The following is a 72089-nucleotide window of genomic DNA, read 5'->3' on the forward strand; positions in this document are numbered from 1 at the left end:
AATATTTTGGGATGTCTACAGAACAAGATCCAATGCCTTCTTACTTCTGTTTAACTGTGCACAGGTTGTTGCCAAAGGTTTGAGGCTTGCCATATAAAAGTTATATTACAATAAAATTTTAAAGTTTAATAACTTTAATGTGAACTCTGAAGAGGAGGACTGTCTATTATCTACAAATCCTAGATTTTATAGCTTTGTTTCCTAAATGGTTGTCTTGTTTGAGAACAAACAAGACATGTTAGGGTAAAAGAAGTAATATTTACTTTAATATTTGAATGTCTTATTGAGGAGACATATTTTAGTCTCTATAGCTCCCTTCTTTCATGTTTACATAGTAAAAGGATTTTATTTTATTTCTTGGAAAAAGAATTGTTCAAGTTTTCAAATTTCCTAACTTCTCTTGAAAATAGTGATGGCTCTAGTCTGACCAATGGGAATCGATTGGGACTATCGTGTCTAGTTTACAATTCATGGCCTTAAAGGACAGACATTTCTATTTAACTTTCCAAACCACCTTAAATACCCAGGAAGATCTGGAAAGTTTTAAGGTTAAAAGAAATGAAATAGAAAGACCTTATATAATCCATCAGTATGCAATTACCATACAACTTTGGACCAAATTCATAGGCTTCCACATGCAAGAGAATAATGTTAGATTGATCAAGCCAGTGGTATCTTTGCTGTCTGCTAGGCAGCTGTGAAATACACAAACTAATACTTACTCAATTCTATAATGATTTAGTACTAACCCACTTCCTGTGTGATACCTGGTCCTGCATAAGACATGTTTGCCTTTTAGTTTTGTTTCAATACAAGATTTTGGAATGTAACCCTGGCTGGCCCTGAACTCAGAAAGGTTGCTTGCATCCGCCTCCCAAATACCGGAATGTGCCAACATGAATGCCTTCCTTAAATACCTTAACATGTTCAAATAAATATGACATGATATTATTTTGCATAAGTGTCATGGAGATTGGATATAGACATTCCAAGAAATATTCGATTATCTTGGTAAAGGAGCAAAGTAACATTTCAACAGACACATGAGCTTAAAATATTATTTAACAAATTGCTTTTCTTGTCAAAACCTACAGATTTTCCTCACCTGGTATTTTAAGAAAATTTTGGCATTTACCTAAAGATCCTAATATAACTTTTTTTTTTTGGCACTACAAACTTTCCCAAAATAACGGAACAGTTTTAAATTTATTCTTTGAAAATCTTGTCTGGTGGAAGGAAGGAAATCAGCACAAAGTCTCCAACCTTTATAAACATTTAAAGGCAGATTCTTTGCAACAGTGTACCAGACTGTGCTTCCGACCACCCCTGAGTATCACTACCTTCACAAGCAGTAGAAGAAGAGGAGGAGATGGTCATATTATTTTCTGTCACTTCATGGTTCTTCTGAGACTTAGGGGCTGGGAGTATTTATTTTCTCTATTGTTAGTTTTGAGGTATTTTACAAATATGTGTGACCATCTCATGACAATAGCAAGGCAATAAGAATGAGAAACACGAAAGCAGTGAGGATGAGAAGAGATGATATAATTTGGGATTAAGAGACTGAGGCAGCATGCACAGGGCCTGCATGGTCTCAACCAGAAGGTGGTATGTTAGCTGTCAAAAAGGGAGGAGGGATGTTATGGTCCTACCCAGCTGTGATGCCTGTGAACTACAACAATGATGTGAATGACAAAATAACCTTAAAGATGCAATAATTGCATTCACATCTTGGTAGTAACTACAGCTGTCTGAACATAAGACATGCTTAGCTGGAGGGAAATAATCCCTGATACTGTAAACCTAGCCAACTACCTGGAGATAGTGAGGTCATGGGTCTTAGACTAGAACCTACTTTTAATACTCTACAAGACTATCATAATTGCTAACTGTATTCTAAATATTTATTCTTAAACTCAGTGTAAGTGTAGATCTCAGCCCTCTCAAAGAACCTTCTCTTGGCAGAAGAGGGAGACTGTAGAAAACCATGATGGTCAAACTACAGTCCAGATCCAGCACACAAGGTTTAGGGAACACTGTAGAAGATGAAGAGGAAAGATGGATTGGGAAGTATGACATTGTATCTCCTAAAGATGAGAGGGAAGCCATACCCACAATACCAAAACTTTGTGGCTTCCTAAACACAACTCAACAATGGTAACACTAATAGACATGCAAATGTGGAAGGAAAATTTAAGGGGACCTACCCCTACACAATGACCTAGAAGCAATGAACAGCTGCCAAGATAAGAATAACTTTCCCCTAGTTATGAGCTAGGTTCTCCAATGTCAAATGGTCAGCCCTAAAATCATGAACAGACAAGCAACACTAAATATAATCAGAATGTTGTATGGATATGTTTATGCACTATATGTAAGTGTGTGTGTGTGAGTACAAGCATGTGTTACAATAATAATCAAAGAAGGGGGAGTAGGAGGAATTAGAGAGGGAAGACACAGGAAGGGTGTAAAGTAGAGAGAGAGAAAGAGGAAATGATGTAATTATATTTTAACTGAATCTAAAGGAAGTTATCAATTAACTCATTCAAGCCTAAGCTTAATTGTAACACACATCTTACTGTAAAACTATTTCAAGCTTCAGAGGTATCTTAGTTACATTTTTCATTGCTATGAAATTTAACAGAGGGTATAATTTCATGGGCTTTTAGGGGTACAGCTCACTATGAAGGGCATGGCAATGTGATGGGAACTCACAGCTAGGGTTATACCAGTACCAAGAAAGTGACCATCAATGGCCACACCCACACAGACTTACTTTCTTCAGCTAGGCTCCCCACTTAAAGGATGAGTAACTACCAGAAACAGCACTGCTACCTGGGGACCAGGTACTAAAATAGATTAGCTGCGTGGTTCCTTGGATCCTGTAAGACAGTACTGGTGTAGAGGACCTACTGTGATGATGAAGATGCCCTCCAGCTGTGGTCCAACAGCACAACCTCTCTCCCTGTATGGTGCTGGTAGACTTGAGGCACAGCAAGTCATTTTCTAGTAAGAGTCTTTAATACCCAATGTTAGCTTGCACTACTATGAGAATAATTTTTAGTTAATTTGTATTATTTACATTTTAAAAACCATGAATGCTAATCTTCTTGGATAATGCAGTTGCAAATGAATACCAGAAGAGAAATTAGATCATTACCTGAGCCACAGATTTTCAGAATCGAAAAAGGGAATAGCTTATTTTAGAAATTCTGCCAGCTATAGCATAATATATTCAAGACAGAAAAGTATATGACTTCTTAAAAGTACCAAAAATACATATACACAATTTCTTGTGTTTACAGAAAGAACTAAATCTGAAACTTAAATCATAATTTGTAGATCTGGAAATTATGCAAGTTTTGTAATCAGGCTGTGTCACAAATATGAGTTTACATGTCTTATATGGTACTGGCTAAATCATCCCAAATCTATCTATATATAAAAATGTCATTAAGTTTCATGTCTAATTCATGTGGAAGTATGTCAGATTTCCCATCTTTACTCTACTCCCTAGAACCATATGGTTTTCATGGACTAAGCATGTGTTAATGACTTTATATACACTTTCTTACTTACTCTCATAATTATCTTTTAAGGTACATACTGACATCTATAGTTGGAACGTATTAGGCAACTGAAGATATGACTATTCTTTTCTTCTATTTTACCCAATTTAAATATTTTTAAGCTGAATTTTACATCATATCATTACTATTAGTAACAAGTGACTATCACACTGGTTTTATATTGAAATGTTTACAATCAATTTTCTTGATATTCAGTATTTTAATTCTCCCATTGAAATAAAGGCTCAATCAAGAATAAAATGACTGTACAAGGTGTTGAAGAATGCACTTTTACCTGCTAATTGTTTCTGTAGTGATATATTATTTATGATTTATTAAAGCTTGCCTGAGGATTCAGAAAGCAAAGTCAGCCACAAGCCATAGAAGCCAGGCACATACCTTTTTTACAAGCATTTTCCCACCAGCCTGGTACCAGAGCCACATTAGTTATAAAGCTGTTGGCCAATGGCTAGAGCTTCGTATTAGCTAGTTCTGTCTTAAATATTAATCCATAATTACTAACATATGTATTTCTACATGGTCTTATCTTACCAAGAATACCAGACTAGCATCCTCTCCTCCTGAGGTCACATCAAGACTCTCTCCTATGTTTCCCAGAATCCTCCACTCCTCCTGATCCCACCTATCTTGCCTCTCTATTGGCCAACAGTGCTTTATTCATTAACCAATATGAGAAACATATTCACAGAATAGCATCTCCCATCATACCTGTAATCCCAGAAATCAGAAGCTAGAAATTGGTGTTGCTACACACCTTTAATCCCAGGACTCAGGATTAAGAGATAGACAGATCTATGTGACTCCAAAGCTACCCAGATCTAAACAAGAGTAAATCAGTCAAAAAGAGAATTATAGTTCACACCTTTAATCCCAACATTAGGAAAGTATGTTGTTCTCCAGACACACTAAGGAAAGACAGCAGTTTGAGACTTGGTGAAGAGTTCGTGCATGGATCGACTCTTTCAGCCTGAACTTGAGGTAAGAGTTAGTGGCCGGCTGCTTTGCTTTTCTAATATTTAGCTTGATCGAACCCCAGCATCAGTCTCTGTATCATTTTATTTATTTGCGTTACATGTATCACATTCTATAGCTCTCTCTTCAACAATAGCTTGAGCAAACCCAAATTTTGGAAGCCACAAAAAAAATATATATCACTATTCATAGACAGGAGCAATTGATTGGTCTCTATCATTTCCTGCAGTTTTACTAAGGTAACAATGGGGGAAGCTGGATAATGACATCACCCTTGCCATTTGAGTAGTCATTAAGTAAGGATAATTTAACCAATACAAACTTCTGAAGGAACTTACTGGTTTGGATATTTCTCCCAAATGCATTCACAGAGTGGCAATGACATTTCATGCCTAAATTTATTGTTAAAAGTTTATCAGAACACTTGGACACAGCAGAGCACTTTCAAGATCCAAGAATGAAAAGACGAAATAAGGAGAGGACAATGTCCACCAGTGTAGTGTCATGTGCTGGTCTTGGTCCCAACTTCTCTGAAATATATATATATATATATATATATATATATATATATATATATATATATGTGTGTGTGTGTGTGTGTGTGTGTGTGTGTGTGTGTGTGTGTGTGTGTGAAATGTACAGTACAGTCATACCATGCCCTTTCTCAAAATGTATCAGTTGAGTTTTCCATATTTCACTCTATTTTCCATTAGTAACCACTTTTCGGTCATCAGCCAATGAATTTTACAAGGCCATTCTCCAGATGTTTTGAAAACAAGCATTCCCAAAGACTAATTTCCTGAATCAAAGTTCCCCCCACCCCCATCAGTTAAATGGGACCATACATTAAAAGATTATCATTATCCAATTTCCAGGCTATCATTTCTCTTATAATATAAATGAATATATTCTTATTATGTTTCAATCTTTTTCAAACATAAGAAATCACATAAATAAGATAAAACTCCAAGTAATTGTTTTACTGAATTCAACTATATGATAACCCTGTGATTCAAACTTTACCTCAGTTAGCATTGTCTACTGTAAAGGAGATGTTATTTTCATAATTTACCATGAAGAAACAAACTGAGGCTGAGAGGTAAATACGCCTCCCAAAATAACCCAGAAAGTGGGAAGATGTGTCTTGCAGGAACGTCATGACTCAACCATTCTGAGTGTGGAGAGAGGCATATGCTTAGACACAGCTAAAAACATTCTACTTCTTCTCATTTGAAAATAGACTTCTGTAACTTTCATAGGAAATGGCTATTTGGAAGACATGAGAGGGAGCTGTCAGTTTCTAAACTATCCTGGATTTCATCTAAATTATGCAGAAATCATTTTCTACAAACAATTTGCATCATTTATGACCCCACAGAGCCTTCTTTTCCCACTATTTATTTTTATTTCATTTTTAATTTCCTTTTTAATATATTTATTATTTTTTCTTATTTTAACATATTGATTGCAGTGCTCTCTCCCTTTCTCCCTCCTCCCCTTACTCCCCCTCCCATACCATCCCCCCCCACTCCACAAGTGATGCCTTCTAGGAGAGATCATCAAAATCTGTCAAGTCATTTGGAGTAGGGACTAGGCCCTCCCTCCTGTCTCTAGGCTAAGGGAGTATCCCTCCATGGAGAATGTGCTTCCAAAGTCCTTTTGTGTACCAGGGATACATCTTGGTTCCACTGTCTGAGGTCCCTTAGACTGCCCAGGCCTTCTAACTGAGACCCACGTTCAGGGGGTCTGAGTCGGACCCAGCTATCAGTCTGGGGGTCCATTAGCTCCCCCTTGTTCAGGTCAGCTGTCTCTTTGAGTTTCCGTAGCCCAGTCTTGACCCCTTTTCTTATCACTCCTCCCCACTATTAGTAAGCTGAAATTGCTCAGCTGGTAAAGTGAATAAATTTATGAACGAATCAAGGGTAAAGCCAAATACTACCATTATACTAAAAGAACACACCAATAAAATGACTCCTAATGGCATTTTTCTATGTTCATAGATCAGTGCCTTGCTCTGCCATCACCAGGAAAGCAACATCCTGCTGCAGATGGGAAGAAACACAGTGACTCACAGCCAGATAATAAGCAGAGTGAGACCTTAGAATGCTTAGCTCAATGGGATGTCTTCATCAATTCCTTTTCTTCAGGGCGCAAGGAACCCCGGGGAGGAGGAGGCAGAAAGAGTGTAAGCTAGAAAAGATAGATAGAAGACACCAAGGAGGCAAGGCCCTCAAAATGAACAGGACTGACACATACACACAAACTCATAGAGACTATGGCAGCATGCACAGGGCCTGCACAGGTCCCACAGCTAAAAGGCGAAGCAGACACATGCCTCCATCCTTTACCCAGAAGCTACCTTTAATTTACAATTACTTACAAATGAAAATTTAGGTTTGCCAAGGGCACCTCAACGGGAGATACAAACTATTCTTAAATGTAGGCCTCATGCCCAGCAGTAGATGGCCAGGAGAAAGTGAACTCAACGGCATCTCTGGGGGATCTTTGTCTCCTGTGTTGTAGCAGGGCTTTTTCTAAAATTTTTTATCTTTTTTATTTTTTATTATATTGATATATTTTTCTCTCTTTTCACCTTATAGGTCCTTTGTGTATCTATTATGTGTTCCAGTTTCCTGTTTTGATGTGATTTCTGAGTGTGTTATCTCTGCATATATATCTTACTTGTGCCTTCTCTTGGATTCTTTTCCTTTTGTTTTGTCCTATTCCAACATATTTTTATTTTACCTTATTGTGCTATATTTTATTTTTAAATTTTTATTTTTGTCCCTTAGCAGCCTGTTTGTTTTCTAATGAGAAACAAAAGGGGGTGTGTTAGGAGTAGGTTTTTCCGCCAGACTGGTGCCACTGCCATGCCTGCCCCAAATAATACATTGATATTATTTGTAATTGATATATTTGTAATTATCTGTAATTGATATAATGCTGTAGGCCAGCTACTAGTTTCTTATCTGCTGGCTCTGTCTTAAACATTAACCCATTTCTATTAATCTAAGTATTTCCACGTGGTCTTATCTTACCGGAGAGAGACCTCTGCATTCTTTTCTCTCTGTCCTCCCTCCTGGATCTCCTCCTTACTACTTCCTCTCTCCTCATCTCCTAGTCTCACCTATCTTGCTTTCCAATTGGCCAACAGTGCTTTATTCATTAACCAATAAGAAACATATTTACAGAATGACATCTCCCATCAGGGGTGGGTTTGGATGGGAATGGACGTGGGGAGGGACTGAGAGAAGGTGAGGGAGGGAAAGCATGATCAAGATATATTTATTATGTGAGACAAACATCTATTTTCACTGAAAGGAAAGTAATAGTCTAATTTGAAAACAAAAGAAAAATTAACACCTATATTTTATAGACCAAATAATACTACTGTTTGTAGATTAAAAGGAAAATGTATCTTAAATATATTAAAGCAAGGAAAAGAATATTATGTTAAGTATTAATCACTACCCAAACACATGAACATTTAACCACTTATGCATATGTCAAAGATCTAAAATAAACAACAAAATTGTCTTGGCATGTTTGTAAGAAATCATTTTTATGATTTTATGTACAGAGCTAACGGATGGCAAATGTGTAACTCTGCATAGGTAACCTATCAAGACTAGTCCCTATGTATTTAGTCTGAAAACATGCAAATGTGTAGAGAAGCTCACATATGTAGAAAACAATTATCACTACATTTTATTATAACAGCAAAAGACTGAAAAGTGACACATAAAAATAACCTATTTATTAATAGGGACATATTTCAAATTTAGGTTCATTACTTCTCTGTGGATGAGTATCTTTCATATTTTAACTCTGTCCTCACATTTATACTTCTTAGTGATTGCTGGCCTGTAACCACGCAGAAATTGGAGAGAGAGAGACCTAGGAGACACAAAAGGTCATCTAAGACTATCAAAAAGAACGCACATGACCCCATTACTCTGAAAAGTATCCAGCAGAGCAAAAGAATCAAGTCAAGGGGAGGGAAGAAACCTGGACTCAGGGCCCAAGCATTAATTAGTGTTCAAGGGGATAGAACTAGGAGAGGATTGAGGTCACGGATTAGGAGAAGAAACAGATGGAAGAATCAGTTGACTTATATCCAGGTCTTCCAGAAATAGTGAAGAAGAAGCAACAGACAGTTGCTTCACAGAGTTCTGCTGAGAAATTTGCCTCTGATGATTTGGGGAGTAATGCCAAAAATCTGAGGAGGTAAGGAACAGTTTTGGCAGGAGCTGGCGAGGAAGCAAGGAAGCCATTATGTCCTCTGTAAGTGTTTAACCTTCACAAGGTACATTTAATATGATGAAAGCTTGCAGAACTGACAAGCTTTAGGTTTTCCTCTAGGTACCTGCATCCATCCATATAGGAACTATACAGATACATATCAGGACTTGTTGCTTACTTGGTATACAGATTAGATGAAAAGATGAAGAGGCAAAGCTCTCAGTGGCTAGCCGTTCAGTACAGACCCAAGCTGATCATTACATCAAGTGAGAAAGAATGAAAAATGCCCTAACACAAAATAATGGTCTTCCACTTAATTGATTCTTAGACTTAGAGGGGGGAGGAACGAGAGAATGTCAAAGGCTAGCAACTCTTGCATTGCATGCAGCCTGCAATGTATCAGCTCATCACTGACCTTTTCACTAATTGGTCTCATGAACATTACAAATTGCATTATTTTCTTCCATCATGAAGATGAGGAAATGAACTCAGAACACTTTCAATACTAACATAGGTAGAATCACAGAGAGGAGGAAATCAAGTTGATCAAATGATCTGATTCTAAAATCTCTATTCCTTCAGGACACAAATGCCCACAGTCAATGTTACCTTTCTGCAGAACCCAGCTATGTGGGCTGCTATTTCATAGATAATAGCAGAGGGAGGACCTATGTGCCCTTCAAAAAGCAGGATGTTGCTCAGGCAATCACAATAGCCACAGAAGCATCATTGTCACCTACATTCAAATTACACAGGCAACAGAGAAGAGGATCCCTGTAAAGACAGCAGGTTGAAATATGAGATAAGAGCCCTGATACTATGAATGCATGTTTCCTAACTGGCATTAATCATGTAATCCTTTTGACTTGAAAAGACACAGTAGATTATATTGTACATAGAATTTCTATGTCTCAAAACCATTTGCTGTAAAATATTCTTGGAAAGATTTATCTAGATAAAAATCCCTCAGAGTTTTTCTTGTTAAAAGATGTAAATAGACAAAAGAAGTTTGAAGAAAAATTATCCTAAGGCAAAGTAATAACAACAGTATTGCTAAAAATTTATAACAATGTTTTGAAGAGAATTTACTATTCCTCCAAGTAGCAGCTGCATGTAATTTCCCAATAAACTCACATGTACCTGAGTAAGACCATTTTTATAATATTTTTAATTTACTAGGCACAGAAATAGTCTAAAAATTTGTTTAATAAGAATTTATTTAATTTCTAGAAAGTAATCATATCTACACAATTATTTTCATACTTTTATTTTAAAAATTCTTTATGTATTGATGGGTAAGGATTCAAATATATCTTGTAGCATCCTCTAAGCACTCTATATAATAATGTAGATATATTGTTTGCATGCAATGTAAATGCTTTATTTGTTCATTATTTTTATTTAATTGCATATCATTAAAAGAATGTAGAAAATTTATGAAGGAATACATAAGCAATACTTTCAAGATTTTATTCTAGTAGAAAAGTAAGAAAGTTGCCTCACACAGTTGAGAGACACTAAACTCAAATTTCATCTCTCCTTTTCCTAAAATTTATCTTTATAGTACATTGTTTCTATGCAATCTAACTAAGTGATTAAACTTAAGAGTTGTACATGGAGTGACACTAGCTGTGGATGAGAAAGTATCTTGGTAAGGGAATGCCAAGTTCTTTGGACATATACCCAGGACTGTGATAGCTGTGTCATAGCCCACCTAGATACACATCACCTAATGAGTGGGTATGAAAATGTGGTACATATAAATAAGGTAATTTTTTCAGAAAAAAAAATATATAATTTTTAGATAAATGGATGAAATATTTGATGAAATAACCAGGCAGAGTAAAACAAAAACCACACATTATCTCTCTCATGTGAATCCTAGCTTTGGATCTCTATGTTTGAATGGTCAACTTAGAGTTTCTGTAGAGACCACAAAGAGATCATTAGGAGACTGCCTTAAAGGAGGGATATGGTAAAATGTAGGTAATATCAAATTAGAAAATCAATTGAGATGGAAGGGTTTAACAGTGGAGGTGGTGGGCAAACGGGAGAGAATGTGGAAAAGTTACTTAAGAAAGATTGAGTATTCAAAACCCCATATGGAAACCTACCAGCTTTTAACCAAAATAAAGGACAGATAGATAGACAGACAGACAGACAGACAAGCACGCATGCATGCACACATGCACGCAGACACACACTTGGACTATCCTCTCCGGAGTTTAGGGAACATTGTATAAGGGGAAGAATGAATGTAAGAACCAGCAGATTGGGAGAAGATCTGCAAAACAAGGGAGACATTTTGTGAGCAATGCATAGCCATGGTTATCATGAACTTTTCATAGCTGATTATGACAATGCTGAGTCTTTATGAGAACAATGTCCATAGATACCTGCATATGATATCTATGCAGGAAGTTCTCAAGGGCTCAATCCATCACTGGTAAACTAATTCCTTCTGTTGGATTGAGGAAAGAAAGTATCACTATCTTTGTTGGTGTATCCACTGGTGGGTCCATTTGGCTCCAACAGATAGTTCCAAAATGTATGTTCTTCAAAGTATATCTGCATTCATTATCTGCGTTAATATCCACTAAGTTACTATAAAACACACAGAAAAGATGCTAGGAGGTTAGAAAGGATGTCATTCATCACTTTGGTTGATTGTTCTTTTAGTTGCTAAACCACTCAATTAATACATTTGACTAATGATGGTTGAGCTTGTCAAGCTCATACCATACTGAGAAGGAGAGTTAGGCCACAAAACTCTCCATTAAATTGAGGACAATCAGGGCTGCTTTAGTTTCCAGTTTGTGCTCTCAAAGCATGTAGATTTAGTCTAACTCCTGCAAAACAGGAGGAAATCATCTTTCCCGCCTTTCTGTCAGATTCTCAGTTTTAAATACACACATGCCTGATGTTTGATTTATTATGTGCTTAATCATATGAAAATCAAATATCCAGCCATAAATGACCCAATGAAAGTAGAAAATGACTCTGGTTACCTTGGACTGACATACTGTACTTTCATTAATTTGGAAGTTAATTTGCATTTCAGGCCTTCTTGTTTGTTTTGTGCCAACTCTTGGTACTGAGCCCTGTCTCAGTATCTCTTTATTCTTTTAGTAGGGAGGAACAGTGATACTGGAAAAAAGACCTAAGTCTTGGATTTGAGTTAATGGATTCAGCCCTTTATCTCCGAAGCCATTTGGACATTTTACTGCTAAAATATATTGGATTTTTAAATCGACATTTTGTATCACCTTAAATTTGAGGATATTCTTATAAAAATGGCCTTAGGTTAATATAATAATTAGATATGATAGTACTTTCTAATTAACAATGGTTATAATTAATTTTTAATGAATATTAGCTCTTACACAGGCTGACGCTGAGCTGAACATCAAGTTTTATGATAGACAGCCTCCTGCATGACCTACTCTAGATGAGATGTGGTAGCTGCTTCAAATTTATGTTAGACAGAGTATGAGATATGCAGGAAAGCAGCCATTTAGAAAGTTAATAGTGAAAACTAGCACTGACATGCCCACTGACTCTTACTCTAGTCTTACTAGCATTAATTTGAGCAATTATGAGAATATCAGAATAATGAGGAAAAATTGAGCTGTAATCATATGGTCTGGATATTGTAATGACAAATCTGAGGTAGTTGTTTAGAAATTTATTATAGATGCATTAATAGCTAAACAGATTGGTGAAAAATCACTTCGGCTATGCATAAAAATACAGGTTAGATTTTTCTATAGTCATAGTTTCAGCTGTATCAGGAATAATAAAATTTCTTCTCTGTGATATGTCAAAAGGTCTTACAAGTGTTAAGACTATAATAAATGAACAAATAAAGTTGAAGCAGGCCATATTTTAGCCATAGAAATCTCACTGACTAAATTATCTTGTACTACTATATAATTTGAGTCTCAAAACAGTAAGACTATGTAAGTTATGACACTAGAAAGAGTGGACCTAGAACATCAAGAGACATGAGCTTTATTATACAAATGGTCAGGATGAACACCTTTACTTAAATGAATAGTCAGCAAACTAATCAGTACAAAACTCAGCCAACATGATTTTGTTTGAACATAACTGGAAGTTTGTATTTTAAGAACAAGCATTGTTTGGCTACATTAATTGATCATTCTTGTTATGTGAATGTAATTACTTTCTAAATCTCCATATCTTAGAGATGGACAAAATTAGACTTGCTAATTATATCTAAATGATCTAGTATTATTTATTTATTTAGTGTAACTATGAGTATTTGTGGTATTTTTCAAACAATTCCTAACTCAAGTCATTACTTATAAAGGAGTTACTTCAAGGACACATATATCAACAAGGAAAAAAATTAAGCCTCTCAGAATGATACAGCATGTGATTTGTTCTGTTTGAAATTATATTTACTCATGAATAAATTACAAACAATTTCATTAGAAGGGCTTTTGAGAGTCTGGTTTTTAGATTGATTATTTTAATAGTCTTGTCATGTATTATAAAGTTGTTTGTTACAATGCTTATGGAATTTGAACTGTAAGATTGAACTAAATTCATTCCGAGCCTGACAACATTATTTAATTAGATGAGACCTTGCCAATGGATTGCTTAGGATGTCAGACTCAGATAGAATGCTGCAGGAAATACTCATTTAAACTAAATATAAAAATGGTCCATGAAGAATAGCCATCACAGGGAGATTTCAACCGAATTCAATAAACTTCTTTGCTTATGTTTCATTCAATGTCATAACAACATAGTATTCAGTTGCTTTGCTTGTGAGAAGGCAAACAGATTGGAGAGCTTTCTATGGTAGAGGGAAGATGTTTTCCTAGGATGAGAAGCCCTGTTGTAAAGAGATAAAGAAGACAGAGACCCAAGATCAACTTCACTCTTAAATCCCCCCACAGAACTTCAGTACTCTGGGAACTCTCTTCATTTCTGAAGGTAGAAATACTCAGAAGTCAAATGACTCTAAGAAAAGGTGTTAGAAATGAATAAATCAACCCCAACATGCTGAACCAGAGCCCCATATGTGTCGTCATCTACTCTGTGGAGAAATTTTTTTAAGTATGGAAATATTAACATGCTAATATCCATGCTAATGTAGTCCATTGGGACCAGAAACTGTTAGTCTTATCCTGAGGCCTTTTCTTTGATAAAATTATTACAACTGAGAATCGTCCTGCCCAGAGAGAGGTAATATTTTCAAGCCTACCCAAAACCAAGTTGTGGTTACATGGTTGAATTCACAACAATGCAATAGCAGCCTACAAACAGCTCCCTCCTCTCCCTGTAAAATGAAATTGACTTTCCAAGTGGTATGCATTCTTACCAGCTCCCATGGGTAGGAGGTGACTCCATTTTAATGACAATAACAAGCATGTGGTACTTGAAGGCAGAAGATTCTGATGGAAGGAAGTCCCTAACACTGCTGAGAGCAGGTCTACCTCATCAACTGTGATGGGTTTGATTATTAAGTGACATTTAAACAAAAATCAATTCTACTATATTTGTATAACATTAAAGCAGGAAATACAGTTACATTTAGCACTAAAGCATCTAGCCATCTTTATCCTGTGACAAGTCTAAAATTCTCAAACAAGTGATCATTAGTCTAGTCTAGGACATGACTCCCAATAGTGCTAAAAGATACACTTATATTCTGTAGATGGCTGATATTTTTTCTGCAGAAACTTGCCAGGACTTTTGTTTTTTGGGTTTTTTTTTTCAGTCTTTCATAGTCTCGCACCATCAAAAGAACTTCATGTATTTGAGAAAAACAGTTGCATTGCTCAACCAGAATCTAAATGCCAATTCTTTAAACCTTTCCTAGGCAGATGGACTTTTTAGCTCTTTAATCATAATGTCACTGTCACTCTTGTCTAGATGTTGTGCAGTTTCTCAGCATTTCTTTGGACTATAATGATCCTACATGAACAGAAAATGTTCAATATCTACCCAAGGCACTCAAGCATCTTTAATCTAAAAGCTTGGTAAAGTTGGCCAGTTGTAACCCTTTGAGTCACTGTAACATTTCCCTCACAATCTACAAAGACTTTATTCTTTGTCTAATTATTTTGGGCCATTGTAAACAACAAGCTTTACTCTTTAGTCTTAGTATGTTGCTCACTGCTATTTCCTCTAATTTTGAATTATATCCATGTGACTATATTATTGTTATAAATGTGTGTATATACATATATACATACATGCTTCTTGAGTCTTAATTCATTGTACTAAAGACCAGCTTAGCAATACAATTTCTAAGTGAATAGGAAAATGTTCATTAGACAAGCATCTGACAAGCTGTCCAACTTGATTCAGAGCCCTATTATTATCTTACCCTGAGCAACTATATGATCTAGAGTTTCCTGCACATTCATGCAATAAAATCTACTCTCATCAAATGAGTTCTATTTTTCTCTCATCATAATAAGATTTTGTCTTAGTCTTGTTTCTCCAGGCTGATTTCTTTACCTAATGGACTACTTGAGACTGGATGGTCAATAAACAAAGAAGTGTATATTCAACTCCCATGTTCTGGTGGCAGAATTAAAGAGTGGAGAGGCTTATCTGACAAGGGTCTCCTGCAGATGTCATCATGTGACAGAAAGATCTGTGAGCGCAATGATCAGAAGCCCACAGAAAAGACAAATCATGAGGAATAAATTGCCTAATTACAGCAGTGACAAATTCCTTCCTACAAGATCAAGTGCTCACTTACTTCCTATATGATAGAACATCAGTCTTTTCATTAGGGGCTAGCCTCTGTGTCCCCACACATCTGCCTAGGCCAACGCTCCTACTGATGAATTGGGAGTCAACATCTCAATATGAGTTCCAGTTTGGACACACCATATTCAACCACAGAATCATTTTTTTCTTCTCTCGCTCTTTCTAATGGATTTTTTTAAATTTTATAAAAAAATTAATAGGTGTTTTATATAACAACTTCCCGTATAAAATAACATAAATTATTATTAACAAATAACTTTTGTAACCACAAGTACCATGTAAAGGTAGACCTATCAGGATTACACCCAACTTCTCTATGGAGACTCTAAAAGCCAGAAGGTCCTGGACATTTCACAGATACTAAGAGCTCATGGATGCCAGCTTAGACTACTATACTTGGGAAAACGTTCAACTGTGGAGTCTTAGGATAGAAATTAAGATGCAAATCAGGGTTGGCAGAGTCACAGCACAATGCCAGATGGTTTGTTTTCTCATCTATAGTGTGTGTTATCATCCTAGTGGTTACCAGTAGCTGAAATTATCTAGGAAAGGGTAAATGGTACCCATTAGTTTCATTCTTGTCGTCAGGAAAACTGTTACTTCTCATAATTCCTACCTAATAAGAATCTTTTTTTTTTTTTACTTTTACTTTAATGGCTAAAAGTACATCAAATGGCTCCACATGTTACAAAGGAAGCCCAGGCAGCTTTAGAGATGGATCAAAGGTTAAGAGGGCATACTGCTCTTGAAGAGTCCAAATTATAATCCCACTATTCTCCCAGGAGGATAGATGTAGGTTCAATAACCTCCATTTTTGTTTAAGTGCACTTTCAGCATGCCAGGCAAACATGCTGATGTTGTTTTTCTAGTTGGTTTGCAATGTCCACACTGCCCCCACTCATGAAATATAGTGTGCTTTCCCTGCCTCCTTTGGTGTTTCTAACATCTAGCAGATTAAGAACCAAATTCATTACTTGCTGTGTATGGTCTACACAAGAGTTCTCTGATGATTTAATTACACACACTAAACCTGCAAATATCCTGGGTATGCCACAGTGCTTTTGTGGTTGTATCATTCTTACTTTGTTTATAAATATGATAACTGGATTTTGTTCTCGTGGTTATAATCTGCATGGGGATATTAGAAACAGTCCAATGGGTCTTGCTTTAGGCTAAGACAGAGATAACTAGGATTGTGGTCTTTATTTCTCACTATTAGGTGAGTATTATCAAGGTCAGTGACACTCTGATTCCCTTTCTTATCTGAAAATTGGTTTAGGCTATCTCCTTGCAAGACAAGGTTCACAATAAAATCTATTATACCCTGTTATCTCCAACCCCACACTTCTTACTAGAATTGTTTACCAGAACTAGGAATTCATAGTAATAATTTCCAAATTTTGTATAACTTTACTGCAGGAAGCTTATGGAAAGACATCTTTAGCATGCATCACGCCTCTGAAAGTTGACAAGCATTAGGGAACGCACACAAAAGCTGTTTTATCCATCCTGCTAGTCTCTAGAATTACAGATCTGTAGGCAATCTGTGGCTTTTGTAGATTTTTTTTTAAAGTTTTGCTGTGTGTGTTTTCCTAAAAAATAATGCATTAAAGGTTGAAACACTGACAGCTCTAGAGATCAAGGCTTGGTACCCACTCATCATAATTCTGCTCTAATCTCTGCTGTAACTGTGAGATTTTGTCTCTTGCTTTGCTCCTTTGCATAACGCATTCTTATAGCCTTCACTTTGATTATATAACGCTAGGTATGGTGGATGATTTTAAAGGATATTGAGAGAGCTTTCTCAAAACATGCTCTAAAATTTCTATTAGAAGGTGACTTTGGGGGAAAGTTTTAAATTTATTACCACTATTATTAACCCAAAAAAATTTGGTGCTACCATTAGAAATAAAAATGAAATAGTGCTTCAGTGTGTATGGGGGGTTTATATACAATTTCTCAAGATTATGCACTAAATATACTTGAGCAAAAACGTACTCTAAGATGTATATTATCTAACTATGTATAACGAGATACATTTTGAATAATTAACATTTCTTGTAATGATATCCTTTTAAGTCACATGAAACAACAGAACCTTAGAGAGAAAAATATGTGATCTTTCTGGTATAAAACACAAAGACTACTTCAATTCGATCTGAAGGCTAAAGGATGAGGCTGCATTCTGAGTATTTAAACAGATATTGGCAGATGAAGTGTTTTTGGAGATGGTGCTACATGTTTCTGATAAACTCTGGGTATACATTTGCTGTTTTCTCTGGCTGCCATCACAGAACACCACAAAAGGTACTTGACTAAGGATTTTATGCTAATCACAATCCTGGAGGGCATTCAAGGTCTAAGTATTAGCAGGCTTACTGTCTCTAATGACTTCTTTCCTTGACTTACTGATGGCTGTCATTCAAGGCTAGCCTCCCATGGCACTTTCTGTGTACCCACATCATACAGGAGACAGTGTCTCATCTTTATCTCCTAAGAGAACTAACCATGTTGGATAAGGACCTAATCCTCAGAACCTCCAAGTATCATTCGATCTCTCTAGGTCATAGATTCAACTGGTGTCTACTCTTTCAACACATACTTTTCTTCTGGGGGCAGGGCAAATCATTGTCATTACAACCATAGCAAAGCCTGAACTTATAGTACTCTAGAATTCACCTGCTTTCTAATTACAACCCCAATATCTCAGCCTAACCTTACTAGTAAAGGAAGAATAAATGTTTATCTATGAGATAGCTACTGATGCCCGTGGCTTGGGTAGTGCAGTGGTGGTTTAAATGGTCCCAGTATAACACAGGAGAGAGACCCTCTTTTCAATTGGACATCCAGCTGATATTCTTATTCTAGAAAATTACAAACATCTGTTATGTTAGACATAGGCTAGCTATGGCAGGCACAAATATAACTTAATGATATTCAGTATGTGTATTGAAGTGACCTAATACACTAACAGAACTTAAATAATTTTGCTATTTTAAGCAAAGTGAGAAGATAACACTTTCTCTGCTTCTTTTTGTGTTTTCCAGTGTAAATTGGAAGCTAAAGGTGAAAGAGGAAATGCAGAATGATGATTAATACATGCTCAGCTTCTTTGGGATGATGAAGGTTTTGAGATTATATAGTCATAGTAGATGTGCCTTTTCCAAACACTTTCCTCTAAAAAATACATTGACTTGTACACTTTCAAAGGGTGAATTTTCTAGTATCTCAATAGAGGTGTTAGAGAAAAAGAATGGGAGAAGGGGGTGGGGGGAACTCCTTATGCTGGTCTTCACTTTGTAGAGTGGAAGTCTAATCATTTCCCAGAAATACTCTAGGAATTTCTGATAGTGAAAGACCAAAAAATAAAGAAAATGAAGGACGGTCTGACCTGGAAAGCTAACCAATATCTGTTCCATGGAATTTGCTAATTTCCTCTCACAAGGCCCTGAGATAACAAGAATTCACACTGCCCGCCTTTCTGCCCCTCCTTTCCTGTGAGTCAACAGGTGGTGAATAGGGTCCTTAGGAAACAAAGTGATAGCTACAACTCTGGTTTGTCCAGACAAAATTAATTAGCACACCCTGAGGCCCTAAGGTCTGTTGACCCTAATAGCAGACCATCGGGCCTCCAAGGGTCACATACTCAATGGACAGAGGGTCCCACCCCCTCCCTAAGCTTGTGGGTTTGCCTTTAAAAACACCTGGGCCCAGGGGAGGGGGGCTTCTCTCTAGCCTGCGTGCTGGAGGAGCCCGTTTGCACAAACGTTTCCTGTTCATTAAAGCCTCTTGCGTGTTGCAGCAACTGGACTGGACATTGAGTTCTTGGGGTACCGACAGAAACTAGAAGACTCCTCATTCTGAGGGTCTTACAATAGATGTGTCTGATCACTATGTTAAATGATGGAATTTATGAAAATAGTTCTTAAAATAATAGAGTATACTTGGTGGTTTGTTTCGAAGTGGAAAGAGATAGTTTATTCCTGGGCAATTTTGAGTGATTATGGTGGCCTAGGAACAAAAACAATCTGTTTTCCCCCAATTTTATGTCCTAGCATGGAAGCAGTTTCATGAGTTTTATGGTTTTGCAGAACAAAGAAAGTCATAAAAGAAGGGAAGTCTAAAATACATCAGAGAGACAGGCACAGACACGATCTTACAGGTTTTCGGAAGCATTAATGTGCAGTGTTAGGAGATTACCAAGGAAAATGTATGTTCAATTTCTGCCTGTGCCAAAAGCTAGTTGTATAATGTGACCTTCACACAAGCACACATACATTCACATATGAATATATACAAGATTATATGATAAGTATGCTTATTTGAATCTCACTGATAAAGATGAGACTGAATGCATATAGCAAGTGTCTGGTGTGTTTACAGTGGGAAGAAAGAAAACTATAGTGAATGAGAACAGTATAATATAAAATACTTTGACTCCAAATCCTGAAATCAGAGCACTATGAATTGCTGTGACTTCTGGCAAAACACTGTTTCTTTCCTCTTCATCTTTTTCATCCATAAAATGATGCTTCTGGCTATCTGTCACTAAATAACAAGCCATTCCCAAGCCTGCGGTAGGTAAAACGAGTAATTATACAGTTTACATTTCCTGCTCCACAGATTGCTTGGCCATAGCTGCTCACTTCTCATGTGACTTCAGGCAGAAAGCCACTGGGATGGCATCTAGTCTCTATGGATTTGACATGATGATGACACACATGGTGACAGTATTTTCTGAGTACATAAGGTCAGAAATAAGGATTTACATACCCATTGAGAATGTACAGCTATGTTTCACTCACTGAATTTCTTCATGAGTACATTTTATCACCAGGAAAGTGGGGAGGCTCAGGTTAGACCACCAGCCCCTGGGCTAGTTCTATTCAACCCTACTTTGTTGCTTCTCCTGTGGCATTGTGCATCCCATCATCAACACTATATTATTCCTCTCAGATGCTACAATGAGTCAGCATTGATTTCACAGAGCCCTGTTCCCTGATGGGAGCTGATTGATCGAAATAAGAATGCTTCAAACAACATTTTCTCAGCGCAATGGAAAATGAGGCTCAGGTGCATATCCACACTAGGCAAACCGACAGAGAAATAGCTGAAGACATTCATGGCCAAATGATACTGACATTGATCAGCAGATACCATCCAAGTCATGTCAGGACTGGAAGGCAGGTCCAGGTATATTACCTGTCAGTAACAGGGACTTTTAGACTGAGACCCAGGGCAAGCCCCAAGCCCCAAAGCTCCCAGGATTTGTTACGGATGGCATTATGAATAAAATACAGGCACTTCTTTTTATTCCCATCCTTATATGGGTGTGTTTCATCTGAGTTTATCTGCAGTGAGTTTCTGAGGAAACAACGTTAACCTGTGGAGCTCTAATTTTGTTTCTAAGTCAACTTTTAAATACTTCTCGAAAAGTTACATTCTTCTGGTTTGTTTTTAGTGCTTGCATGGCAAAGTTAGCTCCTGCACTAAGCTGTCCAGGTGTCTCCCTTATCATTCCCTTTCTTTAACCTAGTTTTTGAGTATAATTCTTCTAAACTCAATCTACTCATTCTGTACTCTTTCATACCATTAGTTGGTAATCTCCTAAACACTGCACATGTCTTTTCATTTACTACAGTTTCAAAAAGGTATTCCTCCATGGACATGCTTTTCCTTTGTGTCCTAATCCCCAACACTGAATGTGTGGCTTGTCAAAATTATCACAATCTTAGTGATGCAGGCAGCATTATGCATAATTCACACCAAGCTACATGCTCTAATTCATCCTCTAGGACTTCATTCCTAAATGCATAACTGAGTATCTCTAGTGAGAATAGTAACAATGCACATTTACTGAGGAATTACTCTCTCACGGGCATGGCTGGGTTTGTTATGTGCTGCTTCCTTAAATTTTCATGAATGTTTGAGGTGGGCAATATTAATGAGTCACATATTTGACATATGTGTGCGTGTGTGCCTGTGTTTGCAAATATGATTTTAACCCTGCTTATTTAATCATGAACACAATTTCTATACAGATTCATTTTTTAAAAATTTAGGCTGCATTTGGACCTTTAACACAATTTCCAATGACTACATATGGCAGCAGTTTTAAGAGTCTAATATCAGTGTTAAGTGACATTTGTGCCATTGTTACCAAATAAGCCATGGCAAAGAAATGTTTTCATTATTATATGGTATGCAACCATCTTTATTTTCTCAGCTTTGTTCCCCCTTCCTTTTTAAAAAGTTCCATTTTCCGTTGCACAATAAAAAAACCATGAAGTCGACTGGTCCCTACCAAGGACTAAACCCTGCCAGTGTCGTTCTCTGCATCATATCACAGCAAAGCATGCAGCTGTGACTGCTTAAAGCTCTGCCTCACCTTCCAAACATGTGACGACAGTGCTGTCCCTGTCTGTGACTGGCTAGAAACAAGCATGAGTAAGCAATTTATTTATTCTAAGCCAATTATCTCATACGATGCTTTGTCCGTTATGTTTATTGTTACTAAGATAGCCACATGTGTCTATCTTCCATGATGAATATCTCCCTTAACAAATTTTGACTTGTAATTATTTTGGAAAAAAAAAAAAAAAACAAATGAAACAAATCTGTTAGTCAGCATTCGGTCAAGCTGTCATGATGGAGGGTAGCAATTCTAGTCATAAGGGTATCAGCAATTGCACTGAGATACACAGATCACTAGAAAGATAAGCAATGAAAAAGAGAAGTTTTAATAGCCAGCTCTTAAACTAAAAATCCTATTTGACTTGAATTCCTCCATGATTTTCTCCTTACAAACTCAAAATTTGAAAAGAAGCCAGGCATTGCAAAATATTAAACTTTTTATTTTAAGTCCCAGATATATTACAGCATACAAACAATGCATTGTGGGAGATAAAGTAAAATCATCTTTATTAAAATAGAGGACTAAGAATGAGATTAAAGATGGAAAGACAGGGGTAAAGATGGAAATACACCCTCTGGCCAGCCTGGGCAAAGACCCTGAGTTTGATTCCAAGTGCTGCAAAAACAAATAAACAAGCTACATGAATGAAGGAAAGATATGAATGAGAAACAGAGGTCATAGATGCTGTAGTTTAAACAAGATGATGGAAAAAATCCAAGGAATATCATCTAAATAGAAAGCAAAAGTGATTTAGAGCCACCATGATGACTTCTTAAATGCCCAACTATTTCTTATCTCCTGTGATTCTGGATGGGCTGTGATGAAGACCCACAGATATTTGTATGGGTCTGAATCTGCACTCTTGTGCATTAGTTCCTTGTGGCTGCTGTAACAAATATTTCTGCCATTAAGGGACATTTGTCATCTGACAGTGATGAAGGTCACACAACTGAAATTAAGACTTCCCCATTACTGTGTCTCAGATCTCTCTCAGTTTCTCATGAGCACTTGTCAGATTTTAAGTTCACCTGGACGATTCATGATGATGATACCTTCGGATCCTTCACTCAATAACATTTTCAAAGACTTTATTTTTAACTAAATATGGTAATATTAATAAATTCCAGAGATCTTACTGGTAGTTAATATCTGGGCAAGATATTTCAAGGTTCTGGTTGTTTCACTGAAAAACAATATAAATGAACATAGAACTTGAAAATCAACAAGGGAACTTCATTCAAACAAAAGCAAACGCAATAGTACATTTCTGAAAAATGGTGTCACTCTTGACAGCTGGCCATGTGAGTCAGTGTCTACTCAAGGGCCCCAATTATCACTTGGGGCAGTCTTTTATGAGATGCAAGAGAAAGAAGAGTTTGGATGTTAAGGGGGGAGGGGTAATGGGGGTGGTTCTTGACTTTGACAAGACTTGGGATTATTTAGGCCTTTGCTCACTATGTCTCTTCCCATAATGAGCTTGACTTTGGTCATATGAATGCCTAACTATGCACTGGCATAATACTGTAAAAGAGGTTGCTGTCTCCCCCCCCCCACACCCTTACCTCCACTCCCCGCTAAAATCTCACTCAAGAAGTCTCAGTTTGGGTGGCACAGACACCCAAAACTACTTGAGCCCGTATCACTGTGTCACTCCGCCTTCCTCAGTTTTAGGGTTTTCTCTGGGACATATTTAAAATGTAGCATCATCAAAAAAGTTGCTAAACGGAGTCACTGATTTACCTTCAGGTTCACAAGTGCCCTAATGATGTGATACAAAGTGTAGGGCATCAGTGGTATCCCAGGTCATGGATGGGTTGCTCGGTACATTACTATGAGAAGTACATGTACATAGTCTGAAACTATGGCGAGGCAGGGGGAAATGAAAGGTAAGAGAGGAGCTCGGCTGTGCTCTACCAAGATGTCATCTTTCCTCTAGCGTGGCAGGGCAAGACAATGCAGAGGTCCCTCCATCTCAGATTCTTCCTCAGGTCATTACAGGTTTAACTAGAGTTTCATCTCTTTGCTGGAGAATCTCATGGGAACTTACCTAGCTCTACTCTAGGAACCCAAGCTCAAGATGCCCAAGCTTACTTTGTTTCTGTTAAATCACCTGCTTGTGCAAAACCTCTCCCCTCCAGTTAACTCCAGATAACAAGACTTTTTTTGTGCCTTTAAAAGCCCCTTGCTCTAAACACTTGGGATTATACTGGTGTCCCCCAACACTTTGGTGTAGTCCCACCTGACAGGAATAAAGACTTTAAATTGCCTATAAACTGTTGAGAGTGATCATCTTTAGGGGGCTCCCTGTAACACTAGCTCATCCCCAATATGATCCTGGCTCACTGAATGATATTATAATTTATATTCTCAGTAGCATGGCATTTAATACCAATAGAAACATATACATAAAATTTCCATTACCATGAAAGATTTTTCTGAGGACAAATTGGTTGCTCAAAGAAAACACTCACTTCCTCAGACCCCTGGAGATAGAGTGTTTCTAATTCCTAAATGTTTCCATGCTTCACAACCCTGAAAGAAAATATGCATAGTGTGCTGCCAGAACCTGAACAAGTTGTTTTCTGGTACATGTGACTTGAAGTGGCACTACAACACCTTTGTCTATCTTTCTGCAGTAGGCACTGTCGGGTCCAAAAGGTACCTCATTTTCCTCCTAAAAAGCAGGCCCGTTGACTCTGGTCCTGGCTCAGCTTAAGCTGGACTACAGGACTGCCAGCAAATGCTTGCAGCATTCCTCAGGAGCCTGTCTCTGTCAGCTAGGAAGAGCCACTTCCCTGTCTTCCTTTCCCTCCACCTGAGGTGACTGGCTCCCTACTGATTTGTACCTATAGTGTACATCAAAGCCAGTCTAGCATCCAGACTCCTCCTCTGGTCCATAGTCACATGTGCTTGTTATACAGGTCAGAGCCTACAGAGCGAGCATCCAGGCTCTTCTCACTCCCTCCTCTACCCTCAACTCCCTGGCAGCTACAGGTGAGCAGTTCCTCTCAGCCACTCTTCCTCCCATAACTCATTTTTGCTGGCCCAGCATCTAGGTGAGTTTCTGCTGTGCTCTTAACAGAACTTGTGCGTGAGCTTTCCTTAAGCATATACAACTAAGAGCCTCAGACACAGTTTCAAACACGAATCCTAGTTAGACCCACAAAGCCCCGTCTTCCAAAATCAAATGGCACAAAATGAGGCCAGCTATGAAAACCAGTGCTTCTGAGAAAGCTAAAAACAGATAACTGAGCAAGCAAACTCCAAGCTTAACTCTCATGATGTACACCATACCGGGTGTATACACACAAACACGAAAAGTACATCTCTTATCAAAAAGGGTGTAAGACAGCATTTATTCTGGGGATATTTTGTGGGACCATGACCTGGGAACACAGATTTAGATTACCCTCAATTTCATGGTCCACTAAGAAATAGTTTCATAAAGTATAATAATTGTACACAACAGAGAAAGCCAAAAATCAAGGCAAACTTAAAATGCACTGCTAGATACATCAGACAGGCAAGCTGGAGGAAGACTTTCAGTAGGCCTAAGATGCTATCTGATGACATTCTTAGCTTTGGGGTTGGTGGAAGCTAGGAGTCTACTAAGATCACAGATTCCAAATGGTTTTTTTATCTATTAGTCACAGGATGTTAGTTCTGGCACAGAAGCAGGCAAGGGATAGCTATTCCCCGGGCTAAAGCTAGCCCAAGATGAGGTAATTAGCCTCTGGACCTGCAACCTTCCAATCTCTCCACAGTAGGCTGCTCTAATCAGTCAGTCAGTTCCACAGTAGGCTGCTCTAATCAGTCAGTCAGTCTCTGCAGACACAGCCTCTCTCCAGGAGTTCTCTTCACACCCCAGAGGAGCAGGAAAACAGAAGCAAACAGCACAAATGGTCACACAATAAAGACACTGAACCGGCTCCAAAGTCTAACTAACAAAAGGCTTACCCCTTGTCATTGTTTTTAGTCACCCAAGCCTGTCTGCAGAGAGGCCATTAATTGGCCAGAGAGAAGAGTTTCGGTATTAGAATTAAGTTCCACCTTAGTTATTCTTTTAATTTCCAGGCGTTCCTCTCCTGAATTCGGTGCTAGGTGCTAACACCATCAAAATGCCTTCTTTGTTTCACAATTCCTCCGTAACCCTGATCTATTGGTCTCTTTAAAAACACAGCTAACTCACACAAATGTTTTATTCCACTGGATGGATTGAGATGGTTCATGATAGTGTGGGGGAATTTCTGTCCATCTTTAATATTGAGGGGTCAAACACTGCAAGTCCGCAACAAAAGGCTCTTTGTCTCTCCAAGTCTCTCCTTGCCTTCCCTTCCTCCCACCCTATTCTCCTCTCTCCTCGTTCTCTGTGGTTCCCATTCCCCTGGCTCCCTTCCTCTCTGCTTCCAAATGAGAACCCAGCTGTCAGCACTGTGCAGCAACGAGGGAGGTGTCAAGGATGTTTCTGCTAGGCAATGAGCAAGGACCACACTGATCGCTGCTTTTCTGCACTGTTTACAGAGAATTTCTAGGCAAAAGGAAGTGTCTCTGTCATGCAGAAAGGACTGAAGGTACTGGGAGGTTCTGCCTTTGCAGAACGACATATTAAGCTTATTAAGTTCCGAATATTTAGCCTGCCAAAATGACTCAGTGTATTTCATTCTTACTGCCTCCGTGAAAGAATGTATATATTTATATCCCAAATATAAATCCACAGTTTCCATACAGTGAATATGGGGAAGGCAATTTTTACCTCTGCAGTTCTATATTGAAGCCAAACAAGTGACAAACAAAACACTCAGGCACAACAATTTCAGGCTTATAACTGCTCACTTTGCAAACAAAAAAAAGAACAAAAGCGAAGAACACTCAAATTACCATTTGCAAAATAGCGGTGAATTTTTAGCATACAGCCCGCGCCTCGGAATCAACACAAGTTGCTCTCTAACAGCACTGGGTAAGCTTTTAAAGTTATGGATCTGCAACACAAACACATTTAAACCTAAGAAGCCATCCTGTTGCCATGACAATATGATCCACCAGTTCCCTGTCAGGATGAATTGTGTGCTTCGGGGATAGGATCACACCATTATTGCATGTCAGGTTCTGTGATAATGGCAAGCTGTTTTTAAATCATATTACTTAGAAATTGTATTTTAGTCTTTAATCTAGACAAGTCTTAGGCAAATAATGCAGTACAGTCTTAAATGCATGTCTTTGAAAATAGATTTTTATAAACTGTTGACACTAACGATGAACTCAACAACTCAGTCTTTAGGGTAGCGAGATGCGTGTCCTGTTGTTTAAAAGTAAGAATTACCGCTAGGTTTCAATAATTCCACAGACAAGGAAACCATTTACTAATCTGAATTTTCCACCAGGAGATACTTTTTATTCACCACACTGCAATAACCACAAATATGCTCTCAAAACAAAAGGAAGAAGAAGAAAAAAAAAAAAAAAAAAAAAAGCAGAGGACAAGCCTTGACTTGTCACAGATCACAGGGGTCAAAAGCAAGCTCTTTGAAGCTCAAACCAAAGAGGGACAGAGGATTCTGTCAGGGCTAGAAGGTAGCAGTTTATTATCAGTAGTCTGAGCTCTCTTTCCATTTGCAGAGAGTCCCTGACTCCTACTCTTATGATCTGGGTAAGAAGGGAAAGCTAACAGGAATCCCCATTAATTTATTCTCTCAGTAACATTGCACGATGTTTGTCTAGAAGAAAAACAACGTGAACAAAAGCTCATCTAGTAGTGAAGGCAAAGATGAGAAAAGTTACCACAACAGAACCTTAAAAGGCTGCAGTCCTAGGGTATAAAGGGTTCCCTAAAACCACAGGCCAGTGTGAGCCTCACACAGGTCTGGACACCTTACAACTCTAGAGAGGTCACGATTGTGAGAGCATTTTCTAGGCATTGAGGGATGAAAGGGAGAGAGGGGGACACAAATACATCCTGGAGAGGATATGAACAAAGGCACAGAGTTTTAGATTTCAGGTTCTATTTTGGGAAATCCCCCCATGCCTGTGTATGAGGTTTCATCTGGGAAAGCAGCATGAAAACCATTTGCTATAATGTGGAGTTTGTACTTTGTTCTATAAGGTACAGGAAGCCATCAAAACTTCCAAGCCATAGGAAAACAGAGTTCCGAAACACGGTTTTTCAAAAGGATTGTTTTAACAATAAAAACGGAGGGGCATTGGATGGAACGGAGAGTGAGGGACTTACATAGCTAATAAAACAGTGCAAATAGAGAGAAATAATGTGTAACTATCAGCAGGGAGGCAGGGAATGGGGGAGGGGATTTGCCAAAATGTTGTACAAGTTGGGTGTACAAACTGAACAAATAATGCATTTGATATAACTGAATGCTACTGAATTTTCCACAACTAGGAAACTCATGAGACAGACATGGAGAGATGATAAATTAGAATATAGTATTGGAAAGTACCAACCCTAAGCTTACAAGGACTAGAAAGAGAAAAATAAAAAACCAAAGGATGTTGATAGATACAGTGAAAAGCATACAGAAGAGAAACAGAGAAAATTAATTTTACTAAAGTATTTCAAGAATGATAAAGTCTGCCATGTTAAAATGTATTAAAATGATGGTTCCAATGTGATAAATGCCCACATTCCTGTGTAGTTTACATATAATACTGAACACCTTGTGATTTATTCCTTACCCAATGAATAAGCATCATTTTATTCTTACCACACATGCCTGGACTATCTGACATTCTATTTTCACTCTTATGGAAAAGAGCACCAAGCATCAGAGCTTAATCCCTGGGGTTAACAGATGGCAACCCCATTTGACTTTTTCTTTAGATGTTTAACCATGTTGTCAAATTATACCTGAAATAGTTTTAGAAAACTATTTCAATAATTAAGACTATTCTACCCTGTCTTGCATTTTAATATCTAAGTAAATCATGCAGAAAGAAATGTGTCTGAGAAATGATGATGAGATCCTTTTTTATCATGAATTTATAGAATTAAAATACAGTAACTATAAAGAGAAAATAACAAACAGAGAAAATCTCATGAAGACTTCTTGTAGAAAATATTGTACCTCATACCAGAAAGTCAATGCAATTGTGTTTTACTTGACTACTGTTAGCTTCAGCATGATAATTACTATCCATTATTGGTTGCAAATATACAAGCTTACTAGAAAATGTTGCAATCCTTTAGTTCAAACAAATAATCAATAGCAAAGGCAAAACAACTAAAGATTTCTTTTAAAATACTAAGATAAAACACACAAATCTTTGCATAGATGTGTAAAAGTGATGGTAGAATGCTTACATAATCGTGTGAACTTAAAAGGAAGTGTAAAAGAGAGACTGAAAGTGGTACTGGCAAGATGGCTCAGTGGTTAAGAGCATTGACTGCTCTTCCAGAGGTCCTGAGTTCAATTCCCAGCCACCACATAGTACATAGTAGCTCACAACCATTCCTAATGAGATCTGGTACCTTCTTCCGGCATGTAGGTGTACATGCAGGCAGAATACTGTACACATAATAAATACATCTTAAAAAGAAAATAAGACGATACTGAAATGTCAGATTGGGGAAGATGGAAATGAATGTTTCTCCATTTGGATAAGTAACCAATAAGTAACCAGTGGGAAACCAAAGTGTAGTTCCACCAAATGTCCCTTGTTGTTAATATTGTTAATATATCGTATTAACAATATTCCATTATGTTCTTCATGACTCTTAATGCTTCATTTTGTTCTAAAATCCTTTTTTGTCTTGGATATGTCACCACTTTTAATGTTTAAAGATGAAGAAGTAACAGTTCAGAAAGATTAATATTCACCGCCTTTTTGCAGGAAAAGGCAGAAAAGCGGGGGGGAGAACCCATATGCTGTGTCTCTAAATTCTGTGTATGAGCTCACATACCACTTCAAGGCTTCCTTCCACAAGCTTTGCTTTTCCATTAACACTATCATGATGAAGTTCTATGAAATAAACTTTAGTTAGATAGATGAAATCAAAACAGCCCAGTGCAGTGACACAATTTAGTAATCTCAACACTTGGGAGTCCAAAAGGTCATGCGTTCAAGATCAGCCTGGACTGTCTTACATTTAATACTTACCATGTGTACAATATGCATATACATATGTATACATCCCACAGCCTATAATGACATATCCATTATATGTTGAAATTCCATATATGTATAGCCAGCCAATTTTCTTTTTTCTTTTCTGAACATGAACATGTTCACAAACAAACAAGGTATGTTTTAGTTTGTTTTATCTCAATGTGTTACTATGGGGCTCGGAGACTTTGAATTTTAATTATATGCAGTGATTTCATAACTCAGTCTCATGGCAAATCATTTTAATAAACACATTTAAAAAACCCTCATATTTCTATGCATAATACAAGTACCAAATACAGTGACCTTTTCCATATTCACACATTATTTATTTTAGTATAGATAATGAACTCCTTTGCTTCTCAGTTTATTCTTTGTTTTGTGAAATATTAATCATCCAGTATTCAGATTCCCTCTTTATAAATCAAAATTTTAAAGTCATTTTGCTATCACCAAAAATGTAAACAGAATTCTGAACGCCTTAAGCTGCTTAGCAGTTTTTCAAGTTGACCAGCTAAAGCATGCCTTCAAACAGGCAAACAAAAGAAAGAAATCACAAAGACTTTCTCCCTAGGATATTTGTAAGGACTGATAAGATTCTCTAACTGTAGCTGGGTCTTTCGGAGTCTATAGATATGCATATGGCAACATCACTACTAGGAACTCAGAAAAGGTATTTAACTTTTTGATAATGGGGTTCCATGGGCATTTGTAGGGTGAAAATAGTCTTCCTTCTCCTGAAACTTTATTAAAATATTCTGACAAATGAAACTTGAAGGATAGAGGGTTCATAAGTTCATCATGGGGGGAAAGTCAAGGTGGGAGGGGCCAACACAGGTGACTGTATCCCATCCTAAATCAGGAAGCAAGAAGAGATGAATGCATACACACCCTTCAGCTCCTTTTCTCCATACCATTCATTCCCATTTGGCTTTCCTTTGACCTTTAACCATCTTGACAATGCTGCCAATGTCCAATAGTAATGAATGCTTTCCTGAGTACATTTGGATACTTTATTCTGCTCTCTACCTCATAATTCCCTACCTCCAATGTGCACAGAAAAAGCCTATCATAATGTCACTGTGAACGTTCAGTAACACAAGAGTGTGGCTCCATGCTAGAATGCATACTGCGAGGTAGCCCAGCACTACAAAGAGGTTTTTATTTTTAAAATTCTCATTAAAAATAATCATACAGACATAATAAAATAAATACCCAATGAATAAACTACAAGAATATTTACTATCACCATCCATTTCACATGGCTGATTGGGTATCAATACTGAACATTAAGACTGAAAGAGTTTCACAATGAACTGGATTAGAATGCACCAGGATCAATATTGGGTTAAGCAGCTTTTTTTTTTTTTTAATATGAGGATGGATTTCTTAAAAGCTACTTTAGAAGCATTTAGCACATTACCCCCATGTTTAAGGTAATTAGACAAACAGACATGATGCTGTAAATATTTGACATTACTATGCATGCCTAAGGGCCTCTCTCTATATTGTTGCATATGCTATTCATGCCCATCCTCAAAGAAAGTACTAAAGCAGGGGTATTGCTTCTGCTATAAAGTACATGGCACAGCTTGTGGAGATAGTATATGTATATTTATATATGTATATACACACACACACACACACACACACACACACACACACATATATATATATATATATAAAATTACAACATCACACACATAATAGGGACACAACATGATGTGGAAATCATGAATAATGCCCCCCCTTTAAACTTCTTTTAGTTGCCTGCTCAGCTCTGTTCCTCCTTCACACATCACCTCCTGTGCATGCTATTCACTGGGCAATGAGGCACATGGAGGCGAGTCACCGTGAACGTATAAAACCCATTAGCCATCTTAGAAAAAGAAAAAAAAACAGAAAAACACAAGGATCAAGAAAATGTTTGAGAAATATAGGTTCAACAGAGTAAGCATGCCCTAAAATCATGAGCAACAAAAACTCAGAACACTGCCTGGTAGATAAAAATGAAACATGTGTTTTGGCCAGAGACCTGTGTTGACCAGACAAGATGCCAGTCATTTAGTAAAGGTCTGTACACCTCCGGCAACACACAAGCCATCTGCACCCCCTCCACAGGGATGTGTGTGAGGTGCCAGAGTATAGCCACAGCATGAATAAAAAGGGAAAATAGTCCAAATTATTAGCTCATTTGTGTTATGTGACCACAATGAAAGCACCGATTGAAAAGCCTCGTTTTTATACGAAACGAAATCATATTTTCCTTACCAATTAGCAACCTAGCTTTGCAGCTACACATGCAAGCTCCATCTCTATGACTGCCTAACATGTATCTCCCACATAGAAATGACATCTGTTTGGCCATTAAATCATGCATTTTATTTCTAGTAAACTCTCTCTGTGTGGACACTACATACTTCTTCCTTTAGGAAACTACAAATGGGTCAAGGCCTGTTTTATTTCTTTTTTATATCAGCAGCAGAAAAAAAAATAGAAGTTAGTGAATATTTATTTATGTTTCCAAATACTTTGTAGTTGTCAGGTATGCTTCTATGTATGAGTGAAATTATGAGAGCCTTCACTCAGATCCTCAGAACCCACGTAAAAACTCAAGCGTGCTGTGTGCGTTCATGGAAGGCGTGGAGAAAGGAAGATCCCTGGTGGGGGGAGGGAGTTATTGATGGCCAAGCTAGCAGAAACACAGTGTGCTTATGTTTGGTGAAAGACCCTGAGTCAGGTGACTAAGGCAATCTATGATAAAGGACCCCCTAATCTTCCTTTAGTCTCTACAGACATCACCACTAATGGGCACACCTGCATGCATACACACATACACACACACACTGTAGTTGATTCATGTACATATCTACGTAAGAAGACCAGATAGATGATCAATAGGTATGTCTGAAGGCTGTTAGTTTAAAAACCCCATGTCAAGAGGGATGCTCACTCAGCCTAGACACATGGGTGAGGGCCTGGGCCCTGCTCCAAATGATATGGCAGACTTTGGAGATCCCCATGGAAGGCCTCACCCTCCCTGGGGTGAGGATGGGGGTTGGTGAGAGAGGACAGGGGAGGAGAGGAGGGGAAATGAGATTGACAGCAAAGCTGGAAGGCCATTACAACACTCCAGGGGAAAGTGTGACACTCTAAACTAGCATGGTGGCCCGGGAACACAGAGGATGGATGAGATGTCCAAGTGCAACTGGAAACCACTGGGCAGCTCTCCTATTTTGGAGCCAGAGGTCTTATGGACTTGAACCTGGGCTATATTTCTGTCCCCAGCCAAGTGCTTAGGGGTATGAAGTAAAGATTAAGTGTCAGCAATAATAAGGAACTAACTAATTTAAACAGCTTCCCAAGAATCAGAGCATTCAAGTAGCTCATCCCTTTAAAGCCACCACACTTAAAGGACAAAGCACATCTGGTAAGGCTTTTCAAATATTCTTTTATGTTCTAAACCACGTGACTAGTACTTCTGTAAGTGCCCATTTTTAAAATTTTACTAATGAAAACACTGATCTATTGTAATGGATGTCATCCAAACAATACATGTGCTACAGCCTGCCTTTAAAAAAGATCTTATATACAAGTGAAATTACACACACACACACACACACACACACACACACACACACTTACTTCAGACTGGTATGTGAAATGTTGCCCATTCCACACTTACAGATATAGGTTAGTAAGTTCTGAAATGTCTAGGGTTACTGAAATAGTCTTCCTTACAGGAAAAACAAAGAGATTTATGTCTCCATAAACAGATTGTGGTGAAAAGTAAAAATTTATTATTAAATGCATAAAAATTTACACTGTACCTTATGAATAAAAATACATACAAGTATGTTCTTGGCATTAAAATTTTAACAATAAAAAAAAAAAAAAACCAACCAGGGATGCAGAAATAGCTCAGTGGTTAAGGCCACATATTGTTCATAGAGAGGATCTGGGTTTGGTTACCAATACCCATGTTGGATAGCATCCAATCCCCTGCTGCAGGAGATCTAATGCCCTCTTTTTTTTTTTTTTTTTTTTTTTTTTTGCCTCCACAGGAAACTACATTTAAGCAATATACCCACACACACACACACACACACAATCTCGCAATGTCTTTTTGGAAAATCAACGACCCCTCCTCAAAACTTGAAAAATCTATAAAATGTTATCTCGTTCTTGTGCCATTTGATATTTTATTCTTCAGAGAATGTGCTGGAATTGCAAAGTCTGTCTATTCTTTTACGAGCCCTTTTCAAATTTTTGCTTTTGAGTTATTTACTATAAACTATAAGGGAAACCAGACTATATTTGAGGGAACTTCTTTCGAAAATAAATTGGTATAATAGAGTTTGACACGACCTCAGTGTCTAAACTATGCAATGTAGTGGAAATCATCTTCGTGGTTCCTGTATTTTTTAATTAAAACATCAAGAAACCCAATAGTGCAAACCAAATAGCATTAGTCACATCTTTAGGCAGAAGCACTCAGACATGTACAGAAAGAGGGGCATAAAAGAAAAAAAGTTGCCATTACAAAAAATGGTGATATAATAATTACCAACTTCAAATGATAAAAATAAAGTGCAATTCTACTTTTAGAAGGCAGAAAAACTTGAAGAACTGGGATGTGGTTGATGGAGATGAGTAAGGAATTGCAATGATACACAAGAATGGGGATGAAAAAAAAAAAAAAAACAAATACAGAAAAGCAATGTAACTCATGAGTAGAGACCAGTCCTATTGAGGAAAAGGGAGAAAACAACCTTACGTTCCTGCCTGGCTGCATGTGTAGTCAATCAGTCCTCCAGTCCTCTTGCTACCGCCATTTTCCAAAGACCTGTGTCTGTCAAGTTTCCTCGTGTATTGTCACAAAACCCATGTATACACTGTAACATATACTGTATACACGTCATTATTGCATTCTACTTTATAAAAAGAATAATTAGGGATAGGGCAGCAAGACACAGCCCAAATTTCTGCACAACACAAGCAATTTAGATAAAAAATATATCACTAGTCCATCGCTGTATTCTACTGTGGCCTAGGCAAATGGTGTTTAGACTTCTATGTCATCCCCCTTGAGTGAAGATCACTGTGCCCAAAGGCCTCCTTCAGCCACAAGTTGAGAACCACTGTCCTAAGGAGTCATAAACAGCACACAGCTTACCACCTGAGAAATAATTTGTAGTGAAAAACCCTCTTAAAGCCTGACCGCATAGGGGTTATTCCTATTACTACCACTTCAAATATACAAATAAGTGTAATATTTGATCAGTTCCAAGTCACAGAAATTTTTCAGAGAGGGCACCCATAAAATTTGCTGTTTACATTCTGACACCTTTCATTAATATGATATACTTTTATAATTAGTGAACCTATACTGGTATATTTATCATCCTCTAAAGCCCAGAGTTGACTCTTGTTTCTTCAGTTTCTCCTGAAGGATCACTTTCTGTTCCCGGATCATGAAGTATACAATCCATGTGTCCACCATGGATCTTCCTCAGCCCCTCTTTGCTCTGACAGCTTTCTAGTCTTTGTCTTTAATGATCTTGGTGGTTTTGAAGAGTCGATAAGCAGGGATTTTTTTTTTTGTTTTTGTTTTTCAAAATGTGGCTGGTGCGATGTTTGTTTGAAAAGACTGAAGAGGTAAGGTTGAGTCCTTGGTTGTTAACAATCAAAGTACCCTCTTATCTCAGAATGACATATCAGCAGCTGAGCTTGATCTGGCTGAGGTGTCATTTGTTCCAACTGTGAAGTCACTCTTTTTCTCCCCCTTTTTCCGGTTCACTTAGGACAGAATTCATGATTGACACTCACAGACTGGACATGCTTATTTCACAGCCTTGAAGTCACAGCAGCCAGCATCCACAAAAATTATTTAAGATTTTCCTACATTAAGAATTTGTCCACTCCATTCCATTCACTCAACTATTCACCCATTTATATCAATATGGGCGTACAGATACAGATTTTAAACCTTGTATAAAAAGAAACCTCATCATACTTGGTCATTAGCAGCATTTGGGAGCTCTTCCAGCTCGTCCATGAGTTACCCTGGTGTGTGTGTGTGTGTGTGTGTGTGTGTGTGTGTGTGTGTGTGTGTATCTATCATTACCTGTTTTCTAAATTACAACATATTTCAGGCTTATTCTCAATAGTTATTGACCCGGTTCTATAACTTTTTATTTATTCAAAGAGCTCTAGTGACCAAGATCTTCATCCTATTTGTGTTCTTTGTTGCTAATGTGGTAGTATCAATGTATCTTCGATTAAACATAACAAGGGTTTATAAATGTGGACTTTGAAAACCAAAAAAAGCCATCTGCCTCTCTTCCTATGCTGTTATTTCCTACTGACAATGAAATTTCATGTGTGGCCAAGTGCTTGTCTCAGAGCCAAAGGTTGCAAATAGCCTCAGAGCCATTGTCTAAGGAAAGGCATGGAGCAGCTCATTTTACCAATCATGAAACAAAATCGCAGAGAACCGGAACACTGTGTTCAGGTCAGGCTAAAGAAAAAGACCCAAGGTTGAGTCTTATCCTTTTATTAACACAATCCTAGTGGTCCTTTGCCCTAAGAATAAAAATTTCATTCATTCATTCATTCATTCATTATTTATTTATTTATTTATTTATTTATTTATTTATTTATTTGGGGTTGTATTTTACAATGATGCTGAAGAAACCTGGTTCATTTTCCTTTCCTCGAGGTCGGTTAGCAGTGTCTATAGAAAGGGCAAGTCGGGGTGTCTTAACACCACTGGTGCACATCACAGATGTCACTGATGGGGTTCAGTATTTTACTAATGAGTCTCCATGGCCCTTGGGAGCTTCCTTATTATAGCTACAGCAGTTACTGTCAACAAGCCAATGCTACCATCTTTTTGTAGAATTATTTGGCAATATCATTGCAAACCAAAGGAACATATGCGTATATCAGATTAAACAGTCCTGATGAGGGCAAGGAATGATTGCCAAATCCCATGTAAAGCATGTGTAATGAGTGGAGGAGTCAGTCTCCAGACAGAGATCTTCTGGGGGCAGGCATCTAGCTTTTGGAGTAGACTTCTGGGTCTACAATCAGAGCATGGTGGCATATGCCTGCACATCCACTTGGGAGGTAGAGGCTGGAGAACTAAGAATTTAAGGTCATCTTGAGTTAATTCATGAGTTAGAGGCCTGGCTGGGCTATATGAGAACTATCTTTAAAACACACACACAATCAATATATCAATCAAACACATAATCGAACAAACAAATCATATAGAAATACTTCAGGCTAAGTCAACACGCCATGTACATGACCCCCATGATCCAGAAATTTATTTTCCCATCACCAATATCATGCTTCTCCTTCACCCCAGAGTTCAGAGACTGGAAGGTCAGCTTTATGATTTTTCCTCAATTTTATTTATGTCTGCCATTTCCAGCCCTTGGTCTTGATCTACTAGACAGCCTTTGGTGATATATCTTGCCAAGTCAGTGAAAGGTATTTGTTATGAGTTGTTTTTTCCCTGCAGGTCTTGTCCCACAGCTGCACCAGCCCCAAATAACACACAGATTTGATATAATGCTGTATTTGATATAATGCTGTTGGCCAGTTACTAGTTTCTTATTGGATAGCTCTGTCTTAAATATTAACCCATTTCTATTAATCTAAGTATTTCCATGTGGTCTTATCTTACCAGAGATAGGGGCTGGCATCTTCTCTCTCTGTCCTCCATCTTGGATCCCCTCCCTACTCCTTTCTCTCTCCATCTAGTCTCCTAGTCCCACCTACCTTGATTTCCTATTGGCCAATAGTGCTTTATTCATTAATCAAATAGAGAAACATATTTACAGAATGACATCTCCCATCAGGCATTTTCTCACTTACAATGGGAATGGTGTAGCCTTCACCTTTGACAAGTGAAGGACCACACATGAGGATTTGCTTATGTTTCCATGGAACAGAATTTTGTGTTTCTTTCCTGAACTAGATTCTCAAGAAGAGAATAAAATGTTCTGGCAACATGAAGGACATGAACCAAGGTATTTCATAAATAAATGTCTTCTCTCCTATTTTTTGCTTTGGACAGACACAAGCTGCAATTTGGTTTTGTTGTCTACATTAGGATAGGACCTCGGATGTTAGAGGGAAAAAAATTGTATCTTACTGAAATTTAAGAGTAATGGCCTGACTGTTGAAATAGTCCATCTGCAAAGAAATACAAACTTCCTTAAACTCAAACTCAAAAAATGCCACAAAAGCCTTCCTGTGGTCTATGGTAGGAGAGGATGAAGCTGTTTTCTTTGTTCCTTCTATAAAATTTTATTTATCATAAACTATCAGAAAAGAAGAGAATTTGGTCCCTGAGAAAACCAAGTTCAAGGAAAAGAATAATAACCACATAAATGTCTAACAAATGAAATAATTCTGCAACAAAACAGACTTCAGATAGGGAAGTTCATTTTTCATCTGGGAAAGCAGAGGTCTTGTATGTTTAACTCATAAGGAAAAATTCCCAAATTTCTCAACAGCTTGCTCTATCACAACTATGGATGTGCTTAAAGAACTGATCTCTAATGAAGAACTTTAATGTAAAATTTTCTCCTTAAGCATAAAATGCAAAGCAATTATCACAATGTCAATACAAAAAATACTGAAAAGCAAGTTAAATCTAATCTCCAGACAACATAGCCAACATCTTACTATTTTTTTTAACAAAACTATAATCACTACCTATAGACTAACATGATATTAGAGGTGAATCTAATAAAGAAAGGATATGTTCTTTGCCTGGGGAGATGGCTTAGTGGTTATAAGTATATATTGTGAAAGCAAAAGGACCTAGGTTCAAATCCTAAGTATACTCATAAAGTCAGGCATGACTGTACATACCTATAATTCCAGCACTGGGGATGAGACACAATAGGAACACAGAAGCTCACTGGCCAGCGACCTTAAAGGAAAACTTTCTGATTCCATGGGAAACCTTGCTCAAAAAATAAGGTAGAAATGACAGAGGAAACACCAGTTGCCTTCTTCTGCCCTCTCTGTGCCTACACATAGGTGCATACACCTGAATACACATGAGTACACACACCGGACACACAGACACACTAAATTAAAGGTTAACAAAAGATAAGCTCTTGAGAAATGTCTCAATTACCTCCCCCCTCCAAAAAAGCAAGGTAATCTAAGATGGGATCCTTATTGTTCACATAAAAATCCATCCTCCCTAATCTCAATGCTGTGGGAAAAGGTACAGGAGGATATTTGGAGTTGCTGGCCAGCCATTCTACCAGATCAGAACTCCATATTTAGTGGGACCAGGTCTCAAAAATCAAGGAGGAGAGCAGCTGAGGAAGATATCCAACCTTGATCTCTGGCCTTTACCTGTATACTTGCCTGCACACCCACAAGAACATGTGCATGCAAACACTAAATGGATAAATTCTATACTTTTTAAAGGAAATAAATATATATGTATCTTTACATATTCATGATTAACGTTCAACATTATTTGTAGTATTTACATCATATTCTTTTATATAATTATATACAAACTTAATTTGATACTAATAAACATATGGTATTTTCTGTTTTGTGACTATACAATTTTCAAAATGTTCAGTTTTATGTCCTTTTGTGTATGCATGATGCCTTTTAGAATAAATTGTTAAAGATAGAACTGCTAAATCAAATCTGTATATTTTAACAATGAACACCCAATGCCCAATCACCAGATTGGAAGCTTGGCTATACATGTTCTAGGCCAACCTATTAGGTTACAAATTTCTCAAACTCAGAGACAGCTGCTGTCTTTGTTTCATATTCTCATAGGCACAGCTGTAAGTGACACCCTGTCATCACACAATAAATATTAGCTGAAGAAATTAATATTGGTGACAAAGAATTTTAAAAAACTTAATTTGCATGTAATTAATTGCATACTTAAATCAATTTGGTGGGCTGGAGAGGGAGCATACTCTGCTATTGCAGAGGACAAAGGTCAGACCCCAGCACAACAGGTGGTTACCAGTAACTTGAAACTCAGCTTTATGGGCCATTTCTCTGTTTGACCTTGGCCTCACTGGTTAAAATTTTTTGAGTCTCCATTTTTTTTATTATCTGTAGGACAAGTATTTAAACAGAATTGTTATGAGATTTTAAATAATATAATGGGAGGCAAAAGCTCTTTGTACAAAATAAAATGGTCTACAAATAAAAGAAATAAATGATTAAAGACAGGTTTAATGTTCTGAAATATATTATATTCAAATCTCATTAACCTAAAAAGATTTCTGCAAACAGCATCAAGCTCCAGGCTTAGAGACTAGGTGTCCTGTGTCTATCTGCAGAGGACACAGCAGAGTGACAATCTTTATAAGATGGGAAAATGGCATGTGTTTCTACTTTTATTTGTCATACTTTGCTGAACAATACTTCCTATTGATTTGTGGCATCAAAGTTGGTTCCTTTTTTTTCTTCCCAATCATGACATATGCTATTATCTCTTTGAAAGCTCAGAAATCTAAAAGCAACACACAAAAAAAAAATAAGAAAGAAAGAAAAAGAAAAAAACCTCAGTAGCTTAAGTATTGATTAAAAACAAACTTGGTTCATTAAAAACACTGCTGGGATTTGAAGCACTTAGAGGCAATCTTTTCTTTTCTTCAGCATTTAAAAACTAATGATTTATAGATCTTCTTGGCACTAAGAAGGAGTTCCTGGTTCTCTACATGTGCTTTTCATTGAAAATAAAATCAAAGGGTTATAAATAATCACCCCCTTACACTACTTGATGCTTATGTACAAATAATATGCTTTGCTTCAAATATTGATACCTATTTATGTCATGTGTAACTGGTATATATAAGTATCCTCAGCTAATGAGCCCTATGCATGAAATTTGTTGGTCCTTTTCCAAAAAGGGACAAGGTCACAGAACTGTTGGAGGACAAATGTGAGCAGGCTGAAGTTGCTGTCTTTAGATATCCCAGAGAGGAAAAAATCCATGCTCCTGTCAGAAGGAAATATATGTCTACATCTCCAACTACTGCACTATGTTCCCCTTCTTGCCAGGTGTCTCGGTGACTGGAGGGAAAAATGGTGAGTCACGAGATGACCCAAACCTTGTGCCCTTCTGGAAGGGCATTCAGCTCAGCTAACAGCTTCCTGTAAACATGGTAGAGTCAAAGACACTGTGTACTGGAAAAGTTTCTTAAATGGGTTTAAATCATCATACAATTCTGTAGCAGATTTTTGTACTTAGCTTTTATTTTCTTTTTAAAGTGATTATTTGGTAAATCAGTGGTGCTTCTCTTCAGGGTTAGCATGTATCTCTCACTGATTTTTCCCATGTCTATGTATCAATCATACTGTTATTTCCTTGGTTCCTTTATTTCAATACTTTTATATTAACTTATAATATAGGGTGATAAGAATACAACAGTAAGTGCTCAGGCCTAACCTAGGGAAGGCTGAGAGACCGTCACAGAAGAGGAAACAGAAAGAATGGAAAGACTGGAAAAGAAGAAAGAGTTGCAAGTTTCTACCCTGTGGGCATGGGGCAGCCATTGCCATCAAGCTCTCACAGCAGCTACAGACGCCTGCACTGGGCAGCTCAAAGTGAGGCTGAACTGTGAAGCACAGACTAGGGAGCTAAACTTTTAGCCACTGATGTATCATATGGCAAAGGATTGCTCATCACTATGTTTAATTATGGTGAGCCCATCAGGCTGCCATGGATAGTTCCACACTCGGGATCAAACAGACGATCCTGCCAGACTCCGTGAGTCACAGGACAAGGCACGAAGACATGATTGTAGGGAAGAGGGGAAATAACAAGCTACTGGTGACAAAAGGAGGCTATTGGTAACAGTCATCAGAATGCATTATATACATGGAGTTGTCAGAGACCAAGATTAATTATATACATGGAGTTGTCAAAGACCAAGATTAATAAAACAAAATGTGGGGTGATTTGGGATTTTGTTTTGTTTTGTTATTTTGGTTTGCTTTTGGTTTTTCAATACAGGGTTTCTCTGTGTAGTCCTGTCTGTCCTGGAATTTGCTCTGCAGACCAAGAAGGCCTGGAAGTCAGAGCTCTACCTACCTTTGCCTCCCAAGTGCTAGGATTAAGGTATGTGACACCACCACCCTGCTATAATTTATCGCACTGTATAAACTTAAACAAATTAAAATGCAACACAACCAAAACAGTGATAAAATTTGGCTGCCACCACAGAGCTATTTTTTTTTGTTTTAAGTGGTGGTAATAGAAAGTGTTAGAGAAATAAAGAATACAACCATACAATATGCTTGCCTTTGATTGGTCAGAAGACTGGGGAAGAACTGAAACTAAAACTCTATTCTCAGTCATTGCTTTGTGACAATGTGCATGTACCATCTGAAAGGCCTTGACCCAACGCAGTTATCATTAGGAAGTATTGTTGCATTGTATCACCATGGTGCATTGTGTCGGCTGGTCAGCATCCATTTTTCATGCATCTATTTGAAAGGATAATACACATGATAGGCACTCTGCTAGGCAGACAAAATGCAAAGTGAATGTTCTCATTTTCATCCTGATTAACTGATACTATATATACATCTCGTCTCTGCCATCCATGACTGAAATGCTACCACCAAGATCAGAGAACAGAAACTATCCTGTCTAGACTTTTTATTCCAGAATAAATCTCACCAAAAACTGCTGATTTGGCTGTTGTTATTTTCCCTCAGTTACGGCTGGGGCTGCAATGAAACACAAACCACAAGTTTATTGGAGGGATAGATGATAGCTAACTGGGAAACAGAGATGGAACAGGGAGGGGATGGGAGGTGGGGGAATGGGAAGGGAGGAGAAGGAGGAAGAAGAAGGGGCTATAACAGGAAGGAGGTGCTCGCTTAAAAGGGGAAGCGCGCACATGCTTAAATAGTCCTTACGTGGCCATGGCATAGCCTTGCAACACGGGACCCTCTGAGCTGTCTAAGTATCTGTCTGAATGCTGATGTGAGTACCCCGCCACTTGTCAGGGGCAGGGTCAGCATAATGCCAGGATACCAATATCGACCATGTGCAGAAATGCTTATACTTACTTATACCTCTTTAATCACCCCAGAAGATGTTAAAATTCAGGTTTGGATGGACAGATCCTGAATGTTTTCCATACTTCCAGATGATGTTGACGCCTCTATTTAGTGGCTTCTCCTTGAGTAGCAAGAGCTCACTCAGTGCCTAGGCACCCAATCCTGTCGCTTGGTGTACCTACTTAATCCCATCTGCTTAGTTCCCAAACTATATGATTGGGGACAAATTATTCAAGCTCTCAACTCCTGTTTCTCCATTTGTTAAGCAGTATTAGAAGGAGGGAGGTGCTTACTGCATTTTGATAGAGGAAACAAGAGTTTACTAAGCAAAACTCCATCATCAGTGGGTATTTCCCTCCAAGAGAAAACCAATACATCTTCAACATAATATTTTTATCTTGTTCTTTTCACCATGACTTCTATTATCTACTTTCAATAGCATATTTGCTTCTATGGTCCCTTCATTATCATGTGGAAACACCTGCAAAGCAAGACTAATGACATTATATACCATCAGTGCTAGGCAGTGTAATATGATCTCTAATTAGAGTGTTCACTATGCTGATTGGCACGGTGATGCTAAATATTTGTTGGATTAATAAAACTTGAAAATTTATGTCCTCTCTTAATTCACATAAATTTCCCCTTGTCATAAAAATAGCATTTAACTAGTCAGCATTCAGTCTTCTTTAAAGAATTTATGTAACATGCCACATTTAGCCATTACTTATAATTATTCATAAACATGTAAAAAATAACTTTTGGTGTGTCTTGTTACTTGTGTGCATAGCTACAAAATACGCATGCCTGAATATGCTTCAAAATACAACCATTTTATATTGCCATAAAAATTTTAGTTTCTGAGCTAGTATATTTTCAGTATGTCTAAAAGCTTCATAAATGACTAAATTAGGAAATATACATTTATTGGATTATGATACATATCTCCTTTCTGACATTTGATGTTATAGGACTTTTCCTGAAAATACATAAAGAAATGTCTATGCACGATTGATAGGTGAAGGTACCAGAAAACCAAATAAAGAATTCTATCCAAGTCCAGTTGATAAACACATGGATTTATCAGGAGTTAGTTGCAAAAGCACTATCAACTCATGGTTCACCACAACACTTAGGAATTCTCTGGAAACTCTCAGGCAACCACAGTGTGAAAAGGCCCACCCATTTGTACCATCATAACCTCTTATTCCGAATGAAAATTCCTATATTGTGGCAAATGAACATCCACAGAGGGAAGGGTTTCATGAGACTCTCTTGAGAGCCTCATGACATCTTCAGATTCTTCTTCACTCTATAGAGGAGTATTAATGACCCCTATCTCCTGAGGGTCTCACACGGGTGATGACACCTGTTTTCCCCCAAAAAAGCAATAGCTATATCCCTTCCAGAGGAAGTATATGCAAAAGATTTAGGATGTCCAACATGATTTCAAAACACCATATGGAATTTTACTCTTCATAGTTTTATATTTCACATACTATTTTGTTATTAAAAATCGGCATTTTGCATGTATGCAGTTAAGGGCCTTGCTCATGCTAACTAAACACTCTAGTAGTGAGCTGTACTCTTACCCATAATTATTGTCATTGTTAAAAAGTAAGACTCTACCTGAAATTATAACTGATTGCATTTTTCTTTATTTTGAATAAAATAATGCATTACATGTCTTAAAATCAATATTATCTTTGACAATATTTTAGTATACTGAGAAAGCAGATCTGTACCATTTGACAAGCAAGTTGACAGGGTAACAGAAGCGACATGCCCAGAATTCTGTCATAAACCTTCATGTAACACACGCAAATTGATTACGAAATTTTGTTCTTTTTATCAAGACATGAAACTGGTAAGAAAGTTGGTTACTCATATTGATGGTCTTGTATAAAAACTCCTTGAAAGATTTTACAAGTTAAGAGATAAGAGTATAAGAGTGTTACTTCTAATTCTGGCTATAATGAGCTAGTTTCTAGGAAACCAACTTTTTCACCAAAAAGAATATATATATATATTCTATATATTCTTAAAACAATATGTGTGTGTGCGTGTGTGTGTGAGTGTGTGTGTGTGTGTGTGTGTGTGTGTGAGAGAGAGATGGATGAATGGACAGACAGACACATAGACAGACAGAGTCAGTTTGTGGATGATCAGACTTATAGCCAAGATCTCAAAGTAGGATATAAAGGTTTACTGTGACAACTGGCACTTTTTTTTGTCCTTGCAGTATTTGCCAGTGATAGATGAGCTGCTGAATAAACTTCAGCAGTTTCAGTGAGCAGCAGAGAAAGGAAAATGTACCAAAGCTTATGCAAGAGGAGGCAAGATTTCCAAACTTTCAACTGAGATCAGTAAAAGGCTACACCAGAAAATCCACAGGGAGGTAGGGTAGTCCAGGATAGAACCAAACACAACTTGGAAAAAGAATGCATTGATTCCTCATGATATTCTACTGTACTCAAACATCTTGGTGCCTAGCCCAGTCATCATCGGACAGGTATCATCCAGCAACCGATGAGAGAAGATGCAGAGACCCACAGCCAAACATTAGGCAGAGCCATGGCAACTCCCTAGAGGAAGGTAAATGAGGATTGTAGGTGATAGAGGGGTTGAGGACACCATAAGGACAAGGACCACAAGATCAATTAATTGAAGGCTCATTGGGGCTCACAGAGACTCAAGTGACAAACATGGACCCTTTGTGGATCTGAGTTAGGTCCTTTACACATAACTTATGGTTGTGTAGCTTGGAGTTCTTGTGGGACATTCAACAATCAGAGTTAGGAGACATACCTGACTCCTGTGCCTGCAGCTAGGACCCTTTTCCTCTTACTGGGGTTTCCTATCCAAACTTGATATGAGGGTTTGTGCCCAGTCTTACTGTATCTTGTTTATCCGTGTTCAGTGGATATCCCTGAGAGGCCACTTTTTTTTTTTGGGGGGGGGGGGAAACAGAGAAGGACTTTATCTGGGAGAGGGAGAAATGGAGGGAGGAGAAATTGCTGTCAGGATGTAATGTATGAGAGAAGAATAAAAGTTAGAAGGAAGGAAGGAAATGAGAGAGGGAGAGAGGGAGAGAGGGAGGGAGAGAAAAAAAGGAAGAAAAGAAATAGTCTTCACTGTGACAGGGACATAGCCTAAAAAGTCAGCCTATGGGGGCTGGAGAGATATCTCAGCAGTCTAGAGTACTCGCTACTCTGCTCTTCCTCCTGAGTTCAATCCCCAACAAACCACGTGGTGGCTTACAACCATCAACAATGGGATTTGATGCCTTCTTCTAATATGCAAGTCTACATTCAGACAAAACACTCATACATAAAGCATATAACCAACAAAGTCAACCTATTTTATGTAAAATCATTTGTTCTAACTCTAAGCAACACAATCCCCAATCCCCCCCCCCAAAAAAAAATCATGGTATCTTCAATAGACTCAAATTACATATGTGATATCTTATATTTAGCATTCAGTTAAAATCACTTGGCATGTTGGTAGAAAAAGCCAAGCTTGAAGGATTAAGTTGATTGGAGAATAGGAGATCAGAAAAGAGGAAATATGATGCGGACTAACTAACATTAAAGGTTTTGGAGCAGGAGAAATCCACATGGAAATCTACCACTACAAAAGCTCCCTAAAATATGTACATATATATACATGAAAAGAGTTAAAATTGAGTTACCTTATAATGGGGTGACAATACACCAACTAGGAACCACATGCTAGCAAAGAAAACACAAAATACCAGAACTTCAGTTGTTAGCCAGTGTTAGTCCTAGACCACAAATATGACAGGCTTTATCAATGCTCTTGGTTATCCTCCAGAACTCAGCAGTAAATCCTCATTACTGAAGCCGCCATCCATATAGTTGTGTTATAGAACATGCAGAAATCAAGCAGGAACTTACCTAGAATCTTTATACTTACTGTCTAGCATTAACAGTGCTGGAAGGTAACACGCATGCTACCAGAGGGTAAAAGCAATCATCAATCTCATCCAAATGTGAACTCTGAAACAGAGACCAATGACTAGTCTAACAAGATATGCCCACTTCTGCAATGATGGCACAACTGTTATTGGAGTAGTCAGTCATTTTCTGATTGGATCTCAGGCCTGAGATGGAACCTATACTTGGTACTGCTAGAAGGCCAAGAAGCCCTGGTTAATTTGGTCATAAGTCCTAGGTAAGAACTTATTATTTTGTTCAGTGAACATATAACTACTAATGACTTATGTTATACTCATAGATTAATACATTTCTTGGCCCTTATGAGGAATCCAAATCCAAAAGAGTGGAAGAGAATCTTTTACAGCTACACATCCGGTAGAGATTTAGTATCTAGACTATTGATAGAACTCAAAACACCAAAACAAAGCATCAAACAAAAACAACCGATTTTGAAAATTGGCTAAGGATCTTAACAGACTGCTCTTAAAAGAAGTAAAAGGAAAAAAAAAAAAGACTAAGGAATAACTCAGAGGGTGTTCAACATTCTTAGCAATGAGGAAAATGTAAATTTTTAAAAGCTTTAGAGTTTATCTCATCCCAGTCAGAACAACTAAGGCCAAGAACACAACTGACAATATTGCTGGTGAGCCTGTGGAAACAAAGTTCTCCTTCACTGTAGGGGAGATTGCAAACAGGTAAAGCCACTCTGGAAATCAGTGTGGGGAATATCAAAAGCTAAAAATAAATCTATCTTATGGCCCACAACTTAGCGCATGCCCAAAGGAGTTGTTCAACAGCCAACTCCACAGATACTGGGTCAACATGTTCATTGCTGTCCTATTCACAATCAGCTGATTAATGGATAAGGACAACGTGGTACATGCACAATGCAATTCTGCTCAGCTGTAAAGAGAAATGAAATCATGAAAATTTGCAAGTAAATGGAGAGAACTGGAACATAGTATGAACTGAGTGAGGTGAAACGGACCCAGAAAATACAAACATTACATGTTCTCTTTAGTGATGCTTAGCCCTGATTGGATAGATATGAGCATATATTATAGAGTAAGCATAGAAACCAGGGAAACACAAAGGGGGGGGGATGAAAGAGGACCTCTCGAGTGGGAAAGGCTGCGGTATGCATGCTGAGAATCAAACCTAGGTCCTCAAAAAGAAGCATTAGTGCTTCTAATTGCTGAACCATCTCTCTGCCCCACTTCCTGCCAAAATTTCTATTATAGAATACCTCAGGTTTTTGTATTGTTTTGTTTGGGTTTGTTTTGGTTTGGTTTTTGGTTTCTTGTTTTTGTTTTTTTGAGACAGGGTTCCTCTGTGTAGCTTTGTAGACCATGCTAGCCTAGAACTCATAGAGATCCACCTGCCTTTGCCTCCTAAGTGCTGGGATTTAAGGTGTCGCCACCACTGCCCAGTTGTAGAACACGCAGTTTGGATTTGCTTGTTTTGTTTTGTTTTTTGAAACAGGATTTCTCTGTACAGCCTTGGTTGGCTTGGAACTTGGCCATATAGCCCAGAATGGCCTCCTACAGTGAGAGATTCACCTGCTTCTGCCTCTAGAATACAGGGATTAAAGGCCTGAGGCACCACATTCTGGGAAAGGCCTTGGTTTGACCTCATAGCACTGCATAGCCTAGGCATAACAGTCCATGCCTCTAATCCCAACAGGAAAAGGTCTTCTCTGACTATATAAAGAGTTATAAGCCAGCATGGGCTAGAGATTGTTTCAAAGAAAAATCAGAGTAAAACTCATTAAACATCAAAGTGAATCATTTTCCTTCTAAGTTGATTATCTTCAATAATTTCTTATAGTAGTACAAACCTGACCAGCATATTCATCTAAGAAGGTAGTCCCCAAAGCCTTTCTTATGCAGAAGCTTCTGAACTCACTAAAATGTATTTGGTTTGTCACTTACATAAGTTAAATACATAAAGAAGCAAGTTGACTTCAATTTAATAGACTTACAGGCATTTAATTTATCAAGTCTATGACAGGGATCAAATGCTAATCAAAATTTGCATCCAAATGAATGCTTTTGTTTAATATACAATCAGATAATATTTATAAGCTGGGTTTAAGATATTAAAAATAAAACTAATATTTTAAATCAACTACAAATTTTATAAATGAAAACTGGCCTTGCCAACTTCAACTCAGCTAATTAAAGTTCAGTGCCCTCATGCTTCTGCAAATGCCATTTTGGAGGTCAAAGAAAACTCACTTAAACAACACAAAATTTAGAAGCTGGTGAGGCTTTTTATCATAATTATAATTCACAATTCAAAGCAATAACTTGCAACAAAAGTAATTAATTATGATGAGGTTCTTATTGTTTCCTCTCTTGAGAAATAAGTTTTCATGTACAATTGATCACCAGCTAATCTTCAGTAGATATGGCACAACCTATTAAACTGCCATAGTGGTAGTGATTAAAAAAAAAAAAAAAACACTGTCAATGAGAGAAATGAGAAAATTACTCTTTACTGATGATTGTAGACCACATATTTTCAATGGTCTCTTTGTTACAATATTTAAATTTCAAACTTCTCATAATGCATAGCTTTTTCTTATCGCTTCATATGAGCCAAGTGTATAAGAATCAAATGTCTGAGGACTGCTCAAGCCTAGAGAAGGACTTTCATAAGGTACAGTTTGGAGGAACAGTACCACATAAGATGGGCCAGCTGCAATTACCACAGCTTTTTTTGGAGAGCTCATACACACTTTAGAACAAAGTTACTGCCTTAACTGTCTCTTCATTCCTGTTTTTCATGTGAGGTGTTAATTCATTCACCTAGCACATTTTAACTTATAAGTACAATGTTTTATTATTCATCTCTCAAGAGCATGTAGTTGTAATATCCTTTGTCACAGAAAAGTGAATTTAGGATTATCTAATATAGCTTGTTAATATTACGGTAGGCATTACAGACATAGAGGTAATGTACATTGCCCCCACATCTTTCACCTCATGTGCAGTCAGCCAAATTACGTATTTATTAATTTTGTTAAGCTGGCCTCATGAGTCAATAGATTGAATAGAGTCTCTGTTAATTAAGTTTGCTGATGAAATGACTAGAAGCTTGGAGAATAGCTTTGGAATTAAAAATGAGTTTAACCAGCTGGAAGGGATTTCTGCATTGGATAAGTATTGGAACAGATGACCTCTATGGTCTTTTTGAACTCTGAAATCATACAAAACATTGAGAAATCAATACAACAAGAACTTATGTTAAATGAATTTAATTTAACAAAAAGTTAGGTGGAAGACACTTATTAAAATATTCATATGTAATCAAACTTAAAAAGGAATGTTACAGTTGTAGATGCCACTAGAGACAAGGTCTACTAAGTACATGTTAGCATGGCAGGCAGAATTCTTTAGAACACTGAGATGTTCTGTATTCTAAAACCCTTTCCTAAGGAGGAATTTTATGGTATGACTAGGAATTACACCAGACCTCTTCTCTACTTTCTCATTAATCAGTAACAAGGCATTTTCCAATAGCTAATGACATTCCTATAGCTAATTAACTTTTAACCAGAAGACTGTGATTAGAAGTCATATACATCAATTTCATATTAGTCTATCCTCAAAGAATTCTCTACTTAATTTCTTTACCCAGGAAAGGGTATATAAGCAAGTGACCTCAAGCCATCTCTAACATTTCCTATGGAAGATGAACTCATTTGAATTGGTTACATACAAATGGCTATGATTTTGTTAATGGGAATTTTTAAATACTCAAAGTCAAAGTAAGCATTTCAGAAAAAAAGGGATGTCCAAATATCCAATAAGTGTATGTGAAAAAGCATTCAACTTCATTAGTCATCAAGAAAATGCAAGTTAAAACTTTGATAGAAGCCTATTACGTGCTTTTTAGGATAATTATGGCTTTGAAATCACACAAACCAAATACTGTAAGCCTGTAAATGAACAGAAATTCTTCTACTCTTGATACTGCCAGTTATGATATCAGAGAACTTATGAAGAGAGTTGACCTCTAGAGAAAATCATGTACATTATCTATGCTCTAGCAACTCCACTGGAGATATCTCCCTAAACAAGAACAATCTTCATGTTTCCAAGTGCTTGGGCAGGAATACTCAAAACAACCCTATTGCTAACAAAGTGAGGGGGTGATCTCTATGTAGTAAAACGAGTAAATTGTATCACAATATCCACTACAGAATCACAATGAACAGTGAACTGGAATAACTCCCTCATTCTAGGCCAAATTAAATAATATTGAGCAAAGAAACCCCAAGTCCTTCAAATGATTTCATTAAAAATATTTCGCAAACTAGAGAAAGCAAACAGGTATAGAAACAAGAACAACAGTTATGTTCAGTGTGTACCATGGGACACAGGAGGGAAGGACTACTTAAAGGGAACTGATGGAAGGTTCTGAAACTCTGGGGATGATATACATTTTCCTTCAGGTTTTAATTATAATATAAAGATTTGCTTATGCTTTATAAAAACCACCATGGTTTCAGGATCCTTCATTTACCTTTAGGCTAAACATCCAAATAAGTAACCGAGGGGTAGAAATGTGGTTCGGTTGGTTAACTATCGTCTTGCAAAAACTTAAACCCTTGGTTCAGTTCCTACTAGTGTAAAAAAAAAAAAAAAAAAAACAGGGCATGGTGGTACATGCTGGATATCATGGCATTCAGATAGAAGGGGCCATCCTCAGATATGTATAGATTAGTTCAAGGAAAACCTGGGCAATAGAGATCCTATATCCCAAAACTAGAACACACACACACACACACACACACACACACACACACACACACACACACACCATTAACACAGTACAAATGCTGTACAATGCCTTTCCCCTAGACAATGGTTTGAAGCAATCATGTGTAGAGATGGGTTGGGAGTTTAAATGACCCCTTCCAGATATCTCCCTGCCCTGTGAACTTACATTATTTCCCAAAGAGTGTTGTTTTTTGTAAACCCCCCTTCAGTCTACCTCCTCCTTTGCTATTGAGTTGTGCAAGACTGGATTTAATGCTCTAGAGGTGTTCTCACAAGGGCAATGTAAGTAGAAAGTATGCCAACTCCCTAATAGGTAATATGATAGAGTTGTATCCAGTGGGAAATATTGGTGGCCTTTTATGTGATAAAACTACAGTTGGATGGATAATGTAAGGTCACACACAATTCCCTCTCTGCTACACCTCTGGATATTTTAGCATCATTTCTTTACAAGTCTCCCTTCATCTTGCATGCTTTGTACTGGATTTATTTTTTTCCCAGGAGCTACTACATTGACTTCCCCTTCGTCAACTTTAGAATGATTTAAGCACTCTCAGTTGAACACACATGGCATGCAGGGTAAAGGTGATTTTTAGTTACGTGTGTGTGTGTGTGTGTGTGTGTGTGTGTGTGTGTATTATAATATGGGAATATTACTAAATCACCCAGGGGGTTAGCTGACCAAATGAACTATTTTTTTCTTTTTAAATATGTATAATTATCAAATGAATTAAATAAAAAAGATAGTAAAGGAGAAATGAGAATTATTTAAATGATTGGAGATTTGAGATTTTTTTTTTACTCTGAATTTTAATTCAGGGGAATTATTGAGATTGCTTGCTAATACCAAAATGCCCCTTATTGACTGGGATTCAGATATTATAAAATAAACCATTTCATACTAAAGAACGCTGTAAAGTGGGTCAAATTGTTACTGTTGATATAACTGAATGGATAAAAAGGTGATACTGCAATCTTTTGTTTTGTGAAATATGATCCAACACTGTTGAGTATCTCACAAAGCACAGCACTGCCTCACTCATTCTCAGCCCAGACAACATGGGGACATTTTATGTGGAGAGCTCACTGGCTCTGTGCAGCCCATTATTTCTGGAAGTTCCCCAAGCAAAACATTTACTCTAGAGAAATAAGCTCTTGGATTTGAAGGCATCACCATTAATTGACATTGTAACATTTGTTCCCAGACTTTTAAGGCTCTCCAAAGGCTGCGGTTTTGGGCCATGCTTTCAAAGTTTATGTCACCAAATGGTTTGGGGCAACTAAAGATAAGAGCATTCCATGGAGTCTGTGCATCTGTATACTCAAACTTCAGCTAATGGAATCTCAGTGTGAAGCCAGAAAAGATTTTTTTGTTCTCCCACAAAATCATTATAACCATAGGTTTAAAAATTGATTTTATACTAGCAAGGAAAAAAAAAATCTAACTTCACAATGTCATCAATCATTTGAAAAATATAACTATTTCTATGCATTGAGGCCTGGATATCTAGATATAAAGCTCATCCATTTACAATTCATAGAAAATTTCCATGTCATTCAAATCCTACCAGAATGTCACTATAAACTTGAAAACATTTTATTGGAATACAAATAGAAAATTATTTATTGAGGCCAAAACTATTTTTTTTAAAAATACAGAGGTAATCAATCAAAAGACAGCCAGGCCAGTGGAATATCTAGTAAAGTATATCATGTATTAACCAGGATTTGTTTTTTTTCAAAGACTATGCACCCTTGGATATCCAACGCCAAAGATAAAATATCTGAATAAAATACACATACACATCTAAAATGCAAATGAATAAGATTTCATTCATTATTTCAATGATTAAACATTTTAATTCAACTATCTGAAAGCCCACAAATGATGAAATTTCATTCATCATGAGAATTTTCTACTTGTTAGTATCTATCACATGACCCAATTTCTTAGTTGCAATAGGACATCTATCCTCATGTTTCTAAAAGCTAGGAACTCCAACAGTATTTAATATCACAATTTTTTTAACCTTCTTTGGGAAAGGACTTATCTAAGTGCTTGAAGATAATCACATCCTTTTAAAGACACTTTGTAAATATAACCACATATCCTGAAGTGGGCTTGCTGCCACATGCCCATCACTTACTAAGTCAGAGATGACTCTTGTCCATCTCATATATTCACAGGACTAATGTCTTTGACAGGTATTCCTCTTTAAAGTTATTTCTAACCTGTGGGAGCCAGCATACACAATAGCTGCCAAATTCCTGCTTCCTGGTACATAGGTTCTTATGTTCCTTCCCTCACTGGGGAAAGGCTTAGGGAGTTATTCTAACAAGTAGAACACAGTGAATGAAACAGAGAGAGACAGAGATCCTTCTGATACCCAGACCTGAGGAAGTCTTCAATCTATCCTTTGGAAGCTCATTCTGTCATGTGCTTTCTCTCATTTATACAGAGGGAAGTCATTACTACATCCTCAAGTTACCTATGGAAAGAATCTCGTGGCAAGAAAATAATGAGGTTCCCTGGCCAACAAAGAGCAGAGAATCACTTCCTGTTACCTAAAATGAGGTTCTCTTCCTACCAAGACACCATAAGACACCTGAAGCCTATGAGGAATATTGCTGGGTTTCTTTGGAAACTCATAAAATCTCAATGGGATGACTGATAGTTCTTAAGCATCTGTAATTATTCAGTTATTTTAGGATAACATAGCGTGTGTTAAAGATACCAATGAGTAAATGCCATTATAATGATGGTCTGAAGGTAGATAAAAATGATCTGAATTTTTCACCAATCTTTCATATGATCTCTGTATCACTAGAGGAAGACATGGAGGTATTTTTGTGTTTCTGTTGTCCCTTCTTAGTACACATCCGTGAGTATCAAAGACACAGACTATCTTTTTCTCCTTGTTTTTGAGAAACTCCCCATCTGTACTTCCATTTTATGTGTAGGTTTAATTGTTTAGCATCAATGACATATGTACCTACTTACCTTCAAAGTGGAGATTGGATTTCATTCCTTTAATCACTCTAGATCCAAAGACCTAATAGCTATACAATATAATCATTTCAAGTCAAAGCTGGCTGCATGATATGATTTTTAGCCTAGAGCAGTGGTTCTCAACCTGTGGATCATGACCACTTTGAAAGTAGCATGCCAGATATCCTGCATATCAGATATTTACATTATAATTTGTAACAGTAGCAAAATTATAGTTATGAGTCAGCAAAAAAATAATTTTATTTATTATATTATTTCATTTATTATTTTATTTATTTTATGGTGGAGGTTCACAACATGAGTAACTGTAATAAAGTTGTAATAAAGGAAGGTTGAGAACCACTGACTCAGAGCCTTCCATTCAAAGTTATAAAGTTTTATGTAAAGATAGATTGAGGTTTTAAAAACTCTCAATCCATTTCCTAAAGAGCATTTATAACTTGAATGTGACACAATAAAAAAATAAATCATTACTCATAAACTTATTAGACAGGAAATGGAACTGGTACACAGCATGACTCCTCCTAAGTAGCATAGAAGGAACGTTGGTCTCCAAGAATGAAGATTGTAGCTTTAAATAGAATATCAAGTATCCCAGAAGTGATGGCTAGTTTTTAACTGTCAACTTGGGAAAATCTAGAATTTGTTGAGAAGACAGTCTTAATAAAGGAATTCTCTGCATTGGGTTGACCTGTCTATGGGAGATTTTGATTGGTTGGTTGGTTGGTTGGTTGGTTGGTTGGTTTGTTGGATGGATGACTGGTTGGTTAACTGATATGGAAATACCACACCCATCTTGGCAAGGGGTCCTGGATTTTACAAAAGAAGGCAAGCAGGCCTGCATGTATTTATTTCTCTCTGAACTTAATTGAGGGTATAATGTAACTAGCTGCTTCAAGCTGCCACCACTGTGACTTCTCCACTAGGATGAACTGTATCCTAGAACAGCCCATCTTCCTTAAGTTGTTCTATATCCAAGGTATCTTATGACAGCATCAGAAATGAAAGTAGAACATCAGCTAAAACCAAGGCCCATAACACTATTGTTGCAAGGGAAATGAAACCCTAAGAATCAATATAAACAAGAAATGAAAATGTGGAAAAAGATTGGTCTTTATCAAAGCATACATGGTCCCTACCCTTCATACACCTCCCATACTTCGGAAATCCTCATCAACTGGCTGAAAATAAAACTCTACTTTAGCAGAAGAGATAAAAGGAGGAGAAAAGATGGCAATGAATTACAGGGCAATTTTTTTAAAGAATTATCAGTGATTATTCACACATTACTTTTTTTTTCTCCAGTACATGTTTATTGGGCCTCTTCTTGGTGGCATGCATCATTTATATGCTAAGAGTAAAACAAAATAGAGATACAGAAGAATTTGTTCAGTGAAGGAAATTGAGTTATAAATAAAATACTAACAACTGAAGTGCAGTTTGATGTATGAGAACACAGAAGACTATCTAATGTGGATATGAAGTAGAGAGGGAATCTCCAAGAGGAGGGAGCTCTAATCTTAAAACTGGAAGGCACATGAGATTTAGACAGAACAACATTGTAAAAGAAAGAAAGGCATGGGCATTTCAATGTCTTCTTGAAAAGTCAGCCATTCTCCATGATTTAGGTGGACAAAATTGAAACTCATGCAGATATTAATTTTCCATCTTGACAAGGTCTTTAATGAAAAGTAACAAGATGCCCCTGCTCCCACCATCCAAATCCTGAAGCTAGGCTTTCTTACAAGGGGTAAAAATTCCATCAGGCAGACTTAGCCACACAATGTTTTCTCTATTTTCCTAGTGTGGACTGAACATGTTCTCCCAACAAATTATAATTCTGCTGAAGTCAGCCAGTGTAGGTTTCTCTCATTTACAACCAAATCTCCTGACAAATCAGCCTTTAAATGTTTTAGCAGAAAAGACCTAGATAGAAATACACCTCTTACATAATGTAGTGAATGGGAGTGTGGCTTTCTTGGAATCCGGGACTGAAATCTGTGGGTTAACCCTGACTGGAGAACATGATGGCATCACTGTTTCCAATAGCACTATCTGGCAAATGGGTAGCTTCAAGAGATGCTGAAGCAGAATTTATAGATACCATACTTGTACAGAGGGTTGGGGAGGCAATAGAAAATGGAATGGTGATTGTTGTGTTCATCCCAATAGAAATTCTCTACTGACCACCTCTGGCTATACATTTGTTTCATAAACAGCCATGTGCAAACTTTACCACATAAAGCAGATGAAGAGCTAATGAAAACAGAACCAGCAAGAGTTAAATATGAAAACACCGGTCTCAAAATGTATCAGAAAATGAACTTTTTAGTCCATCCCTACAAAAGTTGAGTAGTAGATTTGATTTAATTATTCCAAGCTTATATTTAATCCCATTACACTGACATTAAATCTTTCTCTCTGGGGGTGTTTTCTCTCACTAGGAGGCTGTGAATAACAGATTTGGGGGTGATGAATCTGGACTCAAAAGTGATGAGAAGGAGGTAATCTCTTTTTGTGTCTCTAAATACAAATTAAGAGACTAATCCCTGAGCCTTCTGGAAACTGCTACCATTTTGTTATACACTATGCTATGTCTTCATTTCTGAAATAATTGTAGCTGCAAGAATTACATGTATAACAACTAGGACCTTGATTCCTCCAGATAAAAAAGTATTCCTCCAATAAAAAGTATTGTGGTACTAACAATTTCAAAATATTTTAAGGAATAGAAAATTACCTAAAACTACTGTCTTTACCCTATTTAATCTGATGTTAGACTTTATGAATCTAGCATATCACATATGAGAAATTAGATAATACTCATTTAAAAAGTGAAAAAACAAAAAAAAAAACAAACAGAAATGATAATATTCAAACAAGTATTTTTAACAAACTCAAATACTCAAAAATAAGATGTAATAATATATTTTGAGTTAGCCACTCAATATAAAATATTGATCTACTAAACTAATAGATTATATGACAGAGGTACATCACAACAATCAATTGGGAAATAAAACTGCTACTTATAAAAATAGTCCCTAGAAATCAAATATATTAGCCTAATTTAATACTGCCGACACTATAGGCAATTATTTCTACTAGTTAAACGTCTGATCATGCTATGATATAAAAAAAACGAAGCAAGTACTTACATAATCATTAAATTATTGAAAGTTTCAATAAACGCAATTTCTGTAAGATTTGCAAAAATTTATCAGATGTTGCTAGAATATACACGTTTAAAAAGATAAGTTATAACAGAATCATGTTTCTTTAGCATATTGGTATTGGACAGCTTGAGACAGTAGGTATACTAATATTTGTTATTTACTATATCATGCTGTATTTTTTTAAATTTTCAGAAACAAAGACAAATCACTTAAATGTTGCTGCAGAAAGAAACATAATTTGACTCTGTGAATCAATGGAATTAAACTTTCTGCTAAGGTTATGTCATGAGTAATAATTTCTCACAACCCTTTAACTTCTTGAGCAGAAGTTTGTCACAGAAGAGTAGCACGTCAATTTAAAAGCATTTTCAGCTTGAGATCAGAAAAAATACCAAAATCTATTTTAAAAGTATACAAGTGGACCTTCCTAGGAATAAAATTTAAACTGCACAGGATACACACACACACACACACACACACACACAAAAAAAAAAAAAAAATCAAAGAATTTTGTCTCCCTTTCTCTGACATGGCCATATGGATGTATATCAAGATCTTTGTGATAAAATTGTGATCAGTAACTTTCTCTGCTTATTCACAAGCAACTTATAGAACTGGGAGCCAGCATGACTCAACAGAGTGTGAACCATAAAGGGCTGAATTCGGGGGGAGTTATTTTCAGGGTTTTTCCACATATCCATTTAACCGTTTCTAGTCTATCCTTACATGTCATTTATTCTTCACTATGGCAAAACATCATATATATTTCATGTCTTGAGATAGTATTGGCATCCCTTAGATTTTTTTTTTTGAATAGTTGGAACTCTGTTTCCAAAATTACTGAAGGTTTTCTTTCTCATTCAAATACTATTAGATATTTGCCAGTTTTAGATGACTTTGGTCAGAGTTGATACAGGCTTATGGCTTCCTTGAACCAAGAGGAGAGAAAATTACATATTAATTTTTATGTTGGCGCTAAGGTATTGCTAAATTAACATGAGAACAGTGATGACTATTTTAACTTTTTTTTCTAAACCAATGGATGAGTCTTTGGGGCACTAGTACCAACCAGCAAGGGACACTTGAGCTTGATACCTCTCCCCATCAAGTTGGAAGCTTGGGAAAGAATTGCTAGCTAAACCTGGAATCCACACACAGTATGACAATGAACTACAGATCCTAAATATGCTACTGCTTAAATATTTATCACCATTCATTTAATTATGAAGACTCTCTACATGATTAAAGTCCAATTTGAGTTTCATTGTCTCTAAATTGTCTTCTCAATTGATGAAAATGGCATATAATTTCTGCCTGCAAGCTGATTTCAGGTGTTGAATGAACCATGTTCAGAATCGTAGTATGAGAGCTTTGGAAATGAACGTTCATAGCGTCTGGCTCAAACTTCTTTCCCAGGAATAAACAATACCCTAAGATAACGGTGGTGGAAAGCAGCTAGACAGCTATGCCTTAACCCCTGCTGGCTGCTTAAAACTTTGGCAGAGAGTCCTTGTGGGCTATTCAATAACCAGTATCAAGTATCCCCAATCTCCTCACTCTCCCACAATAGAGACACCAGAATCTAATAAAACAAACCTGAACATATATATACAAGGGACCTTTATAGAACCCCCTGGAACCCAAATGGGTAGTGGAAAATAAATGTTATTGATTGAAAAATAATGCTGAGCCATCAGGCATTCTCTTATATCTGCCTTTTATACTTGTTGGAAAAACACGTTCAATAATTTAATAAAAGTGTTTGCTAAAAATCAACATTAATTTTTTTTTTATTTCTTGTTGTATAACCGAGGAAGATCTTGCACTGCTAGCTTCTCCTGAGTGCTGGGATTATAGGCATGTGCCATAATGCTATAACACCATGTTTTATGAAGTTCAGAGTATCCAAGCCAAGCCTCATGTTAGGCAAGCACTCTACCAACTGGGTTACATACATAGCTCTAATTTATACTTTTAAATAAACATAAAACCCTACTTGTACTTTTCTTTGTGTGTGTTTCTGTGTGTGTGCCACATATGAAAATACATATATGGGGGGTTTGCACATGCATGCAAGTATGCAAGTGGGGGACCAGAAACTGACAGCAAGCAAGCATCTTATTCAGACAGTGTCTCACGGAACCACTAGCTCATTGGTTTAGCTAGACTGCCTGGTCAGAGAGATTGAGGCCTCGGTCTATATCCACCCACAATCACCCCACCACTACAGCCCTAAATCCGAGATTACAGGTGTGCTTCGCCATGCTTTGGTTTTTACCTGGGTCAGGGGCTGAAATTCATGCCCTCGTGCCTGTATGGCAAACAATCTACCAATGGAGCCGTCATCGCCCCAGCCCAGTACTTGGCTTAAGAAGTGCTTTGTTTTGTTTCTTATACTTGCTCATCTTTGGGTGTTTGTATTTTCACTTGTTTATTGGCATGCAAAAGTAAGTGATTGTTAAACATTCTCATCTCTGTGTGTGTGTTCAATATTATTTGCCTTCTAGTTACTCTTGTTTATTGGCCTTTATGTCTAACTCTATAGCAACATGCCAAATTATTGAATGTAGACATAATATTTAATTATGAAATACTACAGATGTTAACTATTTCTTTAATTGGCATTGCCTTTTACATTGTATAAAGCTCATTTTGGAGGATTTCCTTCAAATTTCCTCACCCTGAAAGATAATAAACATTGCAAGGACTTGGATAGCTCTCATCCAATTTTAACAGCATTTCAAAACATTACCACTGTGCTAATAACTACATGACAAGAATTAATTAAAACTAAATACGAATATTTTTTCTGAAAGCCTTTTGTAAGTTAATTGAATTATTTCAATTGCATTCGAGAAGTAAAATATTTAAAGACAGCCATAGTGAAGGCTTTTACCAGTACGCTGAGCCTTCCGTTATTCATCAGTGATTTCTCTGCTGGGTTTTATGTTGCTCTAGGTACAATCTGGAAGACACCAGCACTCTCACTACTGAGTTATATAAGTTTCACCCAGGATTTCAGCTAACAATTTGAATAGTTGTCATGGAAACTGAAAGAGAGACAAAGGGTGCCTCTAAGGGGAAAAAAAAATAAGCCAAAACTCTTGCAGTCAAGTATATTCTAGTAAAAGATTTTTATCTGGAAGCAATTTGCTGGTACAGACCCACTTTACCCTTGATGACTCCAAGGTAACCCATGGATTAAGTGGAGCTTTGCACCATGAAACCCACCCACATCCTTTCCACTTGCTTAGCATTCTCACTATACCTGGGAAGATTGGAATTTTGAAGTCAGTGATTCACCTCTGTCATCTCCTTCCTTCTTGTGGAATCACACGTGAGCATAGATAGCTCCAGAAAATGTGAGTCCCGACTTACAGAACAGAACTCCCTAGCCTTGACTTCCAGGAGCAGCAGAGTATTACATAATGTGAGATTTCCCATAAGGGAAATCAAGATAAGCCTACACTGGCTTTTGTTTTGGCTTTTCATCCGAGCCTCGTTGTCCTGACAAAACTTCAAAACAAGTATGAAATGTGGCTTTAAATGTACTTTCTGGTGAAATATTCAGTGATAAAGATTAACACGAAGGAAACACTGAAATTTTAGCATATATCAAAAAACTTCCTTTCAAACATACTGAAGGACAAAAATGCCAATTTCTCAATTATAGGCAATGAGAAGTAGTTATAATAAGAGACAGGCCTTATAATTAGGAACTCAATTATTCAAAAGTAAATGGATACCTCCAAATTTTATAAGTGAATCTGAAAACATCTTTTATTATATTTAAATGTTTTAGAATATTTTGTGGCAATACGTGTTACATAATTCATTTTGTGTAACACGGTATCTAATCATGGAATTCATAAGCAAGTGGCATAGCAGGCCCTATAAAAGGAAATTCTAAATCAAGGAGATTCCAAATATATCAATCCTAAATTCTCTATCAGTATGTTCTTCTCATTTTACATAAGGGCAACAGAAATAATTGGGAGGAGGAGGTTGGGTTTTAACTAGTGGGTACCCTCAGTACCATTAGCAGCACTGCATACATTTCCTGGGATAGTGACAGTGCTGTGATCTCAAGACTGGAGAAACAGAAGTAGGATGGTTAGAAGTTAAGGTCATCTTTGGATACATAGTGAGTACAAGGAACACTTTAGACCCCCCCCCTCGATATGCACACTTCAAAGGACCAAAAACACATGTATCTGGTAAGAAATGTGAAAAGAAACTATCAGCCAAGCCCTCAGGCACTGGAGAGAGGACTGTCAAACATCAGAAAATGTAATGTGTTGTTATGTGAAAGACATTCAATTCTAGACAATTTCCTGGTATTTATAAATAATTTCCATCTGAAAGAAAACACGTGTTTCCTATAAGACTTTTACAAAGAGAACAGATTTTAAAAATTGTTCTGGTTCCTTTTTTTTTTTTTTTTTTTTTTTTTTTTTTTTTAAGCAATTCTGGACCATTACATGGATCACATTATCATGCAATTCTCTTCTGTTTTCAGGCAGGATTGGTAACAGTAAGTGGTCTGCAGACCAAGCCATATTCCTCCTGGAAGATCGAGTTCAAGGAAGAGTAATAGAGAGGGGAGGATGTGGAGAGCAACTTAAAAGATGTAAGGACCACATAGCATTTATGTATAGTAATTAAGTAATAATTACTCTGCCATGTCCCCTACATTGCTGCAGTGTTGAGTGATGATTACAAGGGGAACATTGCTATACATTTTGATTCAGTCATACTCTCCTCAAACTTGCCTTTCTCTCTGGAAAACTCCAGAAAAAAAATAGATGATCTGCATTGCACTCTGTCAGAGAACTTCAAGGTTTCAGAATTGATTCCCTTAAAAGCAGAGTGTCTGTCAAGCTAAGCTGGTTATGGTGACAAACGGTATGGGTCTCTGGGCCTGAGCTCACCACCTTCAGCTGAACTCGGTCACACCGTCATTATTACGGGTTGTCTAACATCGACCTACTAAACTGAATAAATACTAATGTAAGTTGTCAAAATTTTGTGGGCAACATTTTTCCCGGTACCATTCCCAGCTCTGCATTTTTTTTTTTCCATCAACAAATGAAATCCACTGGTAAAGCTGATCAAAACTCTGGCTCTATATTACCCATGAGGTCTGAGATGATTTTTCATCAGTTTCTTCCTGATCATGGCAAACATTCTTATTCATGATAAGCTCAGTCAGATCTTGCGTGTAAGAGCTGTACTTTTGTACCCAGAACCTTGTGGAGTAGAAACAACTCTATGATTGTGTACAATTTGAGAACTGAGAATAGGCTAACATCCTAAAACCTGTGTGAGCCTGCAACACTCAGTATGTAAAGAGATGCATTTTCTAATAACATAATTGCCACTTTATATGAACATAGAAGGAGGAAGCAAGATGCTAAATGGATTTGGAAACTAAAGAATTCAGGAAAGGAGAAAATCTGAAGGAGAGAGATGAGACCCAGTTTAATGCTAGAATATTGAATTCTAGACTTTTCATCCCAATTATATTTCCAGCAAGCCCTCATTGCTTGCAAATTTATGATTCCAACTGCTTCTAGAGATTATCATGGATATCAAATGTGAGCAATTGAAAGCTGACCATTGTTTTCTGGAAGTTGAGACTGAGCAATACTTTTTAGCCTAGTTCTTCTGTGAGTAAAATAGGTTCCTTTCCTTTTGAACATAGGTTTTCTGCATTCTCCCTTTTAATCTAGAAAACAGCTAAATAATGAAATTGCATTCCCTGTTCAATTACAAACTTGTATGGTTCTGTAAGTACATCATGATGTCATGCAATCCAGCAACATATTTTACATCTTTTCTTGTGTTGCCTTTGATGACTTTTGAAAACCTTCAAATGTCTTATTCTAATTCACTTATATTTCCAGAACAAATGTTTTCATGCTCAAAATTTGATACACACCCTAACGTCAAAACATTTTATTTTCTTCTTTCTAATCTAGCTTCTCTCTATGCGCCCATAATACACAGACATATGATGTTTTCTAGAACATATGTTTTTATATCATGGAACATCAGAACAGTTCACCACTTGGGCAGTAGGCGTATGGGATTTGGTATAAATATTAACTATTCAAAGAACTTCCATCAAAAATATTAAAAATAATGGTTATTCCCAGACCTCCGGGGAAAAAATGTCCTGCATCATACAAGGACCAGGAAATATTGCTTTAAAGTTGTTGTTATATGTATTTTTTAAAAGCACAATTCGTTAGTACAAGATTCTTGCATGTTTGTACTGGGACTGTGAATAAATGTTTCCAGATAACATTTGCATTTTTCCTACAGCTGCAGCCCCATCATCACTGACTTCAATTTCTCATTTCTGTTAGCAGCATCAGGAAACTGGCAGTGACTCTGTTTGACCCACTTAGGGACAGTCTGGCTTTTCCAAACAAATGCCTGTTGTACGATTCAGAAAGACTGAAAAACAGGCTGAAAATGCCAGGTGAGTCGGTGTGTTCAAATCATGGTCATGGCCTTAGCACCATGAAAGTAGAGGGCTTTAAGGCACATAACAGGAGCTTAAATGCATCACAAAGGTTTTATATTATTCCCGCTGTTATTTTGAGAAATGGAATACTAGGATAAAGTTCTTGAAAGCTTGAGATTTTTCAGGGTTCTTTTGTGTGTTTGTTTCTGTGGCATTGTGATTTTCCTTTATTTTTGGCCATGTTTTCATGACTGTCTTGACAGAGGAGAAAGTCTGCTCTTAAAATACTGAGGGTTGCAATTTTCTGATCAAAAAAGGGGGAATGATCAGGAGGCCCCAAAAGGGAGGGGTATGTGTGTGTGTGTATTTGTGTGTATTTGTGTGTGTGTGTGTGTGTGTGTGTGTGTGTACATATATGTATATATATATATATATATGTGATTTCTTCAAATAGTCAGAAGGGTTCATTTGTATGTTCACTCAGTAACTGAAACAACAAACGTCTATTGCTGTGCTTATGCAAAGACATCCTTTTGCATGCTGAATGTGAAATAGTGTACATGTAGTTATGATGCCCAACACCAAAGAGCACCCTTCTAAAGAAAGAAACAAAACATATACATATGAACAGATAGAGAGCAAGTTCACTGGTATACAGGGTGGTAGGATAGAAACATGGTATTATATGTATGAGAAGAGAAATCATTTTATTTAAATTATGTAAAAGAGATTTTGAAAGAGAGTGTTATTTGATTCATGATACAAAGAGTAGGCAGGAGCTTCTATAGTAAATGCTAAGATCGGTGAGCCAAGTCAGTGGGCTAGGATAATGGGAACAGGATGGAAATGTTTAAGATACTGAAGGAAATTAATACAACCATCATTTCTTGTCTCTCTTTCATTTTCATCAGCCACAACTAAATTTTTATGAAGACTTCGATTTTAAGCAACTAATATTCTGGGGCTAGAGAGATGGTTCAGTGGTTAAGAGCATTGACAGCGCTTCCAGATGACCCAGGTTCAATTCCCAGCACCAAGATAACAGCTCACACCTGTCTGTAAATCCAGTTCCAGGGACCCAGCACGCATGGCAAATTAATGCATATAAAATAAAAAAAAATGAAATAGACTACATAAATAATAATGGAATAATGTAAAAATAACAATTTATCCACCTATAATGAAATGAAAAATAAATGAATCTATCAAAAAAAAAAAAAAGAAACTAATATCCTAACTTTCCTTTTTCAGAACAGTTGATTTTTATTGTTGTTTCATTTACTGTGGGTTTGTTGTTGCTTACTAGAGACAGTTGTTCTGTTGCTCAGAGTGACCTGGAACTCACTGCATAACTAGACTGACCTTGATCCTTGACCTTCTTTACCTTCAAGGTGCTAGGATTAGACATTAACTACCATATCTAACGAATGTTTTTTTTTTTTAATTTTAAAACTAATTCCTGCAAAGTTGTTGACAATCCTTACTTCTGTATCAACTGTTGTTTTGAAGTGAATCCTTTAAGTGCCCTGAACCCATGCTCACAGAGTAGGCACCCTTAGCAGGAGTACTGAGTAGTTGTGCACAGATATGCATGTATAGAACTCCAAAAATAAATCTGTAAAATTAAGTTTACTGTATCTAAAATTTGTCATAAAATATCAAAAGGAATTCTTTAATATTTGAATTCAGGCTTTTAAAATATTATTATTTTTCTCCATTTTTGTTGTAGAACATAGCTCCTCTATTTTTCTCCCAAAATATCTAATCCATCTCTTTTTTTCCTTTAACCCAACTACCATTATTTTCTGATGTTTCCATTTTCTTTTCTGTGCTTAATGCCTTCCCATTTATCTTCTCAACAAAATCCTACTTAGCATTAAACACTCAACTTACACTTTTTCTCTCCTATGTTCTTCCTCAGTTATGGACTGGAAGGGATTATATACTCTCACTCTGCTGGTCCCCAGCATTGTATTAAGTCCATTCTACTTAGTGTTGCTTTCAGAGAAGAGCTTTCCCAAGCAAGGCAGAGTTTTGTGCCCATACACATCTCGTAGGAGGGAGGGCAAGAAAAGAGAGGTGGGGAAGAAGTTTGTTGTGCTATACTTTTCCTACTGAGGAAAAGGAACATAAATCCTAAAAAAGAAAGCACAGAAGAACATGAAGACCATTCTCTGCTTCCCAAAGGAAACAGTAGATGTGTGAAGATGGAAAGAGGGTTCGATGTTAGCCTGAAGATGCAATCCTATACTTTTGCAAACCACTAAGGTGTCTCAAGGTACACACAGCCTCTGACTCTGAAAGTAGGTTCTGTGTATGATCATGTTGCAAAGGTAAGAATTCTGGTTCTAAAAATAGGCTTTATGCAGGGTGTGGTATCACATGCTTGTGTTCAAGCACTTGGAGACTCAGATAGAATGATCATGTGTTTGAAGGCAACTTGATATATATGATGTACTTAAGGAAAACCTGAGGCTCTAAATAAGATTCTATCTCAGATAGAAATGTAGATTATAGATAGATGATAGTTAAATAAGTAGATAGATAATAGATGATAGATATTTGTGTTTGGTAAACAGAAATGTGTACATTTTTAAGTATGTGAACTTTATTCTAAATTAAAAGAAATAGTACTGGGAAACTTGACTATAGCTACATATCTGAAATATATTTCTAAGTCAGTTTATTAATAGTAAAGTTATTGTATTATATATAGCCTTTAACTCTGCTGCAACCATTTACTATTTCTATCTTTAAAAATTCATAATAACCAGCCTGGAATGATATGTCTATAGGTACAAGAGAGTAGTGAATGATTGTTATGAGAGGAAACAACCACTTCTTGGTTGGAGTTAGGGCTCATTCCGCAGGAAAGAATTCATGCTGTAATGAATTGCCGCTTCTGTAAATCTAACCAACACCATGGCCCTAAGGGACAATCTACTATTATCATTATGCTGAATACGTCTCTATACAATGGATTAGAGCATTTTCTGGTCTTCCAAAGAAGCATCTTTGTGAACTGGGTGCTAGATGACATGGAAATTTAAAACTGATCAAGTACGCAGAATAAGTGTTGGTAGAGTGCTCAGCTCTTCATTGTATTTCCCAAGAATAAGGGAACATAATCAAGCAAGGCTGGAAGTATCCTAAGAGCCGCATATTGTAGAAGTCTGCTTCAGAAAAGTGTCATCTGGCTGTGTGAGGATCAATACATCCATGAACTCACAGCAGGTATGGCTGCTTATATAAGACTTGCACAAGATCAGCCAATCAGCATCCCACTGTGGATAGGGAAGGGCTCTCAAGGTCCCAAGGAGGAGCTATTGACAGTTGAGGACCGCTGAGAGAGGGTCATTTTTCCCATCAGGAGTGTGACCCCTGGTAGGCTATTCATAGTCCAGGGGATAGCCTTATATCCATATTCAGTAAACAGCATTAATTGGACGCTATGGGCCATTAAAAAAAAAGGTAGAAATGAACTTAGAAAGACGTAGAAAAATTCACAGAAAAGGCTGGGGTGGGTGGACATAAAGGTTGATATGATTAATAAATGTTTTATAGGTAGGAAATTCTCAAAGAATAAAATTATCATTAATTTTAAAAAAGAAAAATAATTAAGATCCACCATTAAATGTTTAATGGATGAATGAACACCCTTAACAAAGGACTTATAATTCACTTGATTATTTCAGGCTTCTATTTTAGGCTTTAAAGAGTTTCTACCCTTAGAAAATTAAATGAATTCAAAGAAAACAAGAATGAAAAGTAACCGGCATTCTTTCATTCTATCGCCTCACCTGGCAATTGAAAAACCACATAAATGGGGCAAGCCTTTACTTCTGACTTTCTAAAACAAAGACTCTCTCAAGCTTTCAATACAGAAGTCTGAGTGCTAAACATCTTTACCTTTTGTCACTGTGACACAAAAGTCACCTCCAGAGCTCAAACTCGAGAACTGTGCCCTCAAGTTACAAAAAAATAAATAGATAAATGCAAAGTCCTCATAATGTTTTATGATTTTTGTGTTGGGCTGCATGAGGAGCTATCCTCAGCTACAAGCAGCACTGGGCCTTGGGCTGCACACAGCTGTAAGTCTAGAGACACTGAAGGTGCAGGTTTTCTGCAGACAGTCATTCTCCATGTAAAGGCAGCTATTGGCAAGAGATAGCTCATGAAAATTCTTTGAGTTATAGTTCTCTAAAAGGAGCCTGTTTCTAAAATAAAGGCTGTGAGTGAGTCATACCAAATAACAAGAAGCCTGAATTCATCAGCAAAACAAAATGCAAGGGAGAATCAAATTGTCTTTTATGAAAATGACTTTTAATCCTTCCCCCACTGGTTCTTTTAAAAGTTTAAATGCATTCTAGTGCTTTCCCTCTGTAATAAATACCAGACAATTTCTGGGAAGTAGATTATACCTACATTATTCTGCTGGAATGCAGCAATTACTTATACAGTTTAATCATTACCAAGAAAAATTTTCTCTACATGCAACCCTTATTTCTGCAGAATTTTAATTTACGTTTTAATTCATGTATGCGACAACTTAGAACATTTCCATTTTTCCTCCCCGTGAATTTGACATTTATATTTGTGTTCACTGGAGGGGAACTAAAACTTAAGCTGTCAGGGCCAGTGCGATCCCAGTAGACAGGCTCACTGGTCAATGACATCCAACAATGAAAGGGAATCTCCACATCACGGGTTACACCGTCGACATTGAATCTCTTGGAGCTGGGATCTCACCATCTAATCACATTGTTCACAAGTTACAAAAAGGACAGAGCTTGTTATGTGAAAGGAGCACTAAGATTTTCTGAGTCTACAAATGTCAAGGAGGAGAGGCAACCTAGTTGCTGGCCCATGTATGACTGTTTGAACACCAGACTGTACTGAAATATTACCTCTGTTCACATGCAAATTGTTCCCCATTTCCATGCAGAGTCCTGGCCTTTGAGGAAAGTATAGCTTGGTAATTTCTGAGAAGGAACTGGCCTAAAATATGATCTCTTGTGTAAATTAAGTTTGCTAAAGGGGAATTAGATAACCCAGTCCATCGTCTTCCATGCATCCACATATTCTATAGTCAGTGTGATCTTGGTTTGGTTTTATACATAGGTCCTTCATGCAGGAGTTTAGCAGAATCAGATGTAAAGTGCTGATATACCTCCCTCAGCACTGATGCCTATCAGTCCCAAATGGGATATATTTAGGTTCAATTTCTTCCATTGTCTCTACAGTTATCTTTCTAAAGTCTCTTTTCTGCCAGTTACTTCAGTCTATCATCCTCTCCATTTCTGTCTTTTATAGAATACAATCTATAATAACAATTTTTATTATACATATATAATAATCTATTTGGCTGCTCACTACCTACAGGAAATTATGTGTAGCTGAAAATTTGGAGAAAATTGTTCAAAATTTCATTGAACATTTTCCTTCAGATTGTCTTGAAAAAAAAACATAGTATGACAATGGTATGGCAAATACTCTCAATTTTTAAATATACAATGGACTGAATTATTGTGTGTGTGTGTGTGTGTGTGTGCGTGTGTGTGTGTCTAAAGCCAAGTAAATAGAGGTCAATTATTCCCAAGAAGGTGAAGGAAGTTTCCTTCATATGGTAGTGACTCTAGGGTGGCCATGACCACCCTACTGACATTTTACTTCTCTTAATTGGTAAATAATGAGTACAACTGGCATGCCTGGTCACATGTTTTCTGTTGCTTTGGGATTGAGTACTTGTAATAAAGATGCATTTCTAAGGATTTGGCTAATGGCACAGTGGATAAAGAAATGAGACAAGAATAAGATCAGATTTATTACCCCCCAAGCCCATATAAAGAGAGGGAAGAGTGACATATCTATATATGTCACTGGGGAGGCAAATCCAGTATCTAAGCTTATTGTCCAGATACGCTAAACAATCCATGGGTTCCAGGTTCAATCTAAGGTCCTATCTCAAAACAAGGTGGGAAGCAATTTATTAAGATATTAGAAATCAATCTATGGCCTCTATATGCACACACACACACACACATATATATATATATATATATATATATATGTGTGCATATATATATATATACACCTACACAGGTGCAGCATGTGCCTTTATAGCTGTTCTTATATAATGGACAGCACCTCAGTTCCCCCGTGAGATTAACTTCAACAGTCTCTCTGGTCCCTTGGAGAATTACCATGCTATGTATTCCCATTAGCAGATTCTTTTACAGTAGGCAGCACAGGAATGCAACACTACCACATCGATTTCCCTGTCTTTCCTTTTCCTTGTCTGCTCCTGGCTGCTTTCCAACTTCTATTTATTTCATGTTTTTCATGGTTTTCTCATAGATGAGACCAACTTACAACGTCATTAGCTTTCTGATCTGACCAGGGTGTTATAAAAAAAAGCTCGCAGTGTCCTGTTTCTGTGATTTGGGTCTCATCTTGTTCCAATGGTTAGTACTCTAACCAGTTCACTTCCTGAAACTAGGCAGTTTTTCCTTTGCTTATTCAGAAGCTTCTACCTGGATACATTGTTATTGTGATGATATATTATCTATGATTTATTAAAGCTTGCCTGAAGATTCAGACAGCAAAGTCAGCCACAAACTATAGAAGCCAGGCTCATAGCTTTCATCCCAGCAGCCAGAAGCTAAGAGGTAGTGGGACACACCTTTAATCCTAGGACTCAGGATTAAGAGTCACACAGATCTCTGTGAGTCCAAGGCCACAAAGATCTATACAAGGTTGATCCAGTCCTAAAGATAAAGAACACAAAGATGATCTCAGCCCCTGGGATCACATGCTTTTAATCCCAGCATTAGAAAGGTATCAGGCATTCATTCTACAGCCACATTGAAGATAGGGAAGCATATATTCTCCAGACACACTGAGGAGAGGCAACAGTCTGAGGCTTGTTGAAGAGCTGGTGGATCAGCCCTTTCAACCTGAGCTTGAGGTGGGAGCTAGTAACCGGCTGCTTTGCTTTTCTGATCATCAGCTTGAAGTTTGAACCCCAGTATCAGTCTCTGGATCTTTTATTTTTCATATTATACACATGTACTTGATGATAGCTTTAGATGGTTTAGAGACACAGATGTGTAAGATGCAACAGGTACCCACCAATTTAACATGTTATTTCATTAGCATCCCATATGTTTTTATTTTGCTTTTAATTATTACTAATGATATGGCCTGATGGTTGGTATAGCAGCTATTAGTGTTAACATACACTGTAACTATTTGGCTGTAAATACATGAGGCTTTCATTGAATTTTAATTCATTCACTAATTAATTTTAAGAGTGTGTGTGACCAACCACATATATAGAAATCAGAAGAATATTCTCAGAAGTCACCCACAAACACATACACACAGACAACTGCACATAAATAAAAACAAAATTTTGTTTTTTTTTTTTTTTTAAGCTGGGAAGTATCAGTTAAGCTATTCATCCAAACTGTGATTTCTCCCCTTTGTACTCAGACTGGCCTCCTT

The sequence above is a fragment of the Phodopus roborovskii genome, unplaced genomic scaffold (genome assembly GCF_943737965.1).
Source record: "Phodopus roborovskii unplaced genomic scaffold, PHOROB, whole genome shotgun sequence".
NCBI lineage: Eukaryota > Metazoa > Chordata > Mammalia > Rodentia > Cricetidae > Phodopus > Phodopus roborovskii.